Raw genomic sequence first — 72,089 nt, 5'->3', positions numbered from 1 at the left:
CCAAGGTTGCTAGAAAAAGAAGTGAATATAGATTTATAAAGGATCCCTCAAGTGCTAAAATTGAATAGGTTCAAAATCAAGTTCATGATGTAGAATAAAATCAAAATCTAGGACAAGAACAAGACAATGGTAATCAAGCCAATCAGGTAGTTCATGGTGATCAAGTCCTGAATGAAGAAGATCCAAGCAACCAAGATGAAGTGTAAAGACAAGCTGAAAGAGAAGCAAGATTTGAAGATTTATTACAAAGCTTGAATATGGGAAAGAATGGTGCATCTACCTCAAAACAGAACAATGAAGAGGCACTAGAGTTTCATGATGCAACAACTGATTTTATCATTGATGAACTAGATCTCAATGAATCAAATCTTGACTCTACTGTTTCTACTAATGTGATTATTCAATCCTCTTATGTTGAAAGAAATCATCCACCTGAGAACATCATTGGAGATATAAGTGAAAGAGTTACTAGAAGTGCTTCTGAATCTGCAAACATTTGTTTGTACTCCTTCTTCCTATCCCAAATTGACCTCAAGAACATTGTTCAAGAATTGAAAGATAACTGTTGGGTAGAGGCAATGCAAGAGGATTTGGCTCAATTTAGAGATTTACAAGTATGGGAACTTGTGGTAGACCAAGAAACAGATATGCAATTGGAATAAAATGGGTTTTCAGGAAGAAAAGGGATGAAAGAGGAATTATGATTAAGAACAAGGAAAGACTTGTTGCATTGGGATGCCTACAAGAAGAAGGATTAGACTTTGAGGAAGTTTTTGTTCCTGTGGCAAGACTTTAGGCAATAAGAATCTTCTTAGCCTATGCTGCCTCAAAGAATATAAGGGTATTCCAGTTAGATGTCAAATCTGATTTCTTAAATGAAAAAATAGAAGAGGAAGTGTATGTGTCTCAACCACCAGGATTTATAATGATTATCAGGTAGAATCATCTAGGTAGGCATGATAATCTCCATTGCATTTGGATTTTCACTAATATTCATTGATGTTAATGCATTTTGTCTAGTGCTAGGATCTTGTATTTTGTTGAGTCAAAGATTTGACCTAAAAAGAAGTATATGGAAGATTGGAATCTTCTCAACCTCCTCAGAAATCTCTAAGTATGGAACTTAGCACACTTGGACATTCGAGAAGGGTTCTACTTGGTCGAGCATTATATTTTGCCTATCGGGCAGAGTTATCTTCATGAAGTCTTCTTTAGTGTATATCCGAGCAGGGTTCACTATGTCTAGCAAGATTGTTCTTCATTGCCGAGCACATTTTTCTTACTAGCAAACCCTTGTCTAAACCAAGATTTTGAAGCCATGTACTTGGAAGATCTAGCAAGGTATTCATGAATAAGTGGTCCGAGCATGCTTGATGGAAGTTAAAGAATTATCCTAAGGACTCATCGGGCAAGGTTCAACTACGAGCAAGCTACAGTGTTACCAAGCACACATTGCTTTGCTAATAAGTTATTCTCTAACAAAGAGTTGAAAGGACTTCAAAAGAACAAGTTTGCTCGTAGGACCATATCGAGTAAAGTTTGCTATGGTCAAGAAGATTGAAGTCTGCTAGGTGAGTATTTTCTTTGGAACTGTTCCCGAGCACACTCCAAGGTTACCAGGTCTACTCGTAAAGGACAGAAAAGGCGCAAAGCCTTCTCGGAAAAGACAAATGTCACAAAGTCAACCCGGAAGACCTGTTTTTTACACTTAGTATAGTTTTGAATATGTAATTTGATTATGTACCAATCATTAGGGTTTCTAGAAAGAATGACAGCTGTCAAGAGGTGACAGGCCTATAAATAGAATATTTTAGGGCACGCCTCCAACGGATTTTTGATAGCAGACATTACACTTTTCAGACCTAAAGGAATATTTCCTGATTAAGTGTGACGGCTGTCATAGGATTGTACGAATAAATATTCCAAACAAGAAACCTAGTCGATTAGCATTTGTATGAATCATTTATATAAATGGAAATCTTTTGAGTGATTGTTTGTGTCTTTTACATTTATTAATCCTTAAGAAACTACTCTGTTTGTTTATGATTCCACCGTTAACAAACAGATTTCTTTCCCAAATTAGCAACTCGTCATTAACCTTCTTGTCGACACATTTATTGTGTGGGTTATGACATTGTTGTGAGTATTGAGTGATTATCCAGGACCGACAAGTGGTATCAGAGCTTGTTGCTACTATTCAGGTAAAGAATTTGTTGCTGATTGAAGATCTGAAGAAGAACGATGACGTAAGCAGAACAATGTTTTATTGAAGAGTGACATCAGCTGCGATGTTCTTCATTTCCGTCCAGATCAACAAATTACCGGTGTTTTTTTTTCCTTATTTTGATTAAAGTTTGCATCTTTATTGATTAATCTTGCTCCAACCAAACTAGATACATCAGATCTGAAGATTTGATTCTCAGATCTGATTATTTTCAAAATCTGATTTTTCACTCTGTTTTCACTGATTTACTGAGTTTGCTTTTCAAAATACCAAAATGTCTGGTTACGAAGAGCAGGAAGTTTCTACTAATAAGATTCCCAGACTGTATGGACAGGAGAATTTCACCAAATGGAAAGTCTTATTCGAGGCTGTTATGTGCTACAACGATGTAGACATGTTGAACTCAATCAAAAATGGTCCACAAGCAGCTGATGGTGCAGGTTCTACTGCTACTGTGCGTGATAGAATGAAGAAAGCAGATGACAGGTCGTTAGCCATGACTAACCTAGGACTGTCTTGGGAGATCTTAACAAAGGTTGCACATCACACTTCAGCAAAAGTTATGTATGATGCAATCCTTGAAATGTTCGAAGGGAACACTCAGCTAAAGAACATCAAGAAACAATGGCTCAAGCAACAGCTTGAGAGATTTATATACAAGGATGGAGAAAGATTTAAGACAATATTTGACAGATTTTTAGCTATAATGAATGACCTAAGAACAACTGACTATGTGATGACCAATTTTGACTTGAACACCAAGTTGCTCAATTCAATGCCGAAGGAGTGGTATACTGTCTGCAAGTTCATCCTTCAAAAGCCCAACTTTGATCAATTAAAGGTGGATGATGTAGTATACTTCCTTCAGGCTGCTGAGATAGATATGATTGAGAACGAAATGATCAAAGAAGAGAAGCCATGTTTCCAGGTGTTCAATGCTCTTATTGCACCTATGGGAAATTTGTCTACCAAAAATCAACAACAGATTCCCATCATAGAGGAACCAACCGAACATGGTGTTGATACACCTAAAGCATTTGTTGGTGGTAACTCAAGTCACCAAGGAAACCAGCCAAGGTTCAATGTCCAACTCATAGATGACAATGACTCTGCCTCAATGGCAAGTGGACATGTACCCTACTCTGGTGGAAGCAATGGTCAAGCAAACGAAACTCAAGCACTCTTCTCAATGTTCACTGAGTCCTATAATGCATTTGTGGCCAAGAACTTAATCGACACAAGTGTCATACAAGATTATTTGGAACAAATAGATGTTGATGACCTTGAGGATATGGATTTAAAGTGGCAAGCTGCAATGCTTGCACTCAGAAGCAAGAGACTGTTCAACAGGACTAGTAGATCTCTAGTATCTGATCCAAATGGGAGAATTGGCTTTGATAAGTCCAAGGCCATTGAGTGGGGTAAGTCTCAAAAAGCATTTCACCGGCACTCAGCCCTTCTCCCCTTACTCCAAGAGCCGAAACAGCCTCTATTCCTTCAACAGCAGTTAGGCCTTTTTCTAATCCTACAGCCCTTCTCCCAAGAGTTTCAGAAAAGGCTACCGACTTGGCCTACTTTGACTATGCTATTCTTCTCATTTCGAAAGAAGAAGAAGTAGCCCGCCGACGACAACAGATTCAATAGTTGGGGATCTTGCTAAGAATGAAACTCCTAACCTTAAATCATAGAACCGGGGATTTTTTCCAAGAATCCAAAGTTGGAGCGGGAAAAAAAATACCCAGTGGGTAGGGAAGCTTCCCATCCGTTATACAATCTGTTACAATTGCCAACACCTGGACACTTTGCTAGAGAATGCAACTAGCCTTGAAACTTTCAGATAAATCAATACCAGAACCAACAGCCTAGAATTCAGCTGCAATATCAACAGAATCAGAATCAGCCAAGAAACAATAACTTCAAGAACAACAATCCCAACTTCAACAACTATCAACAGTCCCAAATGAATAATCAACAAGTTGTACCTCAGAATCAAAACTACAAAAGAAACCAATACCCTCAAGCTGCTCAAAAGAACCTCAACAGAACCAATCAAAATCAACCAAGAAATCAAGGGAATGTAGCTGTTGCTGCACAACATGAAAGTAACTTTGATTGGAGTGATCATGCTGATGACATCACAAAGGCTAATGTTGCTTTTCTGGAAAAGATTGAGAATGAGGCTGGAACATCATCTTCTCATGTACACTCAACCTCTACAACTGATTTACATGATACAATTAATGCTTTAACTATAAAAGTAGGCAAGTTAGAGTGTGAGTGTTTCAGAAAACAAAACATCATTAATGGGTATGAAGCAAGTGATATTGTTAATGAAGAGAATACCAGAAGCTTGGAAGATGATTGTGTGAGTAGCTATAGAGCTCAACAGAGATACATAACTGAGATAGATGTCTTAAAGAAGATGTTGGTTGAAGAGAAGGTGAAGAACACAAAGTTACAAGTTGATAAAGAATTATTAAAGAACTTGGTTTCCACTGGAAACATTTGTGGTATCTTAAACCAAGTTAATGAGAAAGATAAGTACAAAGTTGTTCCACCACCACCATTCAATAACAACTTCTTACCCAAGGTTGACAAAGAAAAGAGGGATGGATATCTTCAACAATTTAGGGATGTTTTTCAAGACAAAGAAGAGTTTGTTGAACTTTACAAGAAAGTTGAAGTGAATGAAGAGGGAGAGTTTGTAGTGAAAGAAGATGTAAGAGAAGACAAGTCAACAGGAGTGCAAGTCTCTGAAGACGACTTTGATTTTGAAATTCTGAATATGGATGACTTAAGTGATATGAGTGATCAGATCACTGATGAAGAATTTCAAGCTGCTGAAAGGGGAAGAAGGCAGAAGAAAGCTGAATCAATTGACAAACTGTAACGATTCCGACGAAACCATGGATACCCTAACCGGTAGACAGTAGTTACGTTATATTTAATGTCGGGTACATGAATTACTATAGTAATTATACGAGAATACATGGTTCACTGTATTGATTGTACGTGAATATATAACTCATCGTATTGAATATGCGATTAATCGATAGATATTATTGAAACCCGAACGAATCGAGGGTTCAATTATAGACGATATCTATAATATTTAGAGATTTTACGAAGCATTAATGCTTCGGGATAAGTAAAGTACGGCACAGAAAAAGAATTTCGATTTAATGGTACGTCGGTACATTAAACGAAACCTTTAATACCAAACCAAGCAAGAGACGATCGATCAAGCCGAAAAAGATGCGCAATTATTAATAATATGATGTTTTAAGTTAATGAAAGTCATGGTTTAAGTTTTTAAAGTTTTTAAAGTGGTTTTATATAAATTTCATTTTTAAGCCGAAAACGACCGTTTTAGCCTCGTTTTAAGCCGAATTAAACATTTAACCGAAAAACGAACTGAACCAGATTATCCAAAACAATATCCGGATTTCAGAAATCCAAATGAGTGGCTAGAATTGGAGAAGTGGGTCCCACCCCACCCCCCTTGATGTTCCGATCGGATTTGGGGTAATAACCCCTTATCCTTTATTTTCTTTTTACAAGCATTCCAACTCATTCTTCTTCTCCTCTCCATTTTATGATCCATAATCTCATATTTTTAGCAAGAAAACTCAAGGTAAATGCATATTGTGATGGCTAAATCTTGGTTTTGGTTCCATATTTTGAGTATTATTTGCAAGAAAATGAGGTTTCAAAGATGAAAACCGATTCTTGCATGATCAAGTGATGTATACGGGTTATACAAGGGATCTTGGTCCAAGAAAGGAGTTAAACGAACCAAAAACGAATTTTTACGGTTTAAACTTTAGTTTTGAAACAATAACCGAAACTATAGTGTAAGAGGCTTGATCGTGAGTGTAACTTGCTTGGTATTGTGGTATGTTGGTTGCAGGTTCTGTATTTAGTGGTAGATAAGGCGGAAAGACGAGTTTGTAGCTTGTAGTGGCGGAAAACAAAAGGTATATTCGGTTTATGTTCGGTTATGGATTTTTGGACAGATTGTGGATGGTTTAGACTTAGATCATGAAATTTTACAGAGGTGTTAAATACATGAAAATATGAGTTCTGTGAAAATTTGGTAATGTTTGGATAAAGGATGAATATTTGGTGAATTTAATGCTAGGTTTTGGCTAAAAATGGTGAAAAATACTTAAATATCATGATAAATTCTGGAAATTCCAGATAAGCTTTTTATAACATTTAAAAGTCACACACAAAATTTTAGGTCAGTTGGAGAAGTCTAAGTAGGCTTTTCGGTTAAACGAGTTCTAGGGTTTTCTAGATCGGTTTTAGTGAAAATGGCATGTAAAAAGAGATTTTGGTTCTGGAAAAATTACAGGGGACTATGTGGATGGCATGGGTCATCCAGGAAAAATTTGGGATTTTTCTAAGGTCGTTTAGTATTTACGACATATTTAGTGTTTAAATGGTGTTTAAAAATAGATAAATAAATTTTAAATATAAAAATTAATTCTGGAAATATTTTTATAAAATTCCCCACTGTCAAAAAGTGATTTGTGCAAAATTCAAGATCCGAGATTAAACGGATAATTATTTGTGCAAAAACAAACTTTTAAAGTTTAAAACGCGTAAACCGGTAAAGTTCGCCTAAACGAGCTGACCGGTGTATAAAAACCCTAAAAACGAACTATTTTCATATAACTGAGTTAAACAAGTAAAAATAAATCATCCGAAAATAATTCGGATGATTTGGGTAATTTTATCCGATAAAACAGTTTCCGGTGCACCAAAGACGGAAACGGGTCCCGCGGCCAATCGGGTCGTCTAAACCGAGCTCTAATTTCACAACTTTAATTAAATTATCAGTCAACAACTATTTTCGGGTCGTGTGTGACCAAACTCATTTTTTGAAATGTAAAAACGGATAACCGTGCTAGGCACGCAAAACGGGGAAAACGAATTAATAGTAATTTTAACTATTGAACTCTAAACGATATCACAATCTGAGTCCGAAGAAGTGTTTCTGGGTTAACATTGCCCCCAGAATAGGTACAGTACTGGGTTAACAGTGTCCCCAGATGTCCCTAGAAGTGTTTCTGGGTTAACATTGCCCCCGGAATAGGTACAGTACTGGTTTAACAGTGTCCCCAGATGTCCCTAGAAGTGTTTCTGGGTTAACATTGCCCCCGGAACGGGTACAGTACTGGGTTAACAGTGTCCCCAGATGTACCGGTTAACACGGTTAAAGTTATATTAATAGTAATTGTATAGTAACGATCATAGGGATCATATTACAGATTGGACGTGTTAACTGATAATGACTGTTGTTACCTGCTTGCATGTGCTAAGGTGAGTTTCACGAGCCCCCTTTTTCTGAATTGTTTTTAAATATTTTCTCGGGGCGGAAGCATGTTACTACTGAAATGTTTAAGTACATACTGAACGCATGGATTTGCGTGGATTTATATAGATTTTATTGTACGGGAATCGTACGGAAATGTACTAAGATGGTAATTGTCTGAGTTGCTAACATTGTAAGGCCCCGCAACACGAGTGATTAGCTGAAAGCCGGTAGAGTGTGAATAGTACTATTGGTCTGACAAACCCAACTGGTCCGGCATGGATTTGCTGATGTTTCCCAGCCAGTTGAACATGTCTATTTTGTTGTTATTTATTTTGCTATGTAATGTTAGACATAGCGGTTTGGGGCAGGTCCGTGGGCGAAGTATGCCACGGGGTTGTGTGTGGATAGTCAGAGGTTTCACTTGTGGGCTCAGCATAATTATATCGATAATATTATATTATGATATTGATTTATCATGGTTTACTCAAATTGTGAAACTCACCAACTATTCGTAGTTGACCCGTTTTCTCACATGCTTTTCAGGTACGATTAAGATGAAGTGTTTGCTTACGTGCTAAGTGCTTGATGTGTGTAAGATTTGCGTGCGGGATGTTATGATACATTATATTAAATAGAATTATGTTTCATATTGTATGATGTGTGTATCACCTAGACGGTAATGAAATATGATATAATGTAATTTGAAGTATATTAATGTATTCAGTTTTCTTTATAAACAATGTGGTTGATATCAGAGGTGTCTGTTGCATCCCGTTTACGTTTCCGCTGCGGTTACGGGTTGTTACAGAAGTTGGTATAAGAGCCATTGGTTATAAAGAATTATGATGTCTTTAAAAGATACCTAAAATATAACCAGTAGCTCAAGTATTATAGGATCTGAATATCAACTAATAATATATGGTGACGAGTATCGGGATGAACTCGGTCGGACAAGTGAGTTATTATGGTCCGGAACATAATAACAAACTTGTCTGCACGAGGGAATTCAGGGGAAGTCACTGGGTACATTAATATGTAAAAATGGCAACATATGTGTAAAGTATATAATAATATTTATACGTGCTAATGTGTATATATATATGTACATATCTTGTGGGTACATGTATTGAGAAATAGGACCCGGATAAGGAACCGGGGGATGAAATAATAAAAAAGTACCGAGGATGCTGAAATTACTAGAGCATCGGTTGATGATAAGTCTGACTTATCGGGCCATATTTATGATAGTACCAAGTTAGATCTCCCGTTTGACATTAACCAGAAATATCTAGTAACCGTCACTCCCAACCGAAATTAATATATCCCTTACCCTACCAATACCGGTACCGTATATCTTAATAACCCCCTATGTTCACCCGAACCGCCGACCCTCACGTACGGACGGACCTGTACCTGAACCCATTTTTATTCCATTAAAGTAAAAAAAAAATAATAATAATAATAAATTTGATAATAAATGAGCAGATAAAAATAATATATAGAAATATATGTGTATTTCTCACTCTCAAACATATGAGACATACCACCTCCAGATCGAGAATTACCGATTTTAGCGAACCTAGAACGCCTGAGGACATTGACTGAGCAAGTGATAGAGTTTCCCATAATAGTAATTGATAATATTTGAAGGCAACATGGGTTGCGCGATTACCTTAAACCTTGCAGCTCCCTATGTTATCCTTACATCCGTTAGATGCCTATACCCATGTATACTCGAATAGAATGATTACCCATACACAAAGAGGTGTTGGAATCATTATGACATAGTTGGTTGTTCGTTCGTAGGTGGTATACCATGTATGCCGGATATACAAATAGACACGGATATTATAACTCCGTGGTACGTAATCGTTTGGTGCTCACGGTGAGCATGTATCGGTTATGCTGTCATGCAGAAGGATATTGAAATCAAGTATATTAAACATTAATCTTTGTTGAGAAAGATCTATATGTCAGTTGGTGACAAGAATTATGGAACATATTTAAACGTTAACCGACGTCAAGTTAAGTCCATATGTTATTATATTTGTGGGACATATATACTAGATACTGGTATGTGTAATATGTATGATAATATTTGGTGTGTATGTGTACCTGCTGTTATGATTGAGCTGGTAACGAGTTATACGGTGAGATTAGCATTGATTACTGCGTACGGGATGGGTACGGCAGAATGACATAAAAAGAGTAACTCCAATGATGGAGATTGATATGATTCAGTTGATTGCTCAAAGATAGCAGATGATGATACCGAATGTTGTATCACAGATCCCTGCTAGTGTTGATGCAAATGTGATCGCAGAATTATAGATCGAGCAATCACATGAATATGAATATTTCAATTCTTAGTGGTATTACTAAGAGTGATAATGTCCCACCGAATACTATTATGACTACAAGTATTAGTTATAAACTAAACATGAATAGTAGTCGTAATGAATTAGATCCGGTATGAAGGATATGTTTGTTGGTTGTGTTAAGGAAATTATTAATAGTTTACTGATGGTAAAGGGAGGAATAGATTAGCAAGTGGATAGAAAAGATCGAAATGGTTAAGGATATTGGTAAGAGTCTAGAACATTGTGTAGTGAAATATGCTACAGATATGTTGGTAGATTATGTTGTATCGTGATGGAACACGATGGTACAAAATTATAGTTAGAAAATTATTACTCAGATGATATGGTCGGAATTTAAAATTCTGGTGCTAGAGCACTTTTATTCGAGTAATTAAGTTCAGAGATTGGAAACTGAGCTATGGAAGATAGAAATGTTGTGTGCTGATCACTTAGAACACGCTAATCGTTTGAAGGAATTGTCATGTCTGGTAACATGGCTAATTACTCCTGAAACTAAGCGAAGTGAGCGCTATATTGGGGACTAACTCCATCGATAAGGAGTATAGTCAATCCTGTAAAATATACAACCTTTGGAAGGGTTGTGTCACAAGCCAGCATTGATATATTTGACTCTATGGGAAGCGGACTGGAAGGACGTTAGGTGAGACGTCGAGTGTTAAAGAATAGAAATGATAAAGGTATAGTGCAAGATAGGCTTTTGAATAAGTAGGTATGTCATACAACCCAGAATTATACTAAGACTTGTTCTGGTGTGAAAACATGAACCGCATGAAGGGTCCTTCCCTAAATGTGGAAAATATGGTTATCGGCAAGAAGAAGAATGTCGAGTGATAGTAGGCCACAGGTGTGGTAAAGATGGACGTAATGCCCTAATTGTAGAACCAATTGAAGCCATGTGAACCGGAAACCCCAACCCATTCGTGTACAACCACTCCGAACCCAACAACTTCAATAACAATCCATCCAAAGAAACCAAATTATGCCAAACAGTTGTACTTGCTATGAATGTGGTAGTACAGAACGTTTCAAGAGAGATTGCCCAAAGTTGAACCAAGGTGTCGTTGGAAGATGAACCTCATGACAAGCATCAACCTCTGATCAAGCAAGGAGCCGTGCTTTTGTGAGTAGTTCGAATAAAGCACGTCATGATCCAAAGGTGGTATTAAGTATGTTGTAGTTTTAAATCAATAGGCTTCAGTGATATTTTTACGGTTGTCGATAGAAGTTAGTTCCTGTTAACCTCCTATCATTTGGAAAGATACCGATTAGTGAAACTATAGAACCCTATACTGTAGAATCGCTAACGGTAAACCCCTAATGGTTAACTAAATTGTTCGGAATTGTCCTATTATTCTGAACGATTAACCTTTCCTTATTGACCTACGACCAGTAAAGTTAAGAAGTTTTGACGTAATAGTTAACATGGATTGGCTAACTCGACATGAAGCTAAAATCGAATATGAAAAGAAGATGATTAGAAGCTCTCTTTCGGACGATGAAGCGATTAGATACAGAGAAAAGTGTACGGTATTATGTTACCACTCTAATCTCATCTTGAGATGTTATAATATTTACGTCAAGAAGACGTGGTGTATTTAACAAACGTGATTGCCACAGATTTAAAAGAAAACATATAGAAGATGTTCCGGTGATACGTAAATATCCAGAAGTTTTTCCCTAGTTGAAATTCGTTTCGATCTAATACCAGGAGCATATCCTATTGCCAAAGTATATTACCGACTTGCACCAACTGAAATGCAAGATTATTGGATAAGGTTTTATATGACCTAGTTAGTCACCATGGGGTGCACCAGTGTTATTTGGGAAATGAAGGACGGAAGTGTTAGGATATGTATTGATTAGGGAGAATTGAATAAAGTGACGATCAAGAATAGGTATTCACTTCTTCGAAGTAAATGATCTGTTTAACCAACTGCAAGGGGCGATTTATTTTTAGAAAATTGATCTTAGATATAGTTATCACCAAATGAAAAAAAAAAAAAATCCAAGAGGAGGACGTTGCAACAACAGCGTTTCGGACTCGTTACGGCCATTATGAATTCTTATTTATGCCGTTCGGGTTAACAAATGCGCAGGCAGTGTTCATGGAACTCATGAGCCGAGTCTGTAAACTTTATTTTGACAAACTTGTCATAGCATTCATTGATGATATTTTGATATATTTGCAATGTAAAGAAGAGCACGAACGACGGTTAAGGAAATTATGGAAGTGTTAAAGCAAGAGGAGTTGTACGCGAAGTTTTCGAAATGTGATTTTGAATACAGAAAGCATAATCCCTTGGTCATGTTGTAAAGCAACAAGGATTTCACATAGATCCAAATAAGATAGAAACCATTAAAATTGGCAGTCACCCAAGGCGCCAAAGGAAATGCGCCAATTTTTAGGACTAGCCGGAGACTATCAGCGGTTTATTGAAGAATTTTTTTAGCATTACCCAACTCATAATCCTTTGTACGACGCAAATGTACAAATTTTATAGATGATAAGAGACCGCAGTCTCATATTCAACGAAGATGGGTCGAGTTGTTAAGCGATTATGACTGTGACATCCGTTATCACCCCGGCAAGGCTAACGTCGTAGCCGATGCCTTGAGTAGGAAGATCGGGTAAAGCCATTGCGAGTGCCAGCGCTGGGGATGATAGTCCAGTCGAACCTTTTGGACCTGATTCGAGTCGCTCAACGTGAGGCGTTGAAAGAGGAACAATTGGGAAAGGAGGGACTTTACGGCAATGAGAAGAATTTCGAACAGCGCGTGGACGAAATTCTCTACTTCAAAAATTGGGTTTGGATCCCGACCCTCCATGACCTTCGTGAATTAATCATGGACGAAGCGCATAGATCGAAATATTCCATACATCTGGGATCGGATTAGACTATTGATGATACGAATATCTGAAAGGATTTTATTAATGGCCGAGTTTGGAGAAAGATATGGTTACGCATGTTGGTGAATATTTAAGTTATGCAAGAGATAAGGCTGTACACCGAAAACCCTAGGGAACGCCACAACGACAGAAAATTCGCCAATGATAGTGGAATAAATTACAATGGATTTCGGGACGCAAATTCCCAAGATATATCAAAGGCATGATGTAAATTGGGAAATCGCGGATCGATTAACCAATCCTCGCATTTCATCCCAATCCATGACGATTACCACAATGAATTCTCGCCCAAATTCATGATGGTGAAATGGTATCTCGTCGTGGAGTACCATTTTCAATTATATCAGATCGAAATAGTCATCCTACTTCCATTATTGGAAGGCGGGGAAGGAAGCATCGAGAGCTTGAAGCTTTCTATGGGTGAAGCAATTATCACCAATTTGTTAAATTGAAAATGGGCGTCACTCAAGCCATAATATTTGAATTGATTCGAGAATCAACCAATCGGATTTATAATATTTAAGATAAGTTGAAAGCAGCGCGAGATTGGCAAAGGATTTATGCCAACATTCAGAGAAAACTATTGTCACTGGGAAGAGGTGACAAGGCATTTTTAAGGCATCACCTTAGAGAGAGGTGATATGAGGTTTGGCAAAACCGAAAATAGCTCCTTAATATATTGGACCTCATGAGACTATCTCCATGATTGGTCATTTAGTTTATCGATTAAAGTACTCCAGGGGCTAAGTACTATACGTGACGTTTTGCCATGTACACGGATTGAAAAGTACCTAAACATTGAGGCAACGAAAGTACCAGTAATGGAGGTACTCATAGAAGACATGCTTGATATCATAAATAATTCCGTAGAGATAGTAGACGGGAAAACTAAACAGTTTGGACACACCAAGCTTTATTGATTAAGATTAAGTGGAATTCACAGCGAGGACCAGATTATACCTGGTAACGCGAGGGTGAATTCTGAAGGAAAAACCCCCGCCTCTCTCTCGAAAGGGGATAGTGGGCGTGTAAAATTTCGAGGACGAAATTTCTTAATGGGGGGAGAATGTAACGATTCTGACGAAACCAGGGATACCCTAACCGGTAAACAGTAGTTACGTTATATTTAATGTCGGGTACATGAATTACTATAGTAATTATACGAGAATACATGGTTCACTGTATTGATTGTACGTGAATATATAACTCATCGTATTGAATATGCGATTAATCGATAGATAGTTACTGAAACCCGAACGAATCGAGGGTTCAATTATAGACGATATCTATAATATTTAGAGATTTTACGAAGCATTAATGCTTCGGGATAAGTAAGTACGGCACAGAAAAAGAATTTCGATTTAATGGTTCGTCGGTACATTAAACGAAACCTTTAATACCAAACCAAGCAAGAGACGATCGATCAAGCCGAAAAAGATGCGCAATTATTAATAATATGATGTTTTAAGTTAATCAAAGTCATGGTTTAAGTTTTTAAAGTGGTTTTATATAAATTTCATTTTTAAGCCGAAAACGACCGTTTTAGCCTCGTTTTAAGCCGAATTAAACATTTAACCGAAAAACGAACTGAACCAGATTATCCAAAACATTATCCGAATTTCAGAAATCCAACTGAGTGGCTAGAATTGGAGAAGTGGGTCCCACCCCACCCCCCTTGATGTTTCGATCGGATTTGGGGTAATAACCCCTTATCCTTTATTTTCTTTTTTACAAGCATTCCAACTCATTCTTCTTCTCCTCTCCATTTTATGATCTATAAATTCAGATTTTTAGCAAGAAAACTCAAGGTAAATGCATATTGTGATGGCTAAATCTTGGTTTTGGTTCCATATTTTGAGTATTATTTGCAAGAAAATGAGGTTTCAAAGATGAAAACCGATTCTTGCATGATCAAGTGATGTATACGGGTTATACAAGGGATCTTGGTCCAAGAAAGGAGTTAAACGAACCAAAAACGAATTTTTACGGTTTAAACTTTAGTTTTGAAACAATAACCGAAACTATAGTGTAAGAGGCTTGATCGTGAGTGTAACTTGCTTGGTATTGTGGTATGTTTGTTGTATGTTCTGTATTTAGTGGTAGATAAGGCGGAAAGACGAGTTTGTAGCTTGTAGTGGCGGAAAACAAAAGGTATATTCGGTTTATGTTCGGTTATGGATTTTTGGACAGATTGTGGATGGTTTAGAGTTAGGTCATGAAATTTTACAGAGGTGTTAAATACATGAAAATATGAGTTCTGTGAAAATTTGGTAATTTTTGGATAAAGGATGAATATTTGGTGAATTTAATGTTCGGTTTTGGCTAAAAATGGTGAAAAATACTTAAATATCATGATAAATTCTGGAAAATTCCAGATAAGCTTTTTATAACATGTAAAAGTCACACACAAAATTTTAGGTCAGTTGGAGAAGTCTAAGTAGGCTTTTCGGTTAAACGAGTTCTAGGGTTTTCTAGCTCGGTTTTAGTGAAAATGGCATGTAAAAAGACATTTTGGATCTGGAAAAATTACAGGGGACTATGTGGATGGCAGGGGTTATCCAGGAAAAATTTGGGATTTTTCTAAGGTCGTTTGGTATTTACGACATATTTAGTGTTTAAATGGTGTTTAAAAATAGATAAATAAATTTTAATTATAAAAATTAATTCTGGAAATACTTTTATAAAATTCCCCACTGTCAAAAATTGATTAGTGCAAAATTTCAAGATCCGAGATTAAACGGATAATTATTTGTGCAAAAACAAACTTTTAAAGTTTAAAACGCGGTAAACCGGTAAAGTTCGCCTAAACGAGCTGACCGGTGTATAAAAACCCTAAAAATGAACTATTTTCATATAACTGAGTTAAACAAGTAAAAATAAATCATCCGAAAATAATTCGGATGATTTGGGTAATTTTATCCGATAAAACAGTTTCCGGTGCACCAAAGACGGAAACGGGTCCCGCGGCCAATCGGGGCGTCTAAACCGAGCTCAAATTTCACAACTTTAATTAAATTATCAGTCAACAACTATTTTCGGGTCGTGTGTGACCAAACTCATTTTTTGAAATGTAAAAACGGATAACCGTGCTAGGCACGCAAAACGGGGGAAAACGAATTAATAGTAATTTTAACTATTGAACTCTAAACGATATCACAATCTGAGTCCGGAGAAGTGTTTCTGGGTTAACATTGCCCCCGGATTAGGTACAGTACTGGGTTAACAGTGTCCCCAGATGTCCCTAGAAGTGTTTCTGGGTTAACATTGCCCCCGGAATAGGTACAATACTGGGTTAACAGTGTCCCCAGATGTCCCTAGAAGTGTTTCTGGGTTAACATTGTCCCCGGAACGTGTACAGTACTGGGTTAACAGTGTCCCCAGATGTACCGGTTAACACGGTTAAAGTTATATTAATAGTAATTGTATAGTAACGATCATAGGGATCATATTACAGATTGGACGTGTTAACTGATAATGACTGTTGTTACCTGCTTGCATGTGCTAAGGTGAGTTTCACGAGCCCCCTTTTTCTGAATTGTTTTTAAATATATTCTCGGGGCGGAAGCATGTTACTACTGAAATGTTTAAGTACATACTGAACGCATGGATTTGCGTGGATTTATATAGATTTTATTGTACGGGAATCGTACGGAAATGTACTAAGATGGTAATTGTCTGAGTTACTAACATTGTAAGGCCCGAAACACGAGTGATTAGCTGAAAGCCGGTAGAGTGTGAATAGTACTATTGGTCTGACAAACCCAACTGGTCCGGCATGGATTTGCTGATGTTTCCCAGCCAGTTGCACATGTCTATTTTGTTGTTATTTATTTTGCTATGTAATGTTAGACATAGCGGTTTGGGGCAGGTCCGTGGGCGGAGTATGCCACGGGGTTGTGTGTGGATAGTCAGAGGTTTCACTTGTGGGCTCAGCATAATTACATCGATAATATTATATTATGATATTGATTTATCATGGTTTACTCAAATTGTGAAACTCACCAACTATTCGTAGTTGACCCGTTTTCTCACATGCTTTTCAGGTACGATTAAGATGAAGTGTTTGCTTACGTGCTAAGTGCTTGATGTGTGTAAGATTTGCGTGCGGGATGTTATGATACATTATATTAAATAGAATTATGTATCGTATTGTATGATGTGTGTATCACCTAGACGGCAATGAAATACGAGACAATGTAATTTTGAAGTATATTAATGTATTCAGTTTTCTTTATAAACAATGTGGTTGATATCAGAGGTGTCTGTTGCATCCCGTTTACGTTTCCGCTGCGGTTACGGGGTGTTACACAAACTGCCCAAACTACACAAATTAATTCCAAAGATGATCAAGAACAATGAAAGAATTAAAAGGGAACATGTGTCTTTTGACATATGTGAAAGATCAAAGGTGAGTTATAATGCAGTAAGGCCACCAAGCAAGGCTGTTTTGCAAAGAATTAGTGACAATAACAAGAAAAGGGTCACTGAAACAATTGTAGGTGACAACTTCATTCCAGTTTAACCAGTTTTCTCAAACCATGAAGTGTTTGATATTGGGGAAGTTGAAACCATGGAAGAATATCTGAAAAGGAAGTCAAGGCATAAGGAAAACCTAGAAGAAGAGTCTATGAATATGAAGAAAATTGTCTTTGTTAAGGGCAAAATTGAAAGACAAGATATCAAGATTGAAGAATTTGTTCCTTTTTCAATTAAGAAATCACTTGGGGTCAAACCATCTAGACCAAGTAAGAGATTAAGAAGGGGAAGTGATCATGAGAAATTCATGGTAAAGGTGTGGTGCAAGAAATGTGATTAATATGGTCACCACACTGATTCCTGTAATGAAATGCTCAACTTCAAACCTTTATATGTTCCCAACGAGACAAAGTTTGGACAAAATTTTTTGCTTTATAAATAGAAGTATGAAGAATACTTGGGAAAGGGAAAGGTGTATGGAAAGGAGACTATGAGTGAAAATGATCAAAAAGTTGAAGAAAAGGTTAATAAAGAAAAGAAAGTTGATTTGAAACCAAAGAAACATGTGGCTGAACAAGTTAGAAGAAGCAGATCACCTAAGAAGTCTAAATCTATTGTGAAAAGGAACTTTCAAACTTTGAGAATTATCCGCAATCAAGACACAAAATCAGTTAAGTCTGATGATTCTCAAGGTTCACCAAGTAGTGAAAAGAAAAGAGACAAAGGTGTCTTTCCTAGAAAGAAACCAACTAAACTAACTAGTGATGAAAAGTTTTTATTGAAACATGGTTATGAATCTCAAGGATTTCTTTGGAAACCTAAGGTTGAAGCCAAGGAAGAGAAGATTGTTGATGTAAGAGGGTATTCAAGAAAGAAGGACTATGCTATACAAGAATGTGACAGTGTAGTGGCTAATTGCCAAAGCACAATTTCATTTATGAAAACTCCAAGAGAATGTGGATATGAAACAGATAATTCAGATCACATTGAAGTTACTCATGAAGATCCTGAACCCATAACACTCACACCCAATGCTGCTACTGAAATTGAAACTGAAGATTTGCAAGTTGAGATAGCTTGCATTTCATCATCTAACTAATCACTCTCTTTGTAATGTGCAGGAACAGTCCACTTCACTGAATGAAGTATGGTATATGGATAGTGGATGTTCTAGGCACATGACTTGTGACAAGAGGTCACTTGTTAACTATGAAGAGAAGTTTGAGGGTCCAGTGACATTTGGCAGTGATGAGAATGGAGGTAAAATTGTTGGAAAGGGTATCTTGACATATGGTAAAGTCACATTTGACAATGTTTTCTATGTTGAAGGACTTTAATATAATATTTTAAGCATATCCCAGATATGTGATAAGGGTTATAAAGTTGGCTTTGATGATTCACACTGTTTAATCTTAAGGCCTGAGTATATTATTCCACCTGATGTAATCATGATGATGGCCCCAAGAAATGGCAATTTGTATGAACTTAACATGAAGGATGCGGTTTCAAGGGGTGGCACATGCTTTGTTTCTAAAGCCACTGAAAATGAATCAAAATTGTGGCATAGAAAGTTGTGTCATGTCAATCTCAAGAATATGAACAAACTAGTCAAGGGTGAGCATGTCATTGGATTACCTACTATAGAGTTCAAATTGGATGAAAACTGTATCTCATGTCAGAAAGGAAAGCAACACAAGTCTTCACACAAGACTAAACTCATCAACTCAATTGATCAAGTGATTGAAATGCTTCACATGGATCTTTTTGGTCTTGTAAGTGTGCCAAGCATTGGGAAGAAAAGATATTGTCTAGTGATCATTGATGATTTCTCAAGATATACTTGGGTTTATTTCCTAAGTACAAAGGATGAGGCTATTGAGTTAATCATGAACTGTGTAACAAGGGTTGAGAACCAACTGGATAAAAGGGCTAAAGTGATGAGAAGTGACAATGGAACTTAGTTCAAAAATGGAGTTATTGAAGAATTTTGCAACAACAAAGGAATAGTTCAGCAATTTTCAGCTCCTAGAACTCCTGAACAGAATGGTGTTGCTGAGAGGAGAAACATAACACTCATTGAAGCAGCAAGAACCATGCTGGCTGATGCTAATCTGCTAGTTAGTTTTTGGGCAGAAGCTATAAACACAACTTGTTATGTTCAGAACAGGGTACTGATTAACAAAAGTAACAACAAGACTCCATATGAAATTCTCTTCAATATAAAACCCTACATCAAGTTTCTTAAGCCTTTTTGATGCAAATGTTCTCTTTTGAACACCAAGGATTACTTGAACAAGTTTCAACTAAATGCTTAGACTGTTTCTTTGTTGGCTACTCTACACACTCAAAGGCATACAGAGTATATGTGAGAGATCACTTGAGTGTAATTGAATCATCTGATGTAGTCTTTAATGAAAATCAATTCAACACAGTGGATGGTGCAGCATGGCTGTTTGATTTAGAGAAATTGATCAAGTCTTTCAAGATCTATCCTGAAGACTATGATGAATCCTTTTTCAAAACCAGTGTGATTGAAGAGTGAAATCAGAAGACATTGGATTTGGAAAAGTTGTGGAAAAAGGTTGCAAGTAAAGAAAGTGAATATACATTCATAAAGGATCCCTCAAATGCAAATGTAGAGCAAGTGCAAGATAATGATCAAGAGAACAATCAAAGTCAAGAACAAGATCAAGCAGAAAATTATCAATACAATCAAGAAGTGCAAAATGATCAAGTTCAAAATAAGGATGATCCAAGCAACAAAGCTGGTGAAGGAGAAGCTCCTACAGGGGAAAGGTTTCAAGACTTATTTGTTAATGGTGCATCAACTTCAGGACAGAATAATCAGGAAACACAGAAGTTGACAATGTAACAACTGATTTGAGCATTGAAGAACCAGATCTCAGTGAATCAAATCTTGACACTTCTGTGTCTACTGATATGATAATTCAAACTCTCTATGATGAAAAGAATCATTCTTCTGAACATATCATTGGGAATATATATGAAAGAGTTACAAGAACTCATTCTAAATCTGCAAACATTTGTTTGTACTCCTGTTTTCTATCCCAAATAGAACCAAAGAACATAGTTCAAGCACTAAAAGACAACAGTTGGGCAGAAGCAATGCAAGAGGAGTTGGCTCAATTCAGAGATCTAAAAGTTTGGCAACTAGTAGACAGGCCAAGAAACATATATGCAATTGGTACCAAATGGGTGTTCAGAAATAAAAGGGATGAAAGGGGAATTGTAGACTTGTGGCTTTGGGATGCCTACAAGAAGAAGGGATTGGCTTTGAGGAAGTCTTTGCACCAGTTGCAAGACTTGGAGCAATAAGAATTTTCTTAGCTTATGCTGCCTCAAAGAATATAAGAGTATTCCAACTTGATGTCTAATCTGCATTACTAAATGGAAAGATAGAAGAGGAGGTGTATGTTTCTCAACCACCAGGTTTTGAGGACCCTATTTATCCTAACAGGGTGTATAAGCTAAACAAAGCCCTGTATGGACTTCATCAGGCTCCTAGAGCTTGGTATGATGAACTGTCAAATCACCTACTTGAAAATGGTTTCCAAAGGGGAGCTATTGACAAGACCCTCTTTTACAAGAAGAAAGGAAGAGACTTGCTCTTATTACAAGTCTATGTGGATGACATTATTTTTGGGTCAACCAATGAACAGATGTGTATAGAGTTTGAAGGGGTAATGAAGTCCAAGTATAGTATGAGCTCTATGGGAGAAATGAACTTCTTCCTTGGATTGCAAGTTCAGCAGAAGGCTAATGGGATATTCATTTACCAGTCTAAGTATGTACAGGACATACTAGACAAATTCAAGTGTAATGATCTGAAGACAGCTTCAACTCCTATGGATTCAAAAGAAAAGATGGTAGCTGATGAAAAGGAGGAGCCAGTGGATGAGCATGAATACAGAGCAAAAACTGGATCACTGATGTATCTAACTGCTTCAATGCCTGATATCATGTTTGTTGTGTGTGTCTGTGCTAGATTCCAATCAAGTCCTAAGGTTTCTCACATGAATGAAGTCAAGAGGATCTTTAGATATTTGAAGGGAGGACCTAATTTGGGAATTTGATATCCAAAGAACCATTCATTTGATCTAGTTGCCTACACAGATAGTGACTATGATGGCTGCAATATGAGCAGGAAGTCTACTTCAGGAGGATGTCAAATTTTGGGTGATAGATTGGTGTCATGGCAATGCAAGAAGCAGACCACAGTGTCAATCTCAACTGCAGAAGCTGAATACATTGCTGCATCTGCCTGCTGTGCATAAGTCCTCTAGATCCATAATCAAATGCTGGATTATGGTTTGAATTTCTAAACACCCCTATTTACATTGATAATAATGCTGCATCTTTTATTGTTAAGAATCCGGTGCAACATTCCAAGACCAAGCACATTGATATCATACATCACTTCATAAGAGATTGTAGTGAAAAAGGGTTAATTGAGGTAAAAAGTGTTGATACAAGTGATAATTTGGCTGACCTATTCACAAAACCACTTGACAGAACCAGGTTCAACTTTCTTCTGAAAGCCCTGGGGATGATCAACTCTAATGAAATCTGATTTATGATGTGTTCTTGATTGACAAAACTGACTATGTTTTCAAAGTCTTGATGAATGTTGTTTGTGTGTGTGTTTGAATATGACACTTTTTTGAAAATTAACTGATATGTGCTTATTTGACTATTTGTGCAAAATTTAGGTATCTTTGATACTTATGCTTGTTTATCAGTTGATGTTTGTGTGATGTCATGATAAGTGATTCTGAAGTGACATATTTGATTGTCTATGCTCATCTGACATCTTTGATTAAATGTTTGATTATATGTGTTATCTGATCAGATGATGTTATTAGGATTGGCTAGCCTATGCATCTTAGTAATGTCTGCTTGTTATGATAATGTCATTTATGATTAAGATTTGAATATGTTACAACTGCTTGTGTCAAAATTAGTCTTTATGTCAAAATTAAATTTCAAATGAATTGTCAAATGAATTTTGCATAATCACAAAATTCTAGTCAAAACATGAGCAAGTTGTTAATGGTGTAGAGATATGATAAGACTATACAGTTCAAGCTTTAAAGAAGCTTAAAAGGGTTTTCAATGAAAAGTCTCAAAAGAATTACTTTTGCTAAAAATTATGTCATTTTCCCAAGTCTGAGGAGCATATACTTGTATATGTTTGGTCATATCATCTACTTGTAAATTTGAAAGGATAGTCATTAGTCCAAAGGCTGAAAGCATTTGGGGCAATAGTAATTTATTCTTTCACTTAAAATTATGCCATTGACTCTAAGCCAAAAGGATATATACTTATGTGTGTGTGTGTGTGTGTGTGTGTTTGGTCCTGCTGTTTACATGTAGATAGACAGGATAGCCATTAACCTGGAAGCAAAGAGTAATTGGGGTGATTGAATCAGTTAAAATGGGAAATGATAGTACATTGACTACTTAGCCAATCATATGGATTTAATAGGCTAAAAAGGCACTTAATACAGTCATTAACATGTATAGTTTCTTTCCCATGATGTGTCAAATCTTGATATAAACATAAAGAAATTGCTAAGATTTTTGTGGAGTTACATTGTTGTCTATGCATGTTCCAAGATAAATCTTTCCGGATGATAGGCAGAAAAGTGATTATCCAGTCATACACGAGCCCGTTGGTATTTGGTCCCCAAATGTGAAAAAAATTACTTTACATATTTAATCAACCAAAAGTTGATAAATGTTCACAAGCTTTTGAGAAAAACACAAACATGAGGGTTAATAACAGAACTACAGGGGTGTAGGCAATAATATAAGTCCTTTAACATCCCGAATGGAAGGCTTGTTAATTTAAATTGTAAGTCCAACGTTAAACCTCAAATATGTTTGCAAATTTGAAAAGAAATATCAACTAAATAAGTTCTGTCATTAAATGTTTTTTAAACCAAATCCAGGGGGTCAAAGTCAAATTGGGGTGATCTGGAGAAAGCCAAAAAAGCCTAGAGAATAGATATGGAGCATCAGAAAATAATATGTGTTATCCATTAAGTATTATGCATATTAATTGAACATTAATCATATCACCAAGAAATGAAATTCATGCTAAGTTCAAACCTGCTATTAACCTGTCTATCTGTCATAATAATGCTGATAATGAAGTATTGAGATCTTTTCTGTCATAATAAGCTACTTAGTCAATATGATCCTATACTTGAGATCTTTTCAGAAAAGGAAGGAAACTGTTTTGAAAGGGACATGACTGAAATTTGATCTCTAAATGCACCATTTGCTCTTAAACAATGATCTTTAATGAAAAATAAGGTTGATTTTTGGTTTAAGTCAAAAAGTGTTGCATTTTACCATCAAAACGGTTAAATATGTATTTTCGAGCAAGGTTTGATGTTTTATAACCTTTCCGAACATACTTAGACATTTTGGTCTAAGTTCATGATTTTCGAGCATACTTTGAAGTTTTTATACTTTTCGGGTAGAGTTTACTATTTTATCTGAAATTTAACTCTTCCGAGCAGGCTTGATATCTGATTGTGTATGAATAAGTTTTCCAACAAGCTTTAACAAGTTCAAGTTTTTTCGAGCACGCTTAACTGTGAAAGATATTTCTTGTTTCTAGCAAGCTTTGCATCTTAAATGTTGTATATGATAATTCTAGCATGCTTTTATTTAGTTTGTATTGTCTAGCAGACTTCACCAATTTGTTTAGAAATACAACTGTTTACTAGCAAGTTATTTGATATGTTACTAGTTACTAGAAAGCTTTTATATAGTTAAGACTTTGGATCATGCTTAGTGTTTTGTTTGAATGTATAACTGTTTCTAGCAAGGTATTTGAAATACTGTGTTCACTAGCATGCTTTATGATCTTTAAACTTTCTAGCAAACTTAACTGTTTTTGTTAGTCAGCCGAGCAAGCTTTGTGAATGAATGACACTTCTAGCAAGCTTTAATGTTTTAAACTATCTAGAACACTTGTGATTGATGATTATTTGAATTAATTCTAGCAAGCTTTGTGTTTTAAGTGTATGCTTGAATTTGTCTTCGAGTAAACTTTAAATTCTCGCACACTTAACAATTATTGTGAATATCTTTATTTGAAATTACAAGTGTTTTCGGGCAAACTTTGTTTTCCGGGCACACTTTATGTTTCGAGCACACTTTAAAATTTTCAAGTGTTCTCTCAACATACTTGGTAATTTCTTACCTTTTCTTTGTCGAGTACACTTTGTGTCTAGAACCCAACTCTAGCACACTTAGCACACTATGTGTAACAGTTTTCTTAAACTGATTATTTGTTGTTTATACATTGTCGAGTAAGGTTTGTGATAAGTTGTGTTTTCCAAGTAAGGTAAGTAATTAGAAGTATGTTATTTCGGGCATCTTAGTTGATTCCTAGCAAAGTTGCCTACTTGATGTTTTAACTTGTGATTCAGTTCTCGAGCAATCTTGTATTTCGAGTAAGCTTCCTTCATTTTAACTTCTAATTTGAACCAACACTAAAACGAGTAAACTTTGTGAAAGTGGAATATACCTAGCAAGCTTTGTAATCTGATAAGTGATATAATTCCGAGCAAGGTTTGCTAACCGAACTTTATCGAGTAAGGTTTTTAAGTGTTAAAACTTTTAATAAATATGCTTGTTGTATGACAGCTATTAATTCACTAAATGAAAAAAAGCATTTAAAACCCACTTTCAAAAGGTATATAAGAGGGAGTGAGAGAATTTTTTCAACATTATTTTCCCTCTCTGTCTCCTTCCACTGATTGCTCTCAGAAAACCTAAACCGACTTATCGCATTCATCATAATCCTTGCCCTAATTTATCATCCCTTTCAATCCGACTCGATAAGCTTTAATTAAATGTTTTCCGACCACGATAAGGTGATAATGGGCTCTGATATTCATGATTACTAAATCTTTGTTTCTTGTGTAGGTTATAAACTTGTCGAATATCAGCTTCTTAATGAAATTTTTCTTATTCTTCTTTAAATTTATAACTCGAAATTACTTAAAGTTGTAGACTTTATGACTAATTTCAACTTTGAATATGTTTGTTTATGTTTTCAGTTATGGCGGATGATGACCAACCGAGATATATCTTTGAGCACAAGCAAAACATGTGTGCCTTGTTTCAAGTTACTCCGGATAATGAAGAAGTAGATGTGACAATAAGATGGATTCAACGGTCAAACATAAATTTTGCCTCGACAGAGTGCCCGGTAATATACATAAATCATTCACTTGATTTTTGGCAATCTGAAAGACTTTTTGATGATATCAATGGAAGGCGGATTAAAGCCACTGTAGCAAACCAAGAGATTCGAATAAACGAAGGGCTTATTGGAAGATGTTTGCAATTGAACGATAATAATCCAAATTCGATTCACTTAACAACTGCTCAACTATTCAAGATATTCGGGCAGATGATGGGTTATCAGGGGACAGTACATGATGGACAATTCTAAAAGGGAATGTACCCAACATATACAGATACTTAATACACCACACCATTCAGGGTTTTGTCCCTCGAAAGGGCTCATGGACTCTTATGAGTCGGAATCTGGCAAACACCACAGTTGATGTTCTGTTTAGATATCCATTCAATTTTTCAAGATTAATCTTCGAAGGACTTGTGAGTAACCTAAAGAAGGCAAACAAAGATAAGTTCTAAGCCTATCCCAAGTTCTTACAAATCATCTTCAATCAAGAGTTCGAGGGATTGCCTGTTACTGGAGTCACTCATGTGTTACAAGACCCAGATACATACAAAGGATTGCAACTCTGAGTAGCACAAGCAGATTCAATCCTGATGAAATGTTTGAAGATTTACCATGGCTGATGGTTGATGACATTGAAATTCCTTATTTGCATGAGATATTGTCTGGGGAAGAACAGGATGAGGAGAGTGAGGATGATGAAGGAGAAAATGGGGATGATGATTCAGATGATGATAATGATGAGGATGATAATGACAATGCTGGTAATGAAGAAGGGGGTGATGCAAATTTTGATGATATTGCACAACCTTAGGGGGAGTCCCAAATCATACCAACACCACCAACCACACCATTTGGCACTCCACCACAAACACCATCCTACCCACCATCACCAATTGATCAAACTTATCAAACCCCACAACAAACATCACCTTTCTCTCCACCACCAAATGACCAAACCACCCAATCCCCACCCACTCACACACCCACCTTAACCCAAAGCCAAACTGAAACCTTACTCCAAACCCCACCTCAAACAAGCCATGTCCCTGATGCTAACCAGTCACAAGCTCATCCTATAACCCCACCATTCGAATCACCATCCGATACCCCTCCCTCAAATGTCTTCCTATTCAAAGGAACTTTAACCGAATCTGCCAAAACATTGATCTAAAAGGAGAAAATGCTGATTTGAGAAAGGAGAATGAGGAGTTGAAGGCTCAGTTGGCCTGGCACAATCAAAAATTCAAACCCTGGAGCAGGAGGTTGAGAAGACCTCAGCTGGCCCAAAACAGGGGGAGAATGTTTCAAAATGATGTGGAGTTGAGAAGGAGGTGATTGTGGAGAATGTAAATGATGATGGTTTAACTTGTATATTGAATGCTTATGATGAAGGTGATGATGAGGGCAGTGGTCCAAGAATGATATTGGGGGATGAGTATGAAGCTGATGAGTCTGAGGGAGAAGAACAAAACTATGATATAAACAATAAAGTATTGAATGTTGTGAATAGAGAGGAGGATGAGTTAGTGAGAAATGAAAAGGGGGTAGAGGATGAAGTTGAAAAGGTCATTGATGAGAATGTGGCTACCACTGATGTTGCCACTGATATTCAAACTGACATTGCAGCAGATGTGTTAACTGCAACTGAGGTGCAAACTGATGTTATAAATGATGAGGATGCTGCTACTGAGGAGCTAGTACTCACAGAACCTAAAACAGATCAATTAAGCTCCAAGAGGGTAGAGCATGATGATGAGTTGGATCAGTTGGAGAAAGACATTTATGATTTTCCCTCAGAAACTGAAAGTGATAAGAAAAGAAGACTTGATAAAGGGAAAGCCATTATTGAAGATGAAGAGGGAGAGAATGAGCCTGAAGGAGAAAATATTGAGGAAGAGGAGGAAGAAGATGAAAACATTGCTGCTGCCAAAGGATTTGAAAAAGTTTTACAAGAGACAAGGGAGAGGGAGCACATTGCCCAAACCATATCACCAGATGAGTTAGCAGAGAAGGAAACACTTATTGAGCAAGCCTACATTGCTAAAATTCTTGATGATGAAGGTGAAGAAGAGCAGGTGGTGATAGAGACACTGATCAATCTGAAGAAGGCTGAGGAAATTGACAATTCCCTAGCTATAGTTGTAAGTATGTTTGCACAATCAACAAATCAACCTGAAAAGGAACCTGAGAGGCAAACTGAAGAAACCTTTGAAGAGATGATGGCAAAAGCCTCAAAAATTCATGAGAATGTAAATAGGTTTAAAAGAAATATTCAAGGAACAGGAAAGCTCATGATCAGGCTGATGGAGCTGAATCTATGAAGAATGGGAAATGGGATGAACATAACAAGTACTTTGTTGAGACCCCTGATGATCAAGTAAGCCCATTATGGCTAGTTCCTCTTCAAACTCTGAGGCCTGAGGAAGTAGTTCAAGGAGTTCCAAATATTCCAGTTGCTGATATTCCAACTCCAAATGAACCAAAAATTGATACTGTGAATGAATCAACAGAGGAGGATGATGCATATGATGATGATGATAATGCTCAGGGTAAAGTTGTTGAAAATGTTGATGTTGTGTCTCCACAAGTAACAATGACAGATTATCAAAGGGCAAACATTCAGCAAAGCTTGATTGATGCCAAAAAGAAAAATCCTCTGGTAATTAAGCTGATGAGTCATGGAATTAGTTTTGAAGATCTAGTTTCTTTGAATGATGATGAGCTGCAAAGAAAAGAAAATTGGATAAAGAGAGGGACATCATTAAGAAACAGATGCAACAAAAGAACAGAGACAGACATAAATTTATAGAATATTTGAGACATCATGGTTTCTCTGAAAAAGACTTGATTCATTTCAAATTTGAGAAACTGAGAGAAGCATACAACATAACCAGGAAAGCTGTTGAAAGGGAACAAAAGGAAAGACTTGTGATAGAATCAGCTTTAAACAAAATGATTAATGAATTGAGAAAGAAGTATGCTGTCAAATGTGGATACTTATTGGATAAGGGGATGGCACCAGAGATGGTAAACAGCTTATCAAAAGTTGTTGTTGAGTCACATTATAACAAGTTGTAAAAGAAAGAAAAGTTGAAAAGAGTGCAACCTGAACCATATATTATACTATCATGGGAAGAACAACATGAACCTCCAGTGAAGAAGAGATAGATCATGACTCTAAGGGAGAAACAAAGGGCTCAAAATGAAAAAGAAATATCAAAAGGGTCTACAGCTCAAGACACACCTATCTCAGTGGAAGTCAAAGATGAACCAGTGGATGAACCCACAGATCCATGGGAAAATGATGAGATGATACAGATTTTGTGAAATATCAGGGTGAACCAAAAAGGAATGAATGAGAAAGCATTTGATAACTTGGGTAAAGCACAACTCAAGGAACAATTCTTTATGCATAAGGCTGAATGGAAAAGAAAGTTGCTGGAGGGTGTAAACCCAAGGAGTTTCATTGGAGGTAGATTTGTACCAGCTCGACAATTACATGATGAAAGGATTATAGAGATGATTGCAAGGTTGTTCAGAGAGTGTAATGAAAATCTGACTGAGTTGATCAATTTGCCTGCTGAGAGGATTGTTGCAATGTATAGAAAAAATTTTGGAGTCACAGGGCCTACAAAACCAATGAAGTCAATTCCAACTAGGCCCTCTGCTTCAAGAATGCAAGCCTCAACAAGAAGAGGAGAGTCAAGCAGAGCAAGAACACTAAGAGAAACAAGACCATAAACTGATATGGATCTACCTATGACTTTGTACTATGACTCAGTCTCTCAATCTTTGAAAGTGATAATGCAGAGCAGACGGTTGAGAGACATCATATTCAGAGATGACTTTGCAGATTATACAAGGGAAAAACTTGAGAAGATGGAAACTCTTAATTTGTATGATTATCATGATACCAGGAGGTTGGCCGAAAGATAGCAAAATGAAATTTCAAAGTATCTAAGAAGTGAAGCTGAGAAGGGGTTCCCACTTCTTAGTCAAAAGAAGAAGTGGAACTTGATAAATTATGAGAAGACAAAAAGAGCAACAAGGATGAGGAACATAAGAAATGATGAATATGAATTTGTTACAAGAGTCAGAAACAAGAATCCTTTGTCAAATATGAACACATGCATCATCATAGGACGAATAATGACTCGTCCCAATTATGATGTCCAGAAAAATGGTCGAATTACAATGGTTGAATACAAGGAAAATGATGGCCACTATGTTCTACGAAATTCAGATGGACTCATCTTAGGAATCATCAGAACTGATAAAAACCTGACTTATTTGCATAGGGAAGATCTGAAGGACATTGTTGGATTGACAATTCCTACAAACCACCCTTACTATCAGATCCTTTCCATCTTTCAGCAAAGAGCAGGAACAGTTCTTGTTGCAAGGAGACAAGCAGCCCACAATGCAGGAAGAAGATAATTCACAGAATAGCTTTGTAATGTCTACGGACAAGATTTGAATATGTAATATTTTGACTTTTGATATATAAAATTTGATTTTGATTTGATATGTATTTTGACTAAGAGTATGTAACCTTAAAGATGTTTTGGGACAGCTGAGGTGTTCCAATCTAAGGGGAGATTGTTGAGTCAAAGATTTGACCTAAAAAAGAAGTATATGGAAGATTGGAATCTTCTCAACCTCCTTAGAAATCGATAAGTATGGAACCCAAAACACTTGGACATCCGAGCAGGGTTCTACTTGGCCGAGCATGATATTTTACTTATCGGGCAGAGTTATCTTCATGAAGTCTTCTTTAGTGTATATCCGAGCAGGGTTCACTATGTCTAGCAAGATGGTTCTTCATTGCCGAGCACAGTTTGCTTACTAGCAAACCTTTGGCTAAACCAAGCTTTTGAAGCCAAGTACTTGGAAGATCAAGCAAGGTATTCATGAATAAGTGGTCCGAGCATGCTTGACAGAAGTTAAAGAATTATCCTAAGGACTCATCGGGCAAAGTTCAAATCCGAGCAAGCTACAGTGTTACCAAGCACACATTGCTTTGCTAATATGTTATTCTCTAACAAAGAGTTGAAAGGACCTTAGAAGAACAAGTTTGCTCGTAGGACCATATCGAGCAAAATTTGCTATGGTCAAGAAGATTGAAGTTTGCTAGGTGAGTATTTTCTTTTGAAAATACTCTAAGTAAAGTCTACCCACAAAGCCTACTCTGAAAAGACAAATGTCACAAAGTCTACCCGGAAGACCTGTTTTTACACTTAGTATAGTTTTAAATATGTAATTTGATTATGCACCAATCATTAGGGTTTCTAGAAGGAATGACAGATGTCAGGAGGTGGCAGGCCTATAAATATAATAGTTCAGGACACGCCTCCAACGGTTTTTTTACAGCAGACATTACACTTTTCAAACCTAAAGGAATATTTCCTGATTAAGTGTGACGACTGTCATTGGATTGTACGGATAAACTTTCCAAACAAGAAAACCTAATCGATTAACATTTGTATGAATCATTTATATAAATGGAAATCTTTTCAGTGATTGTTTGTGTATGTTACGTTTATTAATCCTTAAGCAACTACTCTATTTGTTTCTGATTCCGCCGTTAACAAACAGATTTCTTTCCCAAATTAGCAACCCGTCATTAACCTTCTTGTCGACACATTTATTGTGTGGGTTATGACATTGTTATGTTGTGAGTATTGAGTTTGTTATCCGGGACCGACATATTTTGTATTTTAAAATAGGCTTGTAATGTGTTGGGCGTATATGTATAATATCCAACGTATATGTACTTATACAGCGAATATGTTATATCTGCCGGATAAGACTTATACGGTAGATATGATACGTCTATATATGATAGACTTACCCGTCCATTGTAATTAGTTGTTAATTCTCCCAAGTTGTACTGAGATTGATTATGTCATATCATTGTACTGTTGATGTTGAAGTTAATATAAATTATAATAGAAAGTGAAATCATCTTGTGTTCTTTATCTCATTATGTTTTCCGCACATTATGTTAAATAGTAGATTGTAAACTCGATGTTTCGATCTGTATACGTTCAATTTCTTTGAAGTGGTATCAGAGCTTTGGCTCGTATCTACTTAAAAGATCACAATATTTGAAGATTTTATCATCAATATCATTCACATCAACTTGATTTCACAATTCAACAAGTTCTCACCGTAAACAGCGTCTGATTTTTACATATTACGGATGACTACAGTTCGTGATCAATCCTACCAAATTTTAGCTCAAAACAAGATCATTTGTGTCATCAAAATTGGAAAATCATGTCACAGAGTTCATGTAGCTAATATGTTGAATCCAACAGAAAGTTTAATTGTAGCATATATGACATATACGTCTGTATAAGTTGTTATTCGTTGACTCAGAAGTTATCTGTTGACTAAGGATTATCCGTTGATGGAATATATCTGTTTGACTGAACATATACATGGGATTTGGACATATACCAAGTGTTTGTGTCATAACCGTCAATTCTTCTTCAAAGTTTGAATCTTGATAATGAAATGGGAACTGCCAACAAGCCACCTAAACTTCTCAGAATGGAAGATAATCTGAAATGGTCAGATAAATTTGAGACTCACGTGCAAGCTGGAAACTATGATACTTGGTTGGCTGTTGAACAGGAATATGTCATTCCTAAAAATGAAAATAAAACGAATTATCGACCGTTACAAGTTAATGAGGCAGATAAAGCTTTGTTTATTAAAGAGAAAATGTTGGGATGAGAAAATGCTTAAAGGAGGATTGGAATCTTCTCAACCACTCAAGAATTGGCTAAGTATGGACTTCGAGCACACTTAGACCTCCAAGCAAGCTTTTTACTTAACCTAGCAAGGTATTTTGCCTTTCGGGAAAAGTTATCTTCTTGAAGTCTTCTTAAGTAATAATCCGAGGTGGGTCACTTTGTCTAGCAAAGGTATTCTTCAAGTCGAGCATGGTGTGCTTACCAACAAACTCTTGACTAAACCAAGGTAATGAAGCCAAGTACTTTGGAATTTTTAGCAAGGTTTGTTTAATAAACAGTAGTCCGAGCATGCCTGAAGAAAGTTGATCAAGAATTATTCTAAGGACTTTCTCTAGCAAGGTTCAACTCCGAGCAAGATACAGTGCTACCAGCACAAGTCCAATAGTGTTACCAGCACACTCCAGTTGGCATAATAAGTTATCCATTAACAAAGAGTTGAAGGGATTCATGAAGAACAGTTTGCTCGTAGTACCATATCGAGCAAAGTTTGCTATGGTCAAGAAGATTGAAGTCTGCTAGGTGAATATTTTCTAAGGAAAATATTCTAAGTAAAGTCTACACGGAGAACTGTTCCCCAGCACACTTTGGTTACCAGGTCTGCTCGAAGAAGACAGAAGCTACAAAGCTTACTCGAAGACATGTTTTACACTTAGTATATTTTGTAATATGTTTTCTGATTATGTATCAATCTTTAGGATTTCTAGAAGGAATGGCAGCTGGCAGGAGGCAGGCCTCTATATAGAATGATCTAGGGCACCCATCCTAAGACGGAAAACAGACATAACACTGAATACAGCCTGAAATATTCCTTACATTGAGTGTGACGGCTGATTTGTACGGATAAACATTCCTTACAGAAACCCTAATCGATTCGCATTTGTATGAATCTTTCTATAAATGGAAATCTTTTGAGTTAATGTTTGTGTGTGTTACCTTAGCATTTATTGTGCAACATTTAGTGTGTTAGTGATTCCGCCGTTAACATACTATTGTTCTTAACTTATATAGTAGGTCGTTAACTTGATGTGTGTCTAATGATGCTATTTCTAAATAACTCACAACTAAGCTTTAAATTTAAAAAATAAGAGTCCTAAATAAACCATACAAAACTGGCAAGTGTACCGATCACTAATAGTATAGAACTAAGGAAGTCCTAGTATCGAACACAAGGACACGTAAAAACGTTTTTAATACTTAACCCTAACCAAGACTCACCTAAGAATATTTAAATGATTTTTAATAATTAACTACTTAACCTAACTTACTTTAACTTAATTAATTAACTGGACTTAACTGATAGGTCCGAGCCCCGGTGCGGAAGCGTGAAAATAGTCGGTATTAAACAACGGTGTGGAGCTCGGAACTAGGGTTAGGATCGAATCTAACTCGTATTCACTCTTGAAAGATGTCTGGACGGATGAGGTGTATTAGAGAGAGCCTGATTTTATTAACAATCAACAATAAAGTAGGATGAACAATTGTAATCAAAACACAAAAGATAGAAATGGTAGTATGATTAATATTAGCCGAATGATTCACACAAATATGAAACACTCATACATACATTCATACATACTATCGATTAAGAAATATCAGCCGCCACCAGGAGAGCTCATCCTGGAGGCGGAGACTCTCTCAAAGGAATAAAACCCTAAATCTCACACATACACAATACAGTCACTCATACTAGACAAATTAATAAAAACATCTATTTATACTAGGCTAGCATGACTTGGTCTTCAAGCCATCCACCCTTGGTTGAGACCAAATAATATATTTTTCACCCAAAGATTAATTCGATGCGTCGGTCTAAAACATAAGTCCCAACAATCTCCCCCTTAGACCGATGCCATCGAATTTATTCCATGATCACCTCATAACTAGTTGTCTTTCATTGAAATTCTCCCCCTCACGTTAAGCTTCTCCCGTTTTTCATTTCGAATCATCACTCTTATATCACTTTTGGATATAGTTGTATGGGCATATGAACGAGGCTTTGAACTTCAAAAGATCAACTTCAAGTAACAAGGTTATCACAAAAAGAAATAAACTCATTTTGATCATCAAATAATCTTCCATTCTTCAAATCTGTTTCTTCCCCTGTAAATTATCTTCAAACCATTCCCTAAATTAAGATAGCATTCAAGTTCAACCATAACCCGTTCTTGACTGTTCAAGTGACTATTTCATACGAGGTTGAACTCTACTGATCATCCTTTCAACATTGTTGCTTGAGATGACTCTATCTTCTCATCCGTACTAGGAAATCTGAAAACTGACAAACGATGAAACATCTTTGAAAAACCTTGGATTATTAATCTTGATCAAGTTTTCCTTAACTCGAGTCTTTTACTTGATTTGAAGCATGCCATTTGCAATGAAATTCAAAGATTTTTACTCCCCCAATTTCGTTGCAATTGTCTTTAATAAATGTGCCTTCAAATCAAGTGTGGGTGAAACAATCTTGATCATCCTCATCAAGATTGTAAAAATCTCAGATAAACATATTCAAAAGTTGGTTGACACTTATTGTGATTAAATCCTTAAGCTTGGTCAACACTTGTTCTTGTATAGCTCTTGATGAAGTCGTGAAATATGGATGAGGTTTGAATTCCATAAGCTTGTTGATGATTGGAGAAAAATTACCAAAATACCCCTGGTATATATCTTCCGTAGAGAACAGCTTGGTCAAAGGGTCAACGGTACCAAAAATCTCAAATGTTTCTTCAAAACTTTGAAATATTTCACAAACTCTGTTTCCTAGCACAAAGTGTGCTTGGGATCACTTTCCTAGCACAAAGTGTGCTTGAGAACACTTTCCTAGCACAAAGTGTACTCGGAATAACTTTCCTAGCACAAAGTGTGCTCGGAATAACTTTCCTAGCACAAAGTGTACTCGGAGTAACTTTCCTAGCACAAAGTGTACCCGGAAAGCAAAACACTTGTGATTTTTTAATTTTAGCACTAGCACAAAGTTTACCCGGAAGCACTTTCCTAGCACAAAGTGTACCCGAAAATCAAAACACTTGTGATTTTTCAATTTTCAACTAGCACAAAGTGTGCTCGGAAGTACAAGTGTGCTCGGATTACTTAGTGCTCGGAAACAAAAGTGTGCTCGGATTACTTAGTGCTTTTTCATTTTCCACCAAACATGCTCGGGAGCAAAAGTGTGCTCGGGAGCAAGGGTGTGCTCGACACAAACTTGAGTTTTCTCTTCACAAGCATAATTGTTCAAGACAAACAAGGTATGCTCGAAAAAGAGTCTGCTAGAATAAACAACAAAGTGTGCTGGAGACTTAAAGAAGATAGTTTTCTTGAGAAGACAAAGGATATGCTCTGGGTTTCACAAAGTGTGCTCGAATATGATGTGCTCGATATAAGATGTGCTCGAAATAACCTGTGCTTGAGCCAAACAAAGATGTGCTTGGGCAAAACACCTCATGTGCTCGAAGCAACACTTAGTCATTTTTCATACTCGGGTCCAATCTTATTTGTTCATAGTGTGCTCGAGACATCAAAACTTCATTTCTGCGTCATCAGTCACTGATTTGCCCTTGCAGAACCTGCTCGAATGTTCACTTTGCATTTGCTGCAACAAACAATAATGAAATTGCCTTTAGTACCTGTTCATTCTTGACTTGTACATTCTCCTTATCAGTTTGTACCATCGGCAATATTTTTCAACAAACATCTACTGTTTGTGCAGCATGAGCACACAAAACCCTAATTTTTCAAATCCAAAATCAAGTTTCGGCATCTGAAATAAATCATTGTAGCACCATCCAAGTCATCTCGAAATCAAAGAAACCTATCTTCATATCATAATCAACCTTTTCAGATCTAGAAATAATCAGATGAACAGTGTTGCCCCAAAACGAGCCAAATAACACTGTTACATCAGATCTGGACCGTTCTGACCAAATAAGCATGAAATTGATGTTGGATCTCCAAACGATTCATCAACCCAAACATCAATCCATATACTTTTCTCCGAATAATCAAATAATTTCAAAACCCCCAAAAACAATTTCAACGAACTTCATCGTTTAACGTCCATGGTGGATTCAAGAGCGAAATGAATCAGTTCAGCAGTTAGTCAGAACGATTCGGTAACCCAGGCTCTGATACCAATTGACAAGTCCGAGCCTCGGTGCGGAAGTGTGAAAATAGTCGGATTAAACAACGGTGTGGAGCTCGAAACTAGGGTTAGGATCGAATCTAACTGGTATTCACTCTTGAAAGATGTCTGGACGGATAAAGTGTATTAGAGAGAGCCTGATTTGATTAACAATCAACAATAAAGTAGGATGAACAATTGTAATCAAAACACAAAAGATAGAAATGGTAGTATGATTAATATTAGCCGAATGATTCACACAAAGATGAAACACTCATACATACAATCGATTAAGAAATATCAGCCGCCACCAGGAGAGCTCATCCTGGAGGCGGAGACTCTCTCAAAGGGATAAAACCCTAAATCTCACAAATACACAATACAGTCACTCGTACTAGACAAATGAATAAAAACATCTATTTATACTTGTCTAGCATGACTTGGTCTTCAAGCCATCCACCCTTGGTTAAGACCAAATAATATATTTTTCACCCAAAGATTAATTCGATGCGTCGGTCTAAAACATAAGTCCCAACATTAACTTAACTTAACTTAACTAAACACTTGATAAAACTTAGAGACTTAACTGCAATCAGAGAAAATGTCTACCTAGGTAAGAATCATATTGAAGGAATAATAATATAATGGATTGAAGAATCTCACGACACCGGTTTCTAAGGATGACACAACTAAGGTTCACTGAAGGAAGCTAGATCACCTCTCGGTCTCACCAACAAACTCTAACTTACACTTAGTTGATTTTAAGAACAAATCGGGAAACGAATTGTTAAAGTGTTCTAATGTCGATTCTCCTCTCGGACTCACTGACACACTACCCTAATGGAGACGAATACTACGCAACCAAGGATAGAAGAACAATTTAGTTTAACTTAAACTAGATCAACTAATCGCTCACAAACCCAAACCCGACAAGAACCGAACCCGCTCTCGCGCGATCCTAATCCTAACAAGAAAAAGCTATGAGACGAGTTTACTTCTTATCACCTCTCGGTCTCTAAGAAGGTGTTCGCCATCTGAATCTAATCAATACCCACTTAAACCCTACGGTTGATCACCCCGCAAACAATCTCTAAACACAAAGTAAAGAGTTCAAACAAGCTAAAATCAATTAAAACCGATTCAATTAATCAAAGAAAGAGGTATATGAGTATAATTAATAAAAACACAGCCAATAAAAACAACCTAATTCAATGTTAAATCAAATTCATTAAAAAATCAAGTCATGATGATCAACAATCCATATTACTCACTAAAACCTAACAATAAACATCTAACCTAGGTTGAACTAACAAGTTTAGCCTAACATGATTTTCGAACAGCAACAAATACTTAATTTAAACATCATAAAACTCAACATAAACATAATTAAACTCATTCAATACTCAAGATCAATCAAGCACAAGTCAATCTTCAATTCAATTGCAAAACTATTCAAGTAAAAGATCAAAATCAACAAGTTAAGAATCTTAAACAAAAGAACAAAGTTTATGAGAGTTATACTTAATATTATGGTTGAGTTTCTTAATGAATAAGAACCCTAGCAGCTGTACCAAGTCTCCCTTAACGATATCCTTCCTCTCCTAGCCACCAAGAAGCTTGCACAAAGATTTTTTCTTCTTTTCCCTTGGTTGTCCACGTTTCGATCGGCAAGTATATGTGAGTTTAGGTTTTTAATTAATTAATTAATGTTATTTGTTCTTGGATCTGCTCACGTGAGTTATTTACCAAGAATCACAAATTAATTGTTGTCTCAATTAAGGAGACAACAAACTCTCTTCAGCCGTCCACTTCCACACAAAGCAACAAACCAATTTTCTTTCTTTCTTCTAATTCCGATCGGGATTTTTGAGCTACTTAGGTTTTATTTTATTTTTTTATCATATATTAGATAATAATAATACATGAAAGGCTTGGTTCTTGTGGGCTTGGGTCGGGCCTTGACTTGTAGTATTCAATCTTGATCAAAAAGGCCCCTAGAGTCTTCAAACTTTACTCTTTTCTCCATCAAAATTCATAACCTACAATTAATATTCAGTATTTTGTAAAATCATGCAAAAGCCATCCATAACTCTTCTATAAATAGAGGTGTTACCCTCTGTTTAATTTAATTTTTTGATTTAAAGTAAACATACTCTGTCCAACTTCTATCTCAATCAAAGCTTCGTTAATCTATTAATATATATACACCTAATACAACTAATATACATAATATATAACCTAATTAATAGTAATCATGAACTAGATCCTATTACGATTTAGATCTAGATTAATCTGTTATAGATCTGGATTGATTCGTTAATTTAACAATCTTATCTTGGGAATTATAAATATTGTGCCTCTTAAGGAGGGATTTATCCCTCCTAGGGTAATTATAAGTAATGTGCTTCTTAAAGGGCTTTATCCCATTTGGGTAAGTTATAACTATTGTGTCTCTTCAAGAGGGCTTTATCTCACCTAGTGGAATTACAAGTAATGATGGACCAATTATATTTGTTAGTCATAGATATAAAAGCATAATTAGTTTTAATAATGTTATAAGTATTACACATGAAGGATGATGGAAGGGGCTAATGTAAAGGGCCCATATCCTTCTTATAAATTATAATATGGATATGGAAGTTTCTTCCCATGGAAAACTCTTGGAATGGAAAGTGTTACTGTTGGAGGCTTTTTTCCTACCATAGAGACTTTGTTACTCTTTGGAAGGAGAATATTCTTCTTCGAAAGGAAACTCTTGAAAGATACTTTGGTAAGGGACTTCATTATGAGAAGATGGCTCAGTAAGGGACCTTCTTCTAGATGAATTATTTTGTAAGGGGGTAAGTTATGGAGAGATTCTTTGGTAGCAGACTTCATTCTGAGGAGATGGTCCGGTAAGGGTCTCGATGTTGACTTGGCCAGGAAGAGACTCCTTGAGAGATGTCTCATCTTAAAGGGTTTTTATAATATGTTATACAAAAATAATATTTAAATAATATAAAACACATGCAAGAGTTAACCTAGAGGGTCAAAAGATGGTGCATGTGGGTATGTGGGGTCACATCACCTTTTCCTACTTTGGAAAATGTGAAACTTATGTTTGGGAGACAAACACATATGCTTGAAGCTTTTACCACCCATGTGACTATGTCTCCCTTTTTATAACAAATCAATATTAAATCAAAAAGACCTTTATAGAATTTCTTTACAAAACAAAGTGGGTGGATGTAGTGTTTGACCATGCTTTTTACTAATTCTATTCTTATATTTTTTATTTTTAGATTTGTTTTACATCCTTATCGGAATTTATATTTTGATGTTTTGGTGGAACTTCAAGCTTCAATAACAATATAAAACAATTCTTACAACCTACATGGCGTGCTAAAGTAATGTGAACCTGACGAAGAAGACAACCCGATTATATTCATTAGGAGTGGAGATACCGTCGATATCTCCGGGGTCAACCGTAATATATCGGCAAGATTTGGCTGTTCCACTGGGCAGGGGTCGCCCTGAATAGAAGGGGCATAAAACTAAGCTATTTTGCTTCCCCATTTTACTGAATCATGTGTAGATCTGAACATGGTGTAGACATTTACAGTTTTCTTCCTGCTTTTGCTCTTCGATGCGTGTTCTCTTGCGCTTTAATTAGTTTGTACGGACTCCGAAGAGTATCTCAGTATTCTTGACTTTCAAGACTCGCCGGAGAATATTTCAAGATTTTTTATTTCAAAAAATATTACAAGAAGTCGGAAAAAGATTCTGGTGAGTCGGAAAAAGAATCCGGTGAAAGAAAAACTTCGGAGAACATGAACTGGGTTGGTGCTCGTTTACCGAAACAGTGGACGGATAGCAACAAGAACCTTTTGTTCGTTAAACAATGGCGACAGTGGTGTATTTGATGGAGGTCGTTGGCCATTCTTTAGAGGCTATGGGTGGAAACATTTCGCTGGAGCTTTAGGTCCCACGGATGGCGCCAATGTTGGAACCCTAGTTGAATCGATGATAATATTGATACGAGTTCGAAGTTTGCTCTATTGAATGACCGAACTACAAGTGAAGTGTGTGTTGTGATTAGGGGCTTCAAGGTCATGCTTCCAAGAGAAATGTGATGAATATTATTAAGTTCAAGTATTTCCCCAATGAACGTCTCACACTATTTAAAGAGAGTCAAGGCCTAGGCTATTACATAAAGGATTTTCCTACTAGTTGTTATCCTTCAGCCTTTTTGCCCTTCATCCTTTTATCCTCCAATCCATAGCATGTGCTAGGGGACACACCCATCTTGAGCCTTTCTCCTAGCTCTGATGAACAGTACCTAGAAGATACATTTCCATCTTTTCACTCCTCCTTGTTGACCAGTTTTCTTCATTTTTGTCTTTTTCCCTCCTTGGATCTTTGTTGGGCCCCTACTAACCTTGTTCATCATATGCTTGCTTGTGGGCTACCTTTGACTGGGCTATTGTCGGGCCTGCCCTTTTTCTTGTTATGTACTAACCCATTACAATGGAATCTACTATGATAGAAATAAGTGATCCCTCTTCTATATAATCAAGGACGAGTGAACACTAACCCTAATGGGTTGACTCCATTTTGACTTATTAAATTTGAACCCAATAACGTTGAGATGATGAAATCATGGGATAAGGTAAAAACCAAGTATATCTAAACTCATCCCCATACAATGGACCCAACCATGGAACTATCTCTTCAGGACAGTAATTGAAGGACTCACCACCAATCTTGGAAGAAATTTCTGATCCAAATCCAAGCGAAGCGTCCGCGGTGTTCCTCTTGGGTTCTGGCGAGAAAGCGTGATAGTCACACCGGGAGGTGTAAATGCCACACCACAGTCTGAAAAAGAGATGGGCAACGCCGAGGGTCCGGTTTTAATCGAAGATGAAACAGAGAAAGAAAAGAGGCGAAGTTGAGGAGGACGTTGAAGGAAGCTGGAAGATAATGCCTGAGTTTGTACGGACACACTAGGACGCTCTGAAACTATGTCTCGAAAAGCAAGAAAAAAGAGAGAAGATGATGACCATAAAAGCCTGACTATCTTTCGAGACTCCTTACCAGGTGGTAGAAGGGGAACTAAAAAGTGCAAGGGAAAAAGGTACATGGGAGCTGCTGGAATCTCTTGTCACCCTCCTTGTCTCCGCTAAAGGAAACGAGAAAGCTACGGACACACTAGGACGCTCTGAAAGTATGTCTCGAATAGCAAGAAAAAAGAGAGAAGATGATGACCATAAAAGCCTGACTATCTTTCGAGACTCCTTACTAGGTGGTAGAAGGGGAACTAAAAAGTGCAAGGGAAAAAGGTACATGGGAGCTGCTGGAATCTCTTGTCAACAAGAACGGAAGAGAAAAGGGAAAGCTGTGGCAACTGGAGAGCCATCAAAGAAGAGACGTGTGTCAGCTGGGGCTGGGGTAATTATTGGTGTTCCACCACCTCGTCAATCAATGACTCAACGCTCGGTAGTGTCGCCTACTACTAGCACTCTGATGCTTACATTGACAACGACGTTGGTGTCCCATGAAAGGCTTGGTTTAATTCCACAAATGGCTTTATCTGAAATTCCAAGGCCTCCTGCTACATTGTCTACTACTCCTCCAACACCATCCATGAGGCCTCCCCATCCTCCTCCTCCTCCTCCCAGTGATATCTCTTTTATAAGAATCACTCGGCCTCAAGGACCGATCCAACCTGTTTACCCGGTGAGGACTCGGGTAAACAGATTGTTGTGTATCAAGATCCAACTGCTACTAAGCCAATTGAAATGATTGATACTAACACTGTGATATTTATGGATGGATCGGGGGTGGTTAGAAGTGTGGCGAACAGAGATGAGATAGAGGTTGGTGAGTTCATTGATAGGTCTCTGACACGGGAGCAGATTTCTATACTGCTTGGGTTGAATGATGAACAGTTGACCGTGTTAGAGACTGAGCCTGATGTCGAAGTGGTGAATGAGGAAGGTATAGAAGATGATCCATATATTCAGATGAATACGGATTTCATTTATGAAGACGAGGATGTTGAGATGGAAGACGTCACTGCTGAGGAGTATCCGGACTTGTTTCAACACACAAACGTTGATCAAGGTGCTCCTGTGTTCGATGAGCAAACGTTCAAAGTTGCTGAAGATGATCTGGTGAAGGCCTCTAAGGGTAAACAGGCAGTTGATGCGGTATACAAATCACTTGAAGTCATATCCGATGCTGATATTGCTAAGTGGTTCATTTATAAAAAGGTGAGTAAGATTATCAAGGCATATCAGTATGTTGATCAAGAGCGAAAAGACATAGCTGAAACTTGGGTCAAAGCAAACCAAGTGACCTCCTTCAAGTCTGTATCTAAGGTACATGGTGATATCGTTTCATGGCTTTATGATTCCGAGCTTAAGGTATGTATAATTAAGTGGGAGAAGGGGATTCAATACTACAAAACGATAATGGACGTTATGACATTACCGCGGTGGGATGTTTGTACCCTCGCGCGTCGTCCATTTATCAATCGTGGTGGCTACCGGACAGCTAAGTGGTTTCATCAACACTTACTGTTCGAGGTCAATCATGGCTTCAAGTTCTTCAAGCCCCAGGTCCCGAAACTTAAACGTATTGACGAAATTGATCCAAGGACTGGCTGGAGGAAACTTGTTCTTAAGGTAAAGCCGCCAAAGAGGATGAAGCGGGTACCTGTGAAAACGATGCCCCAACACATGCATCTCTCGTTTGACCGCTGGTACTATGATAATCGTACTGGCGAGGCCGTCATTGTGCTTGGTAAAGGATTGAAGACTGAGCTTATCAAGATAATCGACCCGATGTGGTTGGTTAATTTATCAGAGACCGAAAATGACGTGCTACACAAGAACCAGATCTTGTTTGAGCGCAATGAAGACTACGACCTGGCTATGCAATTCCAATGTGTTGTGCGTGTTTGTTTTGAAAATGGAATTCATAGTTGCAGAGACTGGCAGTCCAAGCGTTTCAGGTAACTTAAAGACAAAGAGCTCAAGATGAGGGGGTGTCTGTTAGTGCACGGTTTTGCGTCTTGAGTCTTTGTAATTATCGTTAACGTATTTGTTTTATGTTTAATGTAATAAACAAATATTTATATGTTTAGTTCGTTATATGTAATGTCTAGTTCGCTAAGGTTGTTTAGCGAACTAAGACTTAAGTTTATTCCCTCCTGATCGTTAGGGGATGTTAACGAATCAGGGGGTGATTCGTCTGATTTATGTATGTAACGAAGTAGTGTCTGGTTCGCTAGGGAATGTTAGCGAACCAGACCTATCTTCTATATATAGTGAACTCTGTTCACGTTTAAAAAAAGTTTTGGGAGATAATTAACGAAACCCTGTCCAAACTCTCTCTTGATCTTCATCTTAATATTATACAACTACTCGTATACATACTGATAATACATATACACATATAACACTAAATCAAAAGTAATTATGAGCTAGATCTATATTAAGGTATTAATCGTATTAACACATATCCGAGATCTGTTATTGTTATTGTTATTGGATTGATACACCGGGTTCCAACAAGAGTTGGTACCATTGATTGTGAATGAACCAATTATTGCAGAATGTGATGATGAAGATGAGGAAGATGAAGATAAAATTGATTTATCTGCTGGTGATGATTATGAAGATCTAGATGATGATGATGATGATGATGATGATGACAGAACTGGTGGTGGAATTGGTTTCTTGGTAAGTTCCAAAAGAAGCAAGACTCGGGGTGTTAATGTTCGAGAAAGTGAAAAGCCTGATGATTATACACAACATGATAGTACTGGTGAAAAGTCTGTTGAAGATACTGTGGTGTATGATGTTGATCCTATTGCAACAACGTTGTTCAGATGAAATGTTATGTATATGAAGTTGAAGAGGGTGAGATTTTCATGACTAGAGCTAATCTGGCGAAGATGTTGGATGTCACTGAGGATGAATTCATTTTGAATTTGAACGTGAAATGGGTGGAGTTGTTGAAGATACTGTGGAACTTGAAAGTACTGGTGAAAAGTCTGTTGAAGATACTGTGGTGTATGATGTTGATCCTATTGCAACAAAGTTGTTTCAGATGAAAGGTGATGTATATGAAGTTGAAGAGGGTGAGATTGTCATGACTAGATCTAATCTAGCGAAGATGCGGGATGTCACTAAGGAAGATTTCAATTTTGACTTTGAACATGAAATGGGTGGAGTTTGTGATGATAAACAGGAATTCATGCCTTCTGAAGACTATGTTTTGGAAGAGGTGTTAGAAAAAGAACCTGTGAGATACGTTACACCAGATAATCTAGAATTTGGTGAAGATTTTGATGAGGAGATTAAGATGATAAATCAGGAAGGATGATTTTGGGAAGTCGGTAGATGATTTGGTGTCTAATAAGAGAAAGAATGACTGGTTCAAAGATCATCATGTCGAACCTGAGAAACAATGTCTTAGACCAGTCAAGTATTACAAGAAGACAAGGAAAGATACTGCTTTGGGAAAGTGCATCAGTATTGCTTATCTTAAGAGGATCCTGAAGATTGCGGTGAAAAGGCAGTTTGAGATGCAATACTTTGAAAGTTTTATGGAGTTGAAATATTTACCATGGCATGATGTTTATGACACATGTCAAAAGAAGTTGTTATATGCTCTGGAGAAAGGTTACATTACGGAGATATGGGACTTTATTGTTCGTCAATCCAAGTGTGGATTCAAGAGTTGGACTCCACATAAACCTAAGCTTCATGTCTCTCGTGTTAAGAAAGATCCAGAAACAGGGGATTTTGTCAAGACATTGAGATATTTAAGACCTGATTCTCTAAATTTTATACCATTATATCCAATGGAGCAGAATTTTCATAAATTCCTTTTATGGTGTGTTTACGATGAATCAACGGGAGAATATGTGATCAACCTGGACAGAGGAAACAAGAGATATGATGTGATTGTTGTTTGATCCTATGTTGTTGATAAACCGTTCAGGAAAAGATATTGAAGTCCTTCAGACCCTCATAATTCAAGTTTATTCTTATAAGGGTGAGGAGCAGGCTCAACAATACCAGCCCATTGTGAATGTTATGTTAACAAGATACATTCTGGTAGAGTCTGGGAAACAAGTTGGATTACCGTTGGGAAGGAGGAAGATGGGAATGAAGCTGAGATCGAAGCAGAACATAAAGATAAATTGACAAATGGCTTTGTGGAACATGTTTAATTATATGTTTGTTGGTGTTTCGAGACCTACACGTCAAGGAGGTTCTACAAAACCTTTATTTGAAGAAGCACGTAAAGCATACAGAGCAAGTGTTTTTGGGATGACAGAGTGAAGAAAATCAAGATCTAGCAATATCCAAGGGGAGTTTGTTAGTGCATAATGTCTAGTGCTAGGATCTTGTATTTTTTTATTTTGAAATAGGCTTGTAATGTGTTGGGCATATGTGTATAATATCCAACGTATATGTATTATACGGCGGATATTTTATATACGCCGGATAAGACTTATACGTTGGATATGATAGGTCTATATATAATGGACTTATCCGTCCATTTTAACTAGTTGTTCATTTCATTGTACTGTTAAGTTGTACAGAACTTGATTCTGTCATATCATTGTACTGTTAATGTTGAAGTGAATATAAAGTATATTAGAAAATGAAATCATCTTGTGTTCTTTATCTCATAATATTTTCCGCACTTTATGTTAAATAGTAGATTGTAAACTCGGTGTTTCGATCCGTATACATTCAAGTTCTTGACATGATGTGGTCGTAGATATATCATCAGTAAGCATAGACCAGTGATCATTGAAATGAGCTTCATTAAATCTATTAACCACCCTTCGTCCACTTAAAACTTAAAAGATTCCACTGATGAAACTGGAAACTCATTAGTCATTGTTGATGTATCTTCGGGTTTCAAGTTATCAAGAATATCGACTTCTGGCGTAGTGGAAGCGTGGGGGGCCCATAACTCACAGGTCCCAGAATCGGCACCTGGCTCAGATACCACTTGTTTTTCCTGATGAGGATCATGGCAGAAGCTTGGTGGTTCCTAACCCACAAGTCTCAGGATCGAAACCTGGCTCTGATACAACTTATTTTTCCCGATGAGGATCGATGAACTCGATATTGATCAATGAAACCGTAAACGCGTGGTGTTTGTTTCGGTACTAAGCGATGACCGAAAACGACCCAATGGTAAAGAAGATAAAAATAATAACGCGGTGAAGCTCTATTAGAAATTTCGGTAGATTAGCGTTACAAACGGTGTGTCGTTAAATGAATTGTTATAAAATGAAACTAACTAATCATATTTATACTACAAGCCCTCATTCGTCAATGCAGCTTCCCCATTCGCTACTCATATGCTACAAGACCATCTTCCATTCGTCACCCTGCATGCATATTAGTGTATGGAGTTGTTGTAATTAGAGAATGACATGAATTCTCAATACACACAATACTCTAACAATACCAAGACTAAATGACTAGTTGGGGTTAACTCTCAACACTTGTCACACCAAACGTGCACTAACAAAAGTCAAGAAACAGTTGTTTCACTTCTTTAACATTTTTTTGGAGAAACTAGCCTTTGTTTCAATAAAACGGTGGTTTTAGTGGTAACTTTTATTCACCCACTATCTTAAACCGCCTAATCCTTCACCAATCAAAAGATTATGTTCCATAATCAACTCTCTTAACCCTAAAGAAAGCTTTTGCCTATATCTTACTTTATCATCCGTCAGAAAAGCTCACTCACTCAATTTCTATATTTCATCTTCTCTCATCCACCATAATCATGGCTCAAAATCCTAGAAACCTGCAATTCAAGTATCCACATAACCTTTTTCCATATCTCATCACAAGCTGAATATGATAATATGATTGCAACAATAACCGAAAGCCGATATTTCAACTTCATGACAATTAGCCCTGATCTTTATCCACAAACCTTAAATGAGTTTAGGAAGAATGCTTCCATTCAATACAATGAGGATTAAAGGACACCATTATTCCTCCGGTCAAAGGTAGGTAGCACAGAGGTATTTGTCTCATCATCGCTCCTTTCTCAACATCTGGAGTTGAATGATGATGACTTTCCTTCAAAAATTATTTGCACAGACAATGAATTTGAACTTATTGAGAGAGTGTATTTAGGTTCTACACAAAAGGCTACTCTTTATAAAAACTTATTTCCCTTTCCAATGAAGTTCCTTTTTCATACTCTACTTCAGTGTATGTCATGCAAAACCACAAGTTGGAATGAACTTCCATTGAATTTTCAATATCTGGCTTATTCTATTCTTACTAATGAAAATTACTACTTTTCAAAATAAATTTTTAATGCTTTAGTTTCAAATGTGAAAGCAAAGCATTCACCCAAAGGAAAAGCATTTTTAATGCCCCAAGGTTTTTAATGGTTTACCTCATGAAGGTATTACCTCATTCTGATTTGATCCAATGATCATCAATTCAAAGTCAAAGTCATAGTCTCAACAATGAGATCTTTGTAAGAATGAAGGATTCCAAATCATCAGCCATAGTTGATGAAGAGGAACCTGTCTAAACTGCTAATGCTCCTGCAACAGCAGTTACAAAAACCAACTCCACTACTCAAGGTGATCAAGTTACTCAACCCCGTATCTTGAAACCCACACCTCTTCTGAAAAAATAAAACATCCAAGAAATCCACCAAAACAAATCCTTAAAGAAATCGAAAAAGGTAATTCAGGAAGATGAGGTGTTTGAATCACTCGTGGCACCACAAAGAACATTGATTGATGTAACTTCCTCACAACAGGTCACACCTCCACCCAAACAAACTCCTCAACCTTCCTCACAAAAGGAACTTGTTGTAAGCATAGTGGACCCACAACAAAGGATTGAGGGGCTAATCAGAATTTCAACTCCAAGACCCTCCCCCAGGGCTACTTCTCTTTCACCTTACTCGGATCACCACATCATAACCACTGAAAATATTGCTCAAGTAATTCTCAACATCACTGAAAACAATCACTTCACCACATTACTTGAAGGGAAGCCACTTCCAAAACTGTTAATGTTGAGTTCGATATTACTAGCAAAGAGCAAAAGGAGGGTATAATCCCTATCACAACAAGTGAGTTGATTTGGGATTTGGAGCAACTACTACAACTGCTAAAACAACAGTTTCATAATTGGGCAGTAATTTCGGAACTACGACTCCTATCCTGGCAACAACTAATGATATCATGATATTAACTCTAGTTGGAAGTCCCAGTACCAAGAAAAGGGGGCATATGATCAATTTCATGATGCACATCTTTATTTTGATTCAAATAAACTATTGATGTAGTTAAACTATTGATCACAGGACATCAAATGAGATTATTAACATAGTTGATGCTAAAATTATTCATGAATTAACTGATCAAGTTCAAAGGTTAAATTCTGAAGTCATGGAACTCAAAAAGCTCATATTAAACATGAATCAACCTCAAGTCCAAACAACACCATGAGAATTCCCAGTTGTTGGCCTCCATTAGGAATGAATTCCAATCCTGTTTACAACAACTCCTCACTCAAAAGCCACCAGCCACTCAAACCTCCAACATTCAAGAGGGTATAACCACCTCTACCTAGAGCTTGTTAACCTAAAAGCCTTTATTGCCTCTCAATTCCAAATAGTTCACTCCAAAGTCACTGATACCACCATGCTTTGAAACTCCATAAACATTCTTGAAAATGAATTAAGGAAGCAAATGGTGGATCAAAGAAACCAACTGGCATACCTCCCATGTATTGCTCCTCCCGCACCATGGTTTCCATAACAAGCATAGGTTTCTACTGATGCCCAAAAGGGGGAGAATATTCTTGATCCTTCAAGGAAGCTGTTGAGAAGAAACCAGATGATGCAGCACATAAAACTGTTGAGGAAGCTGCTAAGTTAAAAGAGATGTCGAAGAAAATAGGGAAGCACAGAAAAGAACTATGGTTAAGCAACTATAAAAAAAACCAGATGAAACATGCTCTTCAAAAAAAAATGATGAAATCAATAACCTAAGGTGAACGAAAATAAAGAAAAGACCAGCAGTTTCACAAACTACTAATTAATCTAAAAAGAGTAAACTGTGGTTTTTGTCCTAGTGGTGTATCTAAATCGGCAGTTTTATCCAATTGTTTCAAATTTGCGATTTTCATCCTTGTGGTTTCATTTCACTTGCAATTAAACCCAACCACACTAATGCCGTTAAGTCTGATCGTTAAACCCATCATTGTTTACCTTACTTGAGGGGCATTTTTGTCCTTTTTCCCCCAATACACCCAAACCCCTTGTGAATGGGGCCTATGAATTAGGGTTGGGATTTATTTGGGGAGAAAAAAGACAAAACTTCTCCTCATGTGAGGGGCATGTTGATGGGTTTAAGGATCAGACTTAACGGAGTAGTTGGATCGGGTTTAATTGCAAGTGAAATGAAAATCAGGGATGAAAATAGCAAATTTGAAATAATTGGACTAAAACCGCAAATTTAGACAAACCACAGGGAAGAAAACCATAGATACTCATCTAAAAAAATACCAGCAGTTCTTCATACTGCTGATGTTCCACAAACTTCTGATGCTGCTACAAAGCAAACTACTTGTTGGGATATGATTATGACAAAGTAAGATTGGAATCTTCTCAACCTTCTCGGAAAATGGCTAAGTATGGAAACCGAGCAAACTTAGGCCTTTGAGCAAGCCCAAACTTATTCAATTAAGGCATTTTGCTTTCTGAGCAAAGTTATCTTTTAGAAGTCTTATAAGTGTTAGTTCGAGCAAACTACACTTCATCAAGCAAGTTTGTTCTTCAAGTTGAGCAAGGTTTATTTCAGAGCAGACTCTTGACTTAACCAAGTTAAAACTATGTATATTGGTGGATCGAGAAAGGTTCAATAAATAGTGGTCCCAACATACTTGAAGGATGTTTACTACAAAAATTACAAAGGACTTCCAACGAGCAAGGTTCAACCTCGAGCAAGCTACAATGTCACCGGCACACTTAACTTGTTTAAATAAGTCAAGTAACAAAAGGTTGAAGGGATTCAAGAAGAATAAGTTTGCTCGTAGGATATATATCGAGCAAAGTTGGATAAAAATCAGAAGATTAAAGTCTGCTTGAAGAATATTTTCTTAGGAAAATATTCTAAGTAAAGCTTACTTGGAGAACTGTTCCAAACACACTTAATGGTTACTAGGTCTGCTCGACAAAGACAAAAGCTTCCACGCTTACTCGAAGACCAGTTTACACTTAGTAATTTTTGTAATATGTTTGAATATATTTATTATCAATCATTAGGGTTTCTTGAAGGATGTCAGGTGTGCCTATTTAAGGAAAATTTAGGGCACGCCTATGACAGAGGACAATGAGCAAATATTGTGATTTGACGGCTTTCTCTTTCCTGAAAAGAATATCTTTGTATGGAAAGGCTGCCAAAAATACAAGCATACCACCTAGAAACCCTAATCGATTTTCCTTGTATTCTTCACAATATAAATGGAAATCTTTTAAGTTAATTTGTGAGTTTGCTACTTTTCTCTCCGTATCAGTAATCATTTAAGTATCATTTATTCTGCCTTTGATATTCATCGTTCTTTCATAAATGGAGTACTTTCGTAACCGCCTTGTCACACATTTGTGTTGGTTACGATACTGATTTTATTGAGCCTAAGTGAGCCAATGGGGACCTGAGAAGTGGTATCAAAGCTTGTGTTGCTGCATTTGTGAAGAACTATTGCTGATTTATTACTGAAAACTGTTGATTTTGAAGATGAAGAATGACATCAGCTGACAACTGTTCCATTGATTTGTGACGTTAGCTGCCCTGTTTTTCATTTTTCTCAGTTCTACGGTTGTGTTGAGGTTTAAAAGTATTCTTTACTCAGATCTACTTTGATTTCTTACCTTTTGTGTCTAGATCTTGTTAATATCCATCCAGATTCATCAAATCTGAGGATTTATTTCACAGATCTGATTATTTTTCAAAGTTTATTAAGTTTTAAGTAAGTTTTCATTTCAAAATACCAAAAACATGCCTGGAGTAATGGATGAACAAGAGGCGTTAACTAACAAAATTACAAGATTTATAGGATAGGAAAACTATATTAAATGAAAGATTATGTTTGAGGTTGCCGTGTGCTGAAATGTGGAATTCAATCAAAAATGCACCTTATGTCCCTAATGGCACTAACAAAAATCAAACGGTTGAAAGACAGATGAGAAAAAAAATGATAAAGCACTGTCTATGTTGAAGCTTGGTCTGTCTTGGGAAATACTGAATAGTGTGACTCATCACACTACTGCAAAGGCTATGTTTGATGTCATTGTGGAAATGTTTGAGGGAAACACTGACCTTAAAGACATCAAGAAGGACAGACTGAAGCAACAGCTAGATAGATTCAAGTTCAAAGAAGAGAAAGATTGAAGTTTGGTTTGCATAGGTTTGTTGCTATTGTCAACGAAATCAGAACCACTGACCTTGCAATAACATATTTTGATCTAAACAAGAAGCTATTGTCATCTTTTTCTGGAGAATGGTATACTGCAAGAAAATTCATCAAGGAGAAAGCTAATTTTCCAACCTTCAAGCTTGATGATGTGATATGCTTTTTACAAGTTGTTGAGCACGAAATGATTGAGAACAACATGATAAAGGAAGATAAGCCAAGTTTCCAAGTGGCTAATACTCTTATTGCACCTATGGGGAATCTGTCAACCAAGAACCAACAGTAAATACCCATAATTGAAGAACCAAGTGAGTATGGTGCTGAAACACCAATAGTGTTTGTTGCTTGTCAGACAAGCAATCAAGGAGGACATCTAAGATTCAATGTTCAATTGATAGATGATGGCAGGGGAAGAGCCTTCGTTATTGGTGGTGGTTCAGGTGAGACTTCTAACGACTCCGTAACTATTACCGGTAAATATAAAATGAATGGTTGTTATGCGCTAACTTTATTTGATACCGGGGCCGATCGAAGTTTCGTGTCAACTAAATTTTGTGAAATGGTTAATAGCACCCCATCTGCCCTAGAGTCTAAGTACACTATTGAGTTAGCAGATGGTAAAACCATCCAAGTGTCCCATATTTTGAAGGGTTGTACCGTAGAATTGTCTAGTCATTTGTTTCCCATAGATCTTATGCCGATTGAACTTGGTAGCTTCGACTTGGTTATTGGGATGGATTGGTTGTCCGAGCACCGAGCCGATGTTGTCTGTCATGAGAAGATCGTCCGCGTACCTCTCCCTGGGGGAGAAACTCTCATTGTTCATGGTGAGAAAGAGAGTGCGACAGTTGGGATCATTTCCCTTATGAAGGCTCAGAAGTTACTGCGTAAAGGCCATACTGCGATCTTAGCCTTAATCACCGACAAAGGTACTGACGAGGCTGTGGAGGAGGAGGTCTCAATCGACCAGATCCCTATTGTTAGAGACTTTCCTGAGGTTTTCCCCGAAGACCTACCTGGCCTTCCGCCTCACAGACAAGTGGAGTTCCAAATCGACCTGACGCAAGGAGCTGTTCCTGTAGCTCGTGCACCGTATCGTCTTGCTCCGAAGGAGTTAGAGGAACTGTCTAAGTAGTTGCAAGAACTGCTAGATAAGGGTTTCATACGCCCCAGTTCATCGCCGTGGGGAGCCCCAGTCCTATTCGTGAAGAAGAAGGATGGAACTCTACGCATGTGTATCGACTATCGGGAACTTAATAAGGTGACGACCAAGAACCGGTATCCCTTGCCACGTATTGATGATCTGTTCGATCAGCTGCAAGGATCCAGTTACTACTCGAAGGTCGACCTTAGGTCGGGTTATCACCAACTCCGAGTTCGGGAAGAAGACATTGCGAAAACAGCGTTTCGCGCTCGTTATGGACACTATGAGTTCGCCGTTATGCCATTTGGGTTAACAAACGCCCTAGCCGTATTCATGGACCTCATGAATCGTGTTTGTAAGCCTTATTTGGATAAATTCGTCATTGTGTTCATAGACGACATCTTGATATATTCGAAGACAAGGGAGGAACATGAAGAGCACTTGCGATTAATGATGGAGCTACTCATGAAGGAAAAACTGTATACCAAATTATCGAAGTGCGAGTTCTGGATGCGTGAAGTAAAATTTTTGGGCCACGTGGTAAGTGGGGAGGGAATCCAAGTGGACCAGTCCAAGATTGAAGCAATCAAGGATTGGCCAAACCCGAAAACTCCCGCCGAGATCCGTCAATTTCTGGGATTAGCTGGTTATTATCGCAGATTTATTGGAGGATTTTCCAAGATTGCTCAACCACTCACATCCTAAACCCGCAAGGGCATTGTGTATAAGTGGACCGAGGCACATGACACAGCATTTCAAACTCTGAAAGACAAGCTGTGCAGTGCGCCAATCCTATCACTGCCCGAAGGAGTAGAAGACTTTGTTGTTTACTGCGATGCTTCACTGCAAGGAATTGGATGTGTGCTTATGCAACGGGAAAAGGTCATCGCATATGCGTCTCGACAACTGAAGACCGCTGAAAAGAACTACACGATCCATGACTTAGAACTTGGAGCCGTCATATTTGCACTAAAAATCTGGAGGCATTACCTCTATGGAACCCTGTGTACGATCTACACTGACCATAAGAGCCTCCAACACATATTCGAGCAGAAAGAACTGAACATGAGGCAGAGACGATGGGTCGAGTTGCTTAACGATTATGAATGTGCTATTAAGTATCATCCGGGTAAAGCCAACGTGGTGGCTGACGCCTTGAGCCGAAAAGAAACTTTGAAGCCCAGGAGGGTTAGGGCTTTACAACTAACGATTCACTCTGGTCTACCCAAAAGATTAGGGATGCCCAGTTAGAAGTTCTGAAAGCCGAGAATTTCGATGCCGAATCTTTGCGCGGTGTAGACGGGAACTCAGAGGTTAAGTCGGATGGCATTCGGTATTACCATGATCGAATTTGGGTACCGCGGTATGGGGATCTAAGAACACTGTTCATGGACGAAGCACACAAATCCCGATACTCAGTACAACCGGGATCAGATAAGATGTACTATGACTTAAAAGAGCTATACTGGTGGCCGAGTATGAAAGAGGAAATTGATGGGTACGTGGCTAAGTGTCTGACATGTGCCAAAGTGAAAGCAGAGCATAGGAAACCGCCGGGATTACTTCAACAACCCGAAATTCCTATGGGGAAATGGGAACAGATATCCATGGATTTCATATCCAAACTACCCAAGACACCCAGCGGTTGCGACATGATTTGGGTCATAGTGGATCGATTGACCAAATCCGCACATTTTCTAGCTATCCGGGAAGCGGACAAGACGGATAGGCTGGCTCGCATTTACATTAAAGAAATCGTTTCCCGTCATGGTGTGCCGATATCGATTATTTCGGACCGTGATGCTAGGTTTACCTCAAACTTTTGGAAATCGTTGCAAAAGTCGTTGGGTACACGACTGGATATGAGCACGGCTTATCATCCACAAACAGACGGTCAGAGCGAGCGAACAATACATACATTGGAGGATATGTTAAGGGCGTGCATCATCGATTTTGGGAGCAGTTGGGAGACGCACTTGCCTTTGGTTGAGTTCTCTTACAATAACAGTTACCATACGAGCATACAAGCAGCCCCTTTTGAAGATCTGTATGGGCGTAAATGCCGATCACCACTCTGCTGGGCGGAGGTGGGTGAGAGTCAACTAACTGGCCCTGAAATAGTTCATGAAACGACGGAGAGGATAGTTCAGATCCGAAACCGTATGGCAGCAGCACGTGATCGTCAGAAAAGTTATGCTGATAAGCGTAGAAGGCCTTTGGAATTTGAAGTCGGGGACAAAGTTTTATTAAAAGTGGCACCGTGGAAGGGTGTCATTCGTTTTGGAAAACGGGGAAAGTTGAGAAAGTTGTTACGTAGGGCCATTCGAAATCGTGGAACGAATCGGTCCAGTGGCTTATAGGTTGGACTTACCGGAACAACTCCGCGGGGTACATAACGTCTTCCACGTATCAAATCTTAAAAAGTGTTTGGCTGACGAAAACTTGATAGTTCCTTTGGAGGAACTAGAAGTGGACGAACAGTTACGTTTCATCGAAGAGCCGGTGGAAATCATGGATTAGGACGTAAAGACCCGTAGGCACAGTAAAACTCCTATCGTTCGCGTTCGTTGGAACTCTAAGCGTGGACCAGAGTTCACATGGGAGCGCAAAGACCAGATGAAAGAAAAGTATCCGCACCTATTCAAACCTGAAGCCAAACCATAGGTACGATTTAAATTTTCGGGACGAAAATTCTTTTAACAGGGGGATGATGTGACAAACCTAAAATTTTTCTTTTTTATCCCTTTTCATGTCCCAGTCTAGTGGTGACATCACATTAATTTTCGGGACGAAAATTCTTTCAACATGGGGATGATGTGACATCCGGCCTTTTTAGGTTAACTCTTTTAACTAAACCCAGTTAAATCCTGTTGACTATGTCTATAAACTCAGTTAGTTCTGTTAACTATGAGTATGAACTCTTGTACATGTGATGTCATGTATGCGTATATTTAAGTCAACGTGTCATTGGTGACTTAAACAAGGATAAGTGACTAATTATAACTAGGATAATAAACTCGTCTTGCATGTTATAATAAACATGTCATATAACATGTATGATAAGTATAATGTGCAATGTGATTAATATGTTATATTATTGTTATTACATGATGATGTGATTGTAAGTAAGCTAAATGATTAAATAGGTTATATTGTATGTCATGTAACATGTTTATTATTTAAATGGAACCTTAAGTTTTGTTACATAGGAAATGTTTATTAAAATATGTAGCATGTCACACATGAGTTAATAAAAGTTAACCTAAGTAATTTTATTCATTAAATCAATCATAAAGGGTTGTTAATAACAAGGAGGTTACAACTATTGGAAGCCAACACCTTTTCTTTTCCCTTTCCCTCTCTCCCTTGGCCGTAGATCCCACACACACACACATACTATCACTTTTTGTTTTTGTAAACATCATCTTCTAGTATTTTCTCCATAACACAAGAGTTGGTGATTTTGGTAAACAAGGGTTTAAGCATTTGATCAAGCAAAGTGAGTAGATTATTATGTTTATATGTTTCTTTTTCTTTTAATTCATATGAACCTTGTATCCAAATGGTTGGATCATGAAAGGGGATGATCAAAGTTTGACAAATAAAAAGGATTTTTGTATGAGTCTTGATTAATATTTTGAGTCCTTTATAAATACTTGTGTTCTTATTATGAAATCAAATGGATAAAAATAAGACATGCAATTTGATTTGGTAAGAATGTTTCTTGATGATTGTTGAATCAAAGGATAGAAAAGTTGTGATTTGTAGTTGATTGTGGTTAAAACTGTTTATTGGCAGATTAGATGTTATGGATTTGGATTGTTGATAACTTGATGATATGTTTGAGTTTTTGATCTATTTTTGATTCTATGAACATGTACTTTGAATCTAGTTTTCAGAAAGTCCGAAATCTTAATTTTTGGACACTGTTTGAATACTTTTTATTAATTTACAAAATCAGGATGCAAATCTAAATTAGAGAAAATAATTCTGAATTGAGTTGTAAATTTCATAACTTGATGATAAAAATATATATGGATATAATTCTACTTCTAGGATGTTGTAAATTGAATTAGGAATCTATTCCAATTGGTCTTGCATCAATTGGACAAATATGGAATTTTTGACAAATTTTTGATTACTGCTGTGTTGTTGTAGAAATATAAATCATGTTGTTGTAGTAAATGAATATTCTGGACGAATTGGTAAATCCAAAAATTGTGAGAAAAATATATGTTGAACCTAATACTGATGTGTACATGTGTGATTTATTTGGTAATTTAATTGTGAGTTTTGATTGGTGAGAAAAATCGGTTTAGGTGGTATAAATTGTTAAAGGTGATAAAGGTGTTAGTTGAATTGAGATAATTGCAAATTGTGATATGTTAGTTGTGGTAAATTAGAACTTTGACTTTTTAAGTCAACTTAGAACTAGTTGACTAAATAGTTAGTCTTGCTTGTGATGTTGTGAAAGTGTATTGATCATAGAATTGCAAGGAATATGGCTAAGTGTGTATACTTGATGATTGATTAAGTGTGACTAGAATTATAAGGTAAACATTCTAAGTCCAACCTTTTAGTCAAAGGTCAATATTTTAGTCAAAGGTCAAAACTTTAGTCAAAGTCAACAAAAGTCAAACTTTGGTCAAAAGTCCTTTTAAAAAACAATGGGAGATTGTTGGATACTAGTGGTTCTAGGAACCATCCCACAAGTTACTTACGTACTTGCATTTTTAGGGTCTTAGCACGTGACGCATTTACTTCGGTCGAATTTGTGTAATACCCGAAGCACCAACAAGGTGAGTTTACGGCCCCACTTTTATACCTTTCCTTTGGGGGAGGAAACATGCAAAACTGTTTTACTTTACTTGCTCTAAATCTTTACACAACCGTTTGGTTGCTTATAACGTAGTGTTTCTTTGCTATGGAAAGTCCTCACGAACATCGGACCGTTAACTAAGGTTAACTGGCGTGGTAAATTTAAATAGTACTATTGGGTTTGACAAACCCTACCCTGCATTATTCTCGACTGGAGGTCGAACGGGGTGTAACTTTGACCAAACATTGTTAAGTTTTGGCAATACTTGACTTGAGGCAATAACTAGTCAGCTTCGGTCGTGATGGAAACATAACACTATGCGGCAACGAGTTAACTAAGTGTAGTTAACCATGTCCCACTTTTATTTATAAATGTTTATGAACTGATAGAGCATAACTTACTTTGAAAACCTGTGAACTCACCAACCATATGTGTTGACTCTTTTTAGCATGTTTTCCTCAGGTCACTAGCAAGCACTTGGATTAGGATAACATTGCATGCATGGACTCGCATTGGTTTAAGTTTGAAAACATCTATTTGATATTGGTTTAGCGCTTGTAGCGCCATGAATTATTTAAACTTGTTTGGGAGATGGCTCCCGCACTTTGTTTAGCTTCCGCACTAGCACTTAAGTACTCTGAACATTTTATTTTGATTTGTTAAAACTTTTCAGACCATATAGATGTCGTTTGGTGTGATTAATGTGTTCGGATCCTGGTTTGTCACCCGCCTTACGGTAAAACTCCGTTAGTGGAAATTTGGGGGTGTGACAGTTTCCTAATAGAGTCTCGAACAGAGCTCTATAAGACCCTCTTCTACAAGAAAAGAGGAAGAGATTTGCTCTGTGTTCAAGTTTATGTTGATGATTTCATCTTTTGGTCTACAAATGAAAACATGTGTTTGGAGTTTGAGGAAGTTATGAAGTCTAAATACTGCATGAGCTCAATGGGTGAAATGAATTTCTTTCTGGGATTGCAAGTTCAACAAAAGAAGGATGGTATATTCATTTGACAATCAAAGTATGTGCAAGACATTTTGAACAAGTTCAAATGTCAAGACTTAAAGATTGCTTCTACTCCAATGGACACACATGAGAATATGATAGCTGATTAAAAGGGGGGAGCCAGTTGATGAACATGAATATAGAGCAAAGATTGGATCACTACTGTACCTGATTGCTTCAAGATCGGACATCATGTTTGCTGTGTGTGTGTGTGTGTGTGTGTGTGCAAGATTCCAATCATGTCCAAAAGTGTCTCATATGACTGCTATCAAGAGGATCTTTAGATATTTGAAAGGAAAACCTGATTTGGGGATATGGTATCCTAAGAACCATGCATTTTATCTACTTGCTTACACTGATAGTGACTATGCAACATGAGTAGGAAGTCTACATCAGGTGGATGTTAATTCTTGGGAGACAGCTGGTGTTATGGCAATGCAAGAAGCAAACAACTGTGTCAATATCTACTGCTCAAGCTGAGTATATTGTTGCGTTTGCCTACTGTGCACAAGTCCTTTGGATTCAGAATCAACTGCTGGACTATGATTTGAATTACTTGCACACTCCTATTTTTATTGATAATATTGTTGCTCTGTTCATAGTTAAGAACCCAGTCCAATACTCAAAGACCAAGCACAATGAAATCATACACCATTTCATCATAGATTGCAGTGAGAAAGGTCTTATTGAAATGAAAAGAGTTGATACTAGTGACAACTTGGCAGATTATTCACCAACCCACTAGATAAAACCAGATTTCACTTTCACTAAAAGCTTTAGGAATGATAAACTCTGATAAAGTCTGATTGATGATATGTGCCCATTGTGCTAACTGATTATCTTTCAAAAGGGTCTTGAGTGAGTAAGTTGTGTTTATGTGCTTGAATATGTGATTATTAACTGCTTTGTGCTTAAGTTGACCATATCTGACTTAGGTGTCATTAAAGCTTAGGTCTTCTTTGAGCCTTGATAATGATATTTTAATGAGTGAAAAATATGCTGTGAATTGATGAATCTGCATGCTTATCTGATATCTTGAATACGTTGAATGATCTAAAATAATTAAGTGCTTAGGACAGGATAGATTATGCGTAATTAATCTTCGTTGAACATTATGTTGGTCTGATTGATTTAATGCATAACACTCATTTTCTAATTATTTTCTGAATATGTTGCCAATTGCTTGTGTCTAAACTGTGTTTTTGTGATAAACTATTATTGCTCAAATGAATATTTTTCAAAAGAAGTTTTTCCAAGAAAATCATTTTTGACAAACTGAGCAAGTTGATGGTGTAGAGATATGATAAGATTATTCAGTTCAAGCTTTGTAGAAGCTTAAAAGGTTTTCAATGAAAATTGATTCAACCTTTGGGAAATGATAGTAGATGTTTATTTATACCAATCATATGGTTTAATAGGCTAAAAGGACTATTATTGCAGTTATAAATAAGTATGGTTGCTTTCCATGATCTGTAAAAGATGAGGTGATATAAACATAATGAAAATGCTAAGGTTAATGTGGAGATACATTGTTGAATATGCATGTTTCAAAATAAATTACTACGATTGATAGGCAGATAAGCGATTACCCGGTCATACACGAGCCCGTTGGTATTTGGTCACCAAAAATTGAAACATCTTATGTATATGACAAAGACCAAATGTGAGCAAAAATTTTCACATCAACCAAAAGTTAATAAATGTTCACAAGTTCTGAAAGAAAAGCAAACATGAGGGTTAAAACTAGAACTATAGAGGTCGGGAATCATTATAAGTCCTTTGACACCTTGAATGAAAGGCATGTAAGTCCGAACTGCGTGGCATGTAAGTCCAACGTTCAACCCCAAATGTTTGAAAATTTTGAAAAGAAAAATCCATTAAGAAAGTTTATATGTTATGTCATAAAAATATTTGACTAAATATTAGGGGGTTGAAGTCAATTTGGGGTGATCTGGGGAAAGTCATATAAGCTTTGAGAAGATATATGGAACATCATAGTTCAATACGTGTTATCCATATTTATAGTATGAAAACTAATTGAACTTTACGCATATCACCAAAGTGTAATGAAATTCATGCTAAGTCAATACATGCTATTAACTTGCCTATTATGTCATATAATGCTGAGAATGAAGTATTGAAAGGTGACTTACTCAATATGATCCCATGTTGAGATCTTTTCACAAAAGAAAAGGATTTGAAAGGAGAAGACTGAAATTTGATCTCATAATGCACCATTTGCTCTTAAACTCTGAAATTTAATGAGAAAACTGCTTGATGAAAAGTTTTAAGTCAAAAAGTGTTGCATTTTACCTTAAATATGTCTGCTTATGTTATTTCGAGTAAACTTTGATGTTTTCAAACCTTCGAGTAAACTTAAATGTTATTATTTGAAGTTTTTTTAATGCATTCGAGCATACTTGTAACTTATTTGCTTTAAAAATAGTTGTTCATGTATTTTCGAGTACACTTTGATGATTATATATTTTCGAGTACACTTGGTTGTTTAGAAGGTCATTTCATTCGAGTACACTGATGTATGTGATACATGTCTGAATATGCTTTAAATATGTGTTTCGAGTAAACTTGAGTGTTTTTATTTGAAATATGTGTTTATCATGTATACTTTATGATTTGCACTTAGAATGATCAAAATGAATACTTTTCGAGTAATCTTAACTATTTACTTAATGTTTCGCTCTATCGAGTAAACATGGTAAATGTGTCGAGCATACTTGATAAACAATGATTTACGTGCTTATTGAATATGTCTGGATACTTCCTTTGAAGTTGCAAGTGTTTTTGGGTAAACTTCGTTTCTCGGGGAAACTTCATGCTTTGAGCACACTTGTTTATTCTTACAATAGTTCAAGTGTTTCTCCAAGCATACTTGCAAATTTCAAGTGCTTTTGAGCAATCTTTACTCCACAAGTACACTTTATGCTTTGAGAATACTTGTATTTTATTATCAAGTATTCTCAAGCATACTTTGAACTTTTGAAGTATTGTCGCGTAAACTCTGTTTTAGAGTATACCTGATTGAACATCTCTGAAATTTTTATTTCTTAACTTGTCTAAGTGAAATTGAGTAAACTTCATGACTATAAGGTATTCGAGTAGGGTTAACAATTAGAAATATCTCTAAGTTTCTATTTTGGGATCTTAATTGATTTCAAGTAAGGCTGCCTATTTGATAAATTATACTTGATTATATAACTTGTGTTTTATTTCTCGAGCAATCTCGTATATTTGAGTAAGCTTCCTTCATTTTATCCACATAGTTTATTTTTAACTACTTTAAATACCTGAGCAAACTTTGAGAACGAGCAAGCTTTTGAAAGTCTACTTTATCGAGCAAGATTTTTGCAAGACTTTTTAAAATTGGATTTTTGGCAGTATTTTCTCACTAAATAACAAAATTTATTTAAAACTCGCTTTCAAATATGCACTGAGTACACTATAAAGAGGGAAGTATAAAATTTTTCATTTCACCTTTTTCCCTCTTTATATCTTGCATTATTGCTAACTTGCTCGTTACCCAGAATCTCAATCGTTTTCATATATTCCTAACCTAAATTGGTCATCCAACTAAATCCGACTCAGTTTCCTTCAATTGAATGATTTCCGACACTCATTGTATGGTTTAGGGCTTCAATTTCATGTTTACTGACATCTCTATTTTCTGTGTAGGTTACTAATTTGTCGAAGAACAGGTTCTTAAAGACTATCTTTCATTTCTTCTTCAAATATAACCTACTACATGATAAAGCTTTGACCTTTAATGACTAAAATCTGCTTTGAATGCATCTTTGTCTGTATTTGTGCAGAAATGGTGTATCCTTTCGAGAAGAAGCATAACATGGGTGCCTTTCTCCAAGTAACGGAGGAGAATAGGCCTGTAGAACTTATGATACTGTGGATTCTTCGCTAAAATCTATGATTTGCCCTTACTGAAAGGCCCAATTATTTACATAAATCACCATTTGGATTTCTGGAATTCAGCCCAATTGGAAGATGATATAAATGGAAGACGAATCGAAGCAACTCTATATGGCCATGAGATCGAGATCACTGAAAAGTTAATACGGGCCAGTCTCCAACTACAAGATGATGTGGATGCTCCGATACATTTTACTACCCAGGAATTGTTGAGGATTTTCCAAGAGCCAATGGGGGTATCAAGGAGATGTGCATGAAGGACAATTCAAGAAGGGGATGTTTCCCATCTTGTATAGATTTCTTATACATCACATTATACAGGGCTTTACACCAAGGAGGGGTACTTGGACCCTCATGAGCAGGGAAATTGAAAATGCTATTGTTGCAATCATATACAATCGGTCATTCAATTTTTCAAGACTTATATTTGACGGTCCGGTGGTTACTTTAAGAAAAAGGAGGAATGACAGATTTTCGGTGTATCCCAGATTTATACAAATCTTATTGAACATACTTTGCCCAAATCTACCAACCTTGGGCCTAACACATGTACTGCAAGACCCAAACGTTTATAGGAGAATTTCAAGGTTGGGGGCTACAAGTAATTTTAATCTTGAAGTTGAGTATGACATTCTTCCATGGCTGATTGACAACAACATTGAAAACATGGATGTTCCAGAATCACCACAGGTGACCAGTGATTAAGAAGAGAGTGAGGATGTTGATGGAACTGAGTCTGATGATGATAATTATGGTGATGATGATAATGTTGAACAAAATGTTGTGTAGGAGGAGGATGTTGTGGATGAACAAAATGTTGTGCAGGAGGAGGATGTTGTGGATGTAAATGATGTGATGACTGATGCAGCTCAAGGGGAGACAACAACCTTTGATAACCCTATTCCTACACCACCCACCTCACCTCAAACCCTCACCACCACAATACCAAACCCAAGACCCATACATTCCATCACTACCGACTTCACCACAATCCCAAACCCAATCACCACCACACTACCAAACCCAAAATCCATACATTCCATCCACACCAACTTCACCACAAACCCAAACCCTAACCCAAATACCAGCCCAACCTGAACATGAACCTTACATACCTGAATACATCCTAGCCAACCTTGTAAACCAACTCAATACACCATACCAATCACCAACACTTTCCCAGACATCTGACCAACCAAATATTCCAACTTTCCAAATCATTAACACATATACACCTACAATCCAAACCAGAAACCCATTACCCTCAACTAGTGAACATATAATTGAAAGCCCACCTCACGACACTCAACAAACCCCAATCCCTAATCCATTTCCTATCACACCCATGGCCTCACCTTCCCCTGATACCAGAATGAGATTACTTGAAAAACATATGGATGTGCTTATTAAGAATTGTGACTTGAGGAGGGAGAATGAGGATTTGAAGAATAAAAATGTTGATTTGAATTCATAATTGGAACAGGCTCTTCTTAGGATTCAAACTCTGGTCAGTGAGGTTGAGAAGACCTCAGCTGCACCAAAACAGGGGGAGAATTCACTTGTTACCAATATTGCTGATATTGACATTCTAAAATCCTTGGGAGAGTTATATGGACGTGATGAGTATGAAGAGGAGTAGAGAGAGGATGAAGGTGGATATGAGGCTGACATATCTGATGATTTAGTACTAGATTATAATGTTGATAAGCCCAATGATGACATGGTGGTGGAAAATACTTAGGAGAATAAGGATGAGAGGGTGGTTGATGATAATGTTGAAAATATTGAAGTGAATGACGATGAAGAGGAGGTTGTTGATAAGGAGGTTGATAATATGGAGGATGTGAAGGATGAAGGAGACAAAGCTGAGAAAAATCAAGATGACTTGGATCTTGATGTCGTTTATGGAGAATATGAATATGTTGAATCTTAAATTGTGGAGGAAAAGCAGAAGGGGGTTGAAAAAGAGAAAGTGGTGGATGCTGAACTTAATCATTTATTTGATGAAATCGACAAATTTCTTGAAGACTTCCCACCAACTGTGGTGAGGGAAGTAGGTCCATCTAGACCTGAAACCAGTGATGAAGAAAGGATAAGTTTAAAAGGGAAGGCAGTGGTCGAACATGAAGGCCAAATGCAACCTTTAAAACTTAAAAAGGTTTAGTCTAGTGATGAGGTCATGTTTGTTGATGAAGCAGCTAGGAAGCCATTAAAAGACATGATCAGATTGTGGGAGAGTGCATACAGAGGGAAATGCATAATAGATAATCTGATAAAGAGTTGGAGGAACAGAGGGTGTTAATGGAGGAATTTGATTTAAAGAAGAAGTTTGATGAGGAGAAAGAGGAAATTGATCAAGAAGTAATTGAAGGGTTACTGAGGTTGCAGTAGGTTGAGGAGGCTGACAACTCTCTAGAAATAGTCATGTATAAATTCCAGCAACCCCTGAAGCTGATGTAAAATCTCCTAAGCATGAACAACCCATACCCACTGCTACTGATAAGCGTGACTTTGAATACTCTGATAGGCAATTGGTGTCTGACATTCATGATGCCAAAAAAATTCATGATGAGATGGTTAAGAAGGCCAATGAAAGGATGAATCAAATTCTAATTGATGATATAAAGGAGGATGTGATAAGTTGGGCTACTGATCTTTTAAGATATGTGAGGAAGAGGTATGGAATAAATCAGATTTCTGAGGAAGCTCTACCAACGAAGAAGAAGAGAGGGATCAATGTTGTACCTCTTCAATCTGTTAAACCTGATGAGTATATGGAGAATGAACCCAAAATTGATGCCTTGATTGATTTATCTGACATAGAAGATGAAGGGACTGATTCTCCTCATGTGAACATGACTGAAGTTCACAGAGAGAATATTCAAACTATGATGGATGATGCTAAAAGAGAAAATCCCAAAATCATAAGTCTAATGTATCATGGCTATGAATTTGAAAATATGGCCTTAATGACTGATGAAGAGTTGGATTTCTTGCTTGAAGAGAAGGTAAAAGAGTTGAAGAAAATAAGGGAGATAAAGAACAAAAACACCCAAAGAAATCTAGCTTATCTGAGGCTTCGCAATTTTTCTGACAAACAATTAAGACACATGAGCTATGATGATCATGAAGGTGTCTATAATTCAATAATAAAAAGATTAAAAGAATAAGAGTGGGAAAGAATGAAAAAGAAAGCTGCTGATCAGAAAGACAAACTTGAGAAAATATACAGCAAATATGGTGGTAAATGCAAGTTTTTGGTTGATCATGGTGTTGACATTGAACATGTTGTGAATATAAGCAAGAAAGATGTTGAAAAAATATTCAAGAAAATCTCTGAGAAAATTCACTCTGATTTAACTTTTGGTAAAAGAAAATCAATATTGATAACATTAGCTGAGAAAGAGAAAAAGGCATGGGAAGATGAGAAAGAAGTTTTGTTGGAAAGGCTGATGACAGCTACAAGAGATGGGGAGAAAGTAAAGAAGATGAGCTCCAAATAAAAATTAAACCTTTATGAGTCTGAGCCTGGCAAAAATAATGAGGAGAAGGAAAGCAAGTCAAAACCAACTCAGACTCCTCTGATTCAAGTAAAGGAAGAACCAGTTGAGAAAGTGAACTTGCTGCCCTGGGAAGATGAAAGCAGAATCAAAACTTTGAAGGGTTTAATGATGAGCAAGGGCATGGCGGAGAATGTATTTGATAATCTTAGGAAAGCTCAATTGAAAGAACTGTTCAATACTGGGAAAAGTTAGAGGAAGAACAGAAGATTGTTGTCCTGTAACGATTCCGACGAAACCAGGGATACCCTAACAGGTAGACGATAGTTACGTCATATTTTATGTCGGGTACATGAGTTACCATGGTAATTATACGAGAATATATGGTTCACTGTACTGATTGTACGTGAATATATAATTCATCGTATTGAATATGTGATTAATCGATCGATAGTTATTGAAAACCGAACGAATCGAGGGTTCAATTATAGACGATATCTATAATATTTAGTGATTCTATGAAGCATTAATGCTTCGGGATAAGTAAAGTACGGCACAAAAAAAAAAGAATTTTCGATTTAATGGTACGTCGGTACGTTAAACGAAACCTTTAATACCAAACCGAGCAAGAGACAATCGATCAAGCCGAAAAAGATGCGCAATTATTAATAACATGGTATTTTAAGTTAATGGAAGTCATGGTTTAAGTTTTTTTTTAAAGTGGTTTTATATAAATTTCATTTTTAGCAAAAAAACGACCGTTTTAGCCTCGTTTTAAGCCGAATTAGACATTTAACCGAAAAACGAACTGAACCAGATTATCCAAAACATTATCCGGATTACGGGAATCCAATTGTGTGGCCTAGAATGGAGAGGTGGGTCCCACCCCACCCCCCACATAGTCCGATCGGCCCAAGGGGTCTTCCCCATTATTTCATTTTCTTTTTTTCATCAAGCTAACCAACATTCTTCATCTCCTCTCAAGATCATGATCCAAAACCGAGACTTTTTAGCAAGAAAACAAGGTAAAGAATCGAGTTAATCACGTGTTCATCTTCGTTTCTTGAGTTTGTTTGCAAGAAAATGAGGTTTCTAAGATGAAAACTGATTCTTGCGTGATCAAGTGATGTATACGGATTATACAAGGGATCTTGGTCCAAGAAAGGAGTTAAACGAATCAAAAACGAATTTTTACGGGTTAAATCTTTGTTTTTGTATCATAACCGTAACCATGAAAGAAATGGCTTGATCGTGAGTGTGACTTGCTTGGTATTGTGGTATGTTGTTTGTAGGCTCTGTGTTTAGTGGTAGATAAGGCGGAAAGATGAGTTTGTAGCTTGTAGTGGCGGAAAACGAAAGGTATATTCGGTTTATGTTCGGTGTATGTGTTTTGGGACAGATTGTTGATGGTTTAGAGTTAGGTCATGATATTTTACAGAGATGTTCTACACATGAAAATAAGAGTTCTGCGAATTTTTGGTAATTTTTGGATAAAGGATGAATATTTGGTGAATTTAATGCTCGGTTTTGGCCAAAAATGGTGAAAAATAGTTAAATATCATGAAAAATTCTGGAAAATTGCAGATAAACTTTTTATATCATGTATAAGTCACACAAACAATTTAAGGTCCGTTGGAGAAGTCTAAGTAGGCTTTTCGGTTAAACGAGTTCTAGGGTTTTCTAGCTCGGTTTTAGTGAAAATGGCATGTAAAAGAAGATTTTGGTTCTGGAAAAATTAAAGGGGACTATGTGGATGTCCGGGGACATCCAAGAGAAATTTGGGATTTTTCTAAGATCGTTTGGTATTTACGACATATTTAGTGTTTAAATGGTGTTTAAAAATAGATAAATAAATTTTAAATATAAAAATTAATTCTGGAAATATTTTTATAAAATTCCCCACTGTCAAAAAGTGGTTTGTGCAAAATTTCAAGATCCGAGGTTAAACGGATAATTATTTGTGCTAATTATCAAACTTTTAAAGTTAAATCGCGTAAACCGGTGAAGTTCGCTTAAGCGAGCTGACTGGTGTATAAAAACCCTAAAAATGAACTATTTTCATATAATTGAGTTAAACAAGTAAAAATGAATCATCCGAAAATAATTCGGATGATTTGGGTATTTTTAACCGATTTAACAGTTTCCGGTACGCCAAATACGGAAACGAGTCCCGCGGCCAAACTGGGCGTCTAAACCGAGCTCTAATTTCACAACTTAAACTAAATTATCAGTCAACCACTATTTTCGGGTCGTGTGTGACCAAACTCATTTTTGAAACGTAAAAACGAATAACCGTGCTAGGCACGCAAAACGAGGAAAACAACTAATAGTAATTATGACCATGGAACTCTAAACGATATCACAATCTGAGTCCGGAGAAGTGTTTCTGGGTTAACCTTGCCCCAGAACGGGTACAGTGCTGGGTTAACAGTGTCCCCAGATGTACCGGTAACTTGGTTAAAGTTATATTAATAATGAGTGTATAGTAACGATCGTAGGGATCATATTACAGATTGGACGTGTTAACTGATAATGATTGTTGTTACCTGCTTGCATGTGCTAAGGTGAGTTTCACGAGCCCCTTTTTCTGAATTGTTTTTAAATAGTTTCTCGGGGCGGAAGCATGTTATTACTGAAATGTTTAAATACATACTGAACGCATGGACTTGCGTGGATTTATATATATTTTATTGTACGGGAATCGTACGGAAATGTACTAAGATGGTAATTGTCTGAGTTGCTAACATTCTAAGGCCCCGGAACACGAGTGATTAACTGAAAGCCGGTAGAGTGTGGATAGTACTATTGGTCTGACAAACCCAACTGGTCCGGCATGGATTTGCTGATGTTTCCCAGCCAGTTGCACATGTCTATTTTGGGTGTTATATATATTTTGCTATGTAATGTTAGACATAGCGGTTTGGGGCAGTTCCGTGGGCGGGGGATATGCCACGGGTCCGTGGGCGGGGGATATGCCACGGGGGTTGTGTGTGATAGTCAGAGGTTTCACTTGTGGGCTCAGCATAATTACATCGATAATAATATTATTTTATGATAATGATTTATCATGGTTTACTCGAATTGTGAAACTCACCAACTATTCGTAGTTGACCCGTTTTCTCACATGCTTTTCAGGTACAACTAAGATGAAGTGATTGCTTACGTGCTAAGTGCTTGATGTGTGTAAGATTTGCGTGCGGAATGTTAGGATACATTATAATAAATAGAATTATGTATCGTATTGTATGATGTGTGTATCACCTAGACGGTAATGAAATACGAGACAATGTAATTTTGAAGTATATTAATGTATTCAGTTTTCTTTATAAGCAATGTGGTTGATATCAGAGGTGTCTGTTGCATCCCGTTTACGTTTCCGCTGCGGTTACGGGGTGTTACAGAACTTGGTATCAGAGCCATTGGTTATAAAAGAATTAGGATGTCTTTAAAAGATACCTAAAATATAACCAGTAGCTCAAGTATTATAGGATCTGAATATCAACTAATAATATATAGTGACGGGATCTGGATGAACTTGAAAGGACAAGTGAGTTATTATGGTCCGGAACATAATAACAGACTTGTCTGCACGAGGGAATTCAGGGGAAGTCACTGGGTACATTAATAGGTAAAAATGACAACATATGTGTAAAGTATATAATATTATTTATACGTGCTAATGTGTGTATATATATATGTACATATCTTGTGGGTACATGTATTGAGAAATGGGACCCGGATAAGGAACCGGGGGATGAAATAATAAAAGTACCGATGATGCTGAAATTTCTAGAGCATCGGTTAAAGATAAGTCTGATTTATCGGGCCATAGTTATGATAGCACCAAGTTAGATCTCCCGTTTGACATTAACCGGAAATATCTAGTAACCGTCACTCCCAACCAAAATTGATAAATCCCTTACCCTACCAACACCGGTACCGTATATCCTAATAACCCTCTATGTTCACCCGAACCGTCGACCCTCACGTACGGACGGCCCTGTACCTGAACCCATTCTTATCCCATTAAGATAAAAAAAATTGATAATGAATGAGCAGATGAAAATAATATATAGAAACATATATATGTATTTCTCACTCTCAAACATATGAGTCATACCACCTCCAGATCGAGAATTACCGATTCTAGCGAACCTAGAACGCCGGAGGACATTGACTGGGCAAGCGATAGAGTTTCCCATAATAGTAATTGATAATATCTTAAGGAAACCCATGTTGCGCGATTACCTTGAACCTTGCAACTCCCTATGCTATCCTTACATCCGTTAGATGCCTATACCCATGTATACTCGAATAGAATGATTACCCATACACAAAGAGGTGTTGGAATCATTATAGCATAGTTGGTTATTCATTCGTAGGTGGTATACCGTGTATGCCGGATATACGAATAGACACGGATATTATAACTCCGTGGTACGTAATCGTTTGGTGCTCACGGTGAGCATGTATCGGTTATGCTGACATGCAGAAGGATATTGAAATCACGTATATTAAACATTAATCTTTGTTGAGAAAGATCTATATGTCAGTTGGTGACAAGGGTTATAAAACATATTTAAACGTTAACCGACGTCAGGTTAAGTCCATATGTTATTATATTTATGGGACATATATACTAGATACTGGTATGTGTAATATGTATGATAATATTTGGTGTGTATGTATACCTGCTGTTATGATTGAGCTGGTGACGAGCTATACGGTGAGATTAGTATTGATTACTGCGTACGGGATGAGTACGGCAGAATGACATAAAAAGAGTAACTCCAATGATGGAGATTGATATGATTCAGTTGATTGCTCAAAGATAGCAGATGATGATACCGAATGTCGTATCACAGATCACTGCTAGTGTTGATGCGAATGTGATCGCAGAATTATAGATCGAGCAATCACATGAATAGGAATATTTCAATTCTTAGTGGTATTACTAAGAGTGATAATGTCCCACCGGATACTATTATGACTACAAGTATTAGTTATAAACTAAACATGAACAGTAGTCGTAATGAATTAGATCCGGTATGAAGGATATGTTTGTTGGTTGTGTTAAGGAAATTATTAATAGTTTACTGATGGTAAAAGGAGGAATAGATTAGCGAGGGGATAGAAAAGATCGAAATGGTTAAGGATATTGGTAAGAGGATAGAACATTGTGTAGTGAATTATGCTACAGATATGTTGGTAGATTATGTTGTATCGTGATGGAACACGATGGTACAAAATTATAGTTAGAAAATTATTGCTCAGATGATATGGTCAGGATTAAAAAATTCTTGTGCTAGAGCACTTTATTTCGAGTAAATAAACTCAGAGATTGGAAACTGAGCTATGAAAGATAGAAATGTTGTGTGCTGATCACTTAGAACACGCTAACCGTTTGAAAGAATTGTCATGTCTGGTAACATGGCTAATTACTCCTGAAACTAAGCGAAGTGAGCACTATATTGGGGACTAACTCCATCGATAAGGAGTATAGTCAACCCTGTAAAATATACAACATTTGGAAGGGTTGTGTCACAAGCCAGCATTGATATATTCGACTTTATGGGAAGCGGAATGGAAGGACGTTAGGTGAGACGTCGAGTGCTAAAGAAGAGAAATGATAAAGGTATAGTGCAAAATAGACTTGTGAATAAGTAGGTATGCCCTACAATCCAGAATTATACCAAGACTAGTTCTGGTGTGAAAACATGAACCGCATGAAGGGTCCTTCCCTAAATGTGGAAAATATGGTTATCGGCAG

Source organism: Bidens hawaiensis, unplaced genomic scaffold, assembly GCF_021521415.1.
Source record: "Bidens hawaiensis isolate Kalapana, Puna unplaced genomic scaffold, B.hawaiensis_p1.1 tig00029053_1, whole genome shotgun sequence".
NCBI classification, from domain to species: Eukaryota; Viridiplantae; Streptophyta; class Magnoliopsida; order Asterales; family Asteraceae; genus Bidens; species Bidens hawaiensis.
This window is presented reverse-complemented; position numbering follows the sequence as displayed.